The 72,089-nt window shown below is 35.3% G+C and overlaps 1 protein-coding gene across 1 annotated transcript; it reads left to right on the plus strand.

Moving 5' to 3' along the window:
• Positions 1 to 2,085: 2,085 nt before the first annotated feature.
• On the plus strand, positions 2,086 to 28,287 carry LOC131409659 (UDP-glucuronosyltransferase 2C1-like). Its single transcript, XM_058547204.1, has 6 exons — positions 2,086 to 2,806; positions 8,383 to 8,531; positions 15,241 to 15,372; positions 21,964 to 22,051; positions 23,631 to 23,850; positions 28,008 to 28,287. The coding sequence occupies exons 1-6, from the start codon at positions 2,086 to 2,088 to the stop codon at positions 28,285 to 28,287; spliced, it is 1,590 nt and encodes a 529-aa protein (XP_058403187.1).
• Positions 28,288 to 72,089: the final 43,802 nt, after the last annotated feature.

A 72,089-nucleotide genomic window follows, 5' to 3' on the forward strand; every position in this document is an offset into this window, starting at 1 on the left:
TCAAAGGCTTGAAATGCTCAAGTTTGTGAGAATTCTCCTTGGCTCACAGATTTGGGCCAACCTTCTGCACTTGCTCACTAGCTGTCTACAAAGGCTCACTCTCAACATCAATAGGAGCACACACCTGAAGCCATCAGGCTAATGGAAGTAAAGTATATGGAGTATCAGGGGCATCTGTGGGTCAGTTGGGGGTGGTTTGCAGGCGAGGTGTCCCTGGTGGCTTGTGGGCAGGCTTTCTAATGGAGTCTGCAAATTCTTTAGTAGAAAGAACCACAAAGTGGTTTGTAGCATCCCTTTGATGAGTTCTGAGCTCTCGCTCAGATCCCAGCCTCTTACAGCCCCTCAGCCTTTCAGATCTCCTCAGTAATCTAAGGCAAGAAAGAAGTGGGCGTCTCAGGCAGCATTGTGCCTGACAGGTGAAGCTAGGCATTCACTCATATGATCAGGCTTTCTGCCATAGCAGAAATCACAGGTCACAGTGTTTTCTCCTGGCTATGAGCCACACTGCCTTGGGGTAGGAGGAACACAGACAAAGTGAAACTGTTCCTTTTACCTTCTTCGATGCATCTATAATTGGAATTATTTGTTCCACGGTAGGTTGAAACTTCTCCATTGGACTCCTGGATTCCCACAGGTGCTCTAATCCCTGGGTGACTGTCAAAATCAATTTTCTGTGGGGGGGATGACCACAGAGAACTCATATTCTGCAATCTGCTGAGGTCACTCCAAACAAGAATTTATTATAATCAAAAAGCTCAAAGGAACCTGAAGTGGATTAGCGGAGGAAAGTGGAACAGCATTTGATTAGAAAACTAGTCAGGATCTTGGAGGCCATATCAGACAGCTTAAATTTTAATGTATATAAAAAAGAAAGTTATTAAACTATTTTTATCAAGCATGACATTCTCTGAAGTAGAATTTTTTGAACATCAGAAAAGTTCCTATGTGGATAGTGGGTTGCAGGTGTGCAAAAGTGAAAGCAAGAAAATCTGAAGGCTATTACAGTTAGTCTAGGTTAGATATGAAAACTGCCAGGATTAGATTGGTGATAGTGAAGACTGATAAAGGAAATGGACTGATATATAATTTGGGGGTAGAATTTATAGATATAATGATCAATTGAATAACTAAGTCCTATTTATTATTATCCAATTATTCTTATTATAATAAACATGATAATGTTATTATCATCATATATTCCTACTGATTGATTACTTGAGGGAAAAAATAACTTTTCAAGCAATATTTTATACATCAAGTGATTGGCCTAAATGTCATTGGACCCATTTCCAAGCGGGGTAGTGGCTTCCAGGTGTGAGGATTCTAGATAAAAAATGGAATTTTACATTATAAAACATTTCTTTGATTGTGAAAGCAAAGAAAATAGAATGGATGTGCTGGAAGGAAGGATAAGATTATTGTTATCTTCTTCATGTCTTGCCTTTTCTATTCCAAGATATTTCCTCTCAATATAACATTAATCTAACCTGGAATCAGAACTTGAACTCAAATCTGCAGTTACAGTAAAAAGAAAATTATTCCTTTTCTCCCTTAGATGTGATTTAGCAGAAAGAGCACTAAATTCAGCAGTAGAATATTTGAATTTAAATCTTATCTCTGCCTTAATGCCTCTTACATTGTACATACGCTCTCCTTCGGGCAGTAGATGATAACCTCCTTCCTGTCTAGAATATCTAGCAGAGTTATCAGTAAGAGAAATACTAGAGAGATGATTCTGTTCATCAACATTAAGTGACACCAGAGAAAAGGATGCAAAAACATCCAATCTTAGTTCAATTATTTTAGATCTGTGTTTAACTTTAAGCCTCTTTATTTTCATATCCTCTAAAAGAAGTTTTAAAACTCTGATTAAGAGTATTTTCCTCCTAACTATTTAATTGACTTTACTGACCTTTTCTTTATCAAAGCAGCTGCATTTGCTTTTAATCAATAATACAAAGTGTGCTGTTCAAAGCTCAGCCCAACCTACTATAAATTGGTTGAGAGTGTCAAAGAAGAGATCTTTGGATTGTGAACTTCATGCACTTGGTTTAAGCCCAAGTTTTGTTAGAGGAGGAGCTGATCATGAAGACTGTGAAAGGCTTCTGCGTCCTCTTCATGCTGCATCTGTGCTTCTTCGACTCTGGAAGGGCTGGGAAAGTACTTGTATGGCCCATGGATTTTAGCCATTGGATTAATTTAAAAGTTATTCTGGAAGAACTCCATCTTCGTGGGCATGAAATAACCATCCTGGTACCTACACCAAATCTTCTGATGGATCATACCAAGGTTCCCTTTAATGTAGAGATCCTTCAACTTTCAATAACTAAAGAAACTCTCATGGAAGAGCTAAATACTGTTCTCTATATAGTTACTTTTGACCTACCGGAACTTTCATGGTGGGACATACCAGTAAAACTGACAGAAATGAGCAAACGTATGTCAAGAACAGTGAAAAGAATTTGTGACAGTGCTATCACAAATAAGGAGTTACTCAGCAGGCTACAGGCAGCTAAGTTTGATATCTGCATCGCTGATCCTTTAAGCTTTTGTGGGGAGTTGTTGGCTGAGCTTCTCAATATTCCATTTGTATACTCTTTACGGTTTTCTTATGGGAGTTTCATTGAGAGACTGTGTGGTGGGCTTCCCATCCCTTCTTCTTACGTTCCTGGCAGCACATTAGGACTGACAGACCACATGACTTTTGTACAGAGGCTGGAGAATTGGTTATTTTACGCAATGAGTGATGTGATGTATTTATATTTTACGCTCCCGGAATGGGATGAGTACTATAGCAAGGTTTTAGGTAAGAGAAATCTGAATGTAATAAGGATTCTTCTTTCATATGCAAAATGTAAATATTTATCTGAATGTATAAAAGCTTTAAAAAGGTATTCTTAATTGAAGATGCAAGCCACTGTGGATCTTGGAGTAGCTAAACTGTGGCTAAACCGTGGCTAAGCTGTGTGAAGTGAAAAAAAATGATTCTTTTGTTTGTTTTAGATGAATAACTACTTACAACATATCAGAGAAGGAATATGCTTTATGCTTGTACAGAAATCCTACTTGCTGCTGCTAATTTTTGGGGGGTCTGGAAAACCTACATCTAACAGTGTGCTTGATTTTCAAAACCTTGGACTATTTCTCTCTTGTTTACTTCTTCTTTTATACATCCTGTTTTCTTTCTGATTAACATATTATTTCTTAGCCTTTCTGTTTGCATCCTATCTAGGCTTAGTTGCTTGGTTGCAGGGCTTGTCATGTGGTGAGCACAAACCTAGAAAATAAATATATGTACCTTGGTTTCATCTGCTTTTGTCTCCCAAAGAGGAAAAAATTGGAAGATTTTTCTCTGAAGGGCCATGTACTCAGATTCTTTAATTTATCTCACAATTTCGTTGTCCTTGTTCTATTCAGAAATGCACTAGAGGTCAACTAGTGAGCTTGCACCCTGAACACATTTCCCTCTACTTCAGTAAGTCTGTTTACCCCTTCTTCTTTCCTTTAACATGATTGATTTTTATTTTAAAAAGTGTTCATATATTGTCTTAAGAATTATTTGCCTATGATATTAATTATCTTTGATGAAGCAGTACCTGGCTTATATTATTTAGGGTTTTTTTGAGATATAATTGACATATAACATTATATTAATTTCAGGCGCACAGCATAGTGATTTGATATTTGTGTATATTGTGAAATGATCACCACAACAGTCTAGTTAACATCCATCACCACACATAGTTATTACTTATTTTTTCTTGAGATGAAACCTTTTAAGATCGACTGTCTTAGCAACCTTCAAATATACAATGTAGTAATAAATATAGTCACCATGTTGTACATTATATCCCCAGGACTTACTTATTTTATGACTGAAAGGTTGTACCTTTTGAACACCTTCATCTATTATGCTCACCCTCCAACCCCCATATCTGACAACCATCAATCTATTCTCTGTATCTATAAGTTTGTTTTTGTTTTTTAGATTTTTTTTAGATTCCACATATACGTGATATCATGCAGTATTTGTCTTTTTCTGTCTGACTTACTGCATTTACCATAAAACCCTCAAGGTTCATCCATACTGAGGCAAATGGCCGGATTTCCTTTTTTCTCATGGCTGAATGATATTCCATTGTATGTATAACCACCTTTTCTTTATCCATTCATCCATCGTTGTATACTTAGGTTGTTTCCTTGCCTTGGCTATTATAAATAATGCTACAATAAACATGGGAGTGCAGAGATTTTTGGGGGATAGTGATTTCCTTTTCTTCGGATAAATACCCAGAAATGGAATTGCAGGATCATATGGTAATTCTAGTTTTAATTATTTGAGAAACTTCCATACTGTTTTCCGTTGTGGTCACTCCAATTTACATTTCCACCAACAGTGCACAAGGGTTTCTTTTTCTCCACGTTCTTGCCATCATTTGTCATCTCTTGTTTTTTGATGATAGCCACCCTAACAGGTGTGAGGTGATATCTCACGGTGGTTTTGATTTGCTTTTCCCTGATGATTAGTAATGTTGAGCATCTTTTCATGTATGTGTCAGTCATTTGAATATCTTCTTTGGATAAATATCTCTTCAGGACTTTTGCTCATTTTTTAGTTGGATTATTTGGTTTTTTGCTGTTGAGTTGTATGAGTTTCTCATATATTTTGGATATTAAGCCCTTATCAGATATATAGTTTGCAAATATTTTCTCCCATTTCATAGGTTGTTTTTCCTTTTGTTGATCATTTCTTTTGCTGTGCACAAGCTTTTTAGTTTGTTATAGTCCCTCTTGTTTATTTTTAATTTTGTTGCATATGCTTTGAGCATCATATCCCAAAAATTATTGTCAAGACCAACATAAAGATGATTTTTCCCTATGTTTTCTTCTAGGAGTCTTACAGTTTTAGGTCTTCCATTTAAGTCTTTAATGTATTTTGAGTCAATTTTTGTGATTGGAGTAAGATTGGGCTCTAGATTCATTCTTTTGCCTGTGAATATCCAATTTTCAGAGCACTGTTTACTGAAGAGACTATGTTTTTTCCAGTGAGTATTCTTGATTCCCTTGTGAGTTATTAGTTCACTATCTATGCATGGATTCATTTGGGTGCTCTTGATTCTGTTCAATTGGTCTATGTGTCTGGTTTTATGCCAGTCCCACATGGTTTTGATTACCATAGCTTTATAATACTGTTTGAAATCAGGAAGTGTGATTCCTCCAACTTTGTTCTTCTTTATTAGGATTACTTTGGTTATTTGATGTCTTTCGTGGTTCCATATGCCTTTTAGGATGGTTTTCCTTGTTACTAATTTTAACAGAAGTATCTCTAATAACTTATCATTGCTGAAGTTTTAGTTTATTCCAAAAAAGAATTAAAATTTTCCTTTATAATTGTGACCTCTTATTTTATAAAGCAGATCTTTTTTCCTTTCTTCTGGTATGTGTTTTAAATTTTCTCTGAGAAATTATTCCCTCACCCACTAGCAAAAAATATGACTGCTTCTAACGAAGTATGCGGCCCAGGAATATGCCATGGGTTCAAGGAGGCCTATGACCTAATCAAGGCCAACACATTGCATTGAGACTTTTCTGGTTGTTCTGTGACAGAAGCAAGTGCTTATTTCTTCTAGACTTGACCCTAAAAAAAAATGTGGGCAGAGACTGCCGCACCTATCACTTATCTGTGGTCAGAGTTCAAGAAGCAAAAGGCAAAACTGAGAAAAGATAACGTAGAATCTCATCCTGGAGACACTTTCTGAGTCATGGATTAGGCAATGTCTGATCTACTGCTGGATTTAAATGATTTATTTACTTCTGGTTTCAGCAGTTTGATACTCAGTTTTGGAACCTCTTACATAGTGAAGCATTAATGACAGGATATGACTCTGTCTCTGATTCTTTCCTAACTCTTGGAACCCTAGAATATTCTTTTGGGGAATATATCAGTAATCAGAGAAAGAAGAATGAAGCCTTGATAAATAGAAGGATAACGTTTCATGACTCTCCTAAATTTAAAAATGCTATTATCTATAGATTCCCATTTGGTTATTCAGAATTTAGGATCTTCATTTTATAATGAATTCTAAGTATATTTTTCAAATTTTAAATAATGTAACTCTTATAGAATTATTAAGTGAATCATGCCATACATACATTCAAATCATCAAAGAAGAAATCAATAAGATGGCAAATCTGGTTCAAAAAATATTTTGAGGAACTATTTATAATCATTTGGGGAAAAATAGTGAATATTAAGATAATATTACTAGGTTAGACACAAAACTTGTTAATGTCCTATAGGCAACAAAATCATAATTTGCTGGGTGATCATTTTTACCAGATGGAAATATACAATTTAACATTTAATGTCACTGTATCTGGACTCAAAATTCCATAGTAAATCAATAATAAATAACAAGGTAAAATGTAGGCATTTTCTCCTAAAGAATTAACTAATTCTTCATTCACTGTTCAACAATGCCCCAGTATTGTCTCAAAAAGAAATGCTACAGTTTCATTTGATTTCCAAATTTGGAACATTTTCTCATAGTCTCTTTATCTATATCCATTAATTTTTACTCTTTTCGTACTATATTTTTTCTATTTCAGTAAGATGTATTAAGCACAGTAGATTATTTTCAAAGTAGACATTTAACAAGAAAAAGATATTATCTTATTATGAAAGAGAGCAAATTAAACAAATGACTCTTCAATACTACTCCTAGGTATATATCCAACATAAATGAAAAAATATGTTCACACCAATATATACATGAATATACATTTTTATAGCCAAAAATGGAAACCCAAAAGTTCGTCAACTGATGAATGGATAAGCAAAATGAAGTCTATCCATACAAAGAAATATTATTCAGCAATAAAATGTATGAATTACAGAGAGATATTAGAATATGAACGAACCTTGAAAATAGTATGAGAAGTAAATAAGGTAGCACATAAGGCTACATAATGTATGATTTAATTTATATGAAATGAAATAAGATTATTCTGCAATAGGCAAATAGAAACAGAAAGTAGAATATGGGTTGTCAGGGGCTGGGGACAGCGGGAAATGAGGAATGACTGCCAATGGATATGGGATTTCTTCTGCGGATAATGATAGTGTTCTAAAATTAAATAGTGGTGATGGTTGCACAACTTCATGAATATACTAAAAACTACTCAGTTGCGTATTTAAAAGGAAGACTTGTATGATATATAAGTTGTATCTCAATAAAACTGTCATAAAAAGGGTGAGCAGGTGAAGCATCATGCAAAGAGAATAAGATTATACCCATGGCCGACACCAATAAGGCACCAAAATGAGATAAGTACTAAATATAAAACTGGATTTTGAATACCATTGTTGTTACCAGACTCAAACTCATAAAGTATTGATATTTGCCTGTGATCTCTTATACAGATATATTGCTCTGGTCAGTTCAAAATCACTCATATATTCTGATCAAAACTTTAGAGCACTCAGAACATCAAGGAGAATATTCAAAAAGCCAAATGGTGTGAAACCATATAGTAGTTACAATTTCCTCATCTCAGTAATACTGCATATATATTTCAAAAGGACATCAAATTTCTGGGTAAGCTTCCTTATACTACAATAACTGAATAAAATTTAGAATGAAGCTCTGGCTCCAAACTAGGGGAAAACATTTAATCCAGAGTCACTAGTTTGAGTTCTTATTCTGTTAATGATTAATGGCTACCACTTCAGTTGAAAAGTACCCGTTTGTACTGTTTGCCAAGTAAATGATAGCAAATATTTTGCCACTAGAGTATTATGCAGTACTATGTCTTCACCAAAGAGGACAAAGTTTTGTGAAATAGGAACTTTCATTTTGTATAGCAAAGGAGATAATCACTTTCAAAAATATATTAAAAGATTTCCATTTCTGGTAGGATGTAATTAATTGTGGCAGCACACTCAAAAACACTAGAAAAAGATGGATGAATTGCAAAAGTCATTTTTCGAAGATATCAAAAGGCTATTGGAGCAACAAAGTTGAGATAATTTGGAATTCCAGAAGAGGAGACACTTGACCATAGTAAACTAGGATCACTGCCTGAGTTTCTTATTCCTACTGGGAGCATTTGCCAATTCTGAGCATGGCCTAGGGCTCAGGCTTAGCTCAAGCAGAAAGACTCCATCGCCAGCAGGCTTTTGGCCGGGTTCTAGATGTATATCTTAGTTTGGTTATTCATAATCTCACTATTGTATACTCTTGGTGGGGGGAGGCCCATTGATTTCACATGGGTTACACATGCTCAATATAGGTTCCTCACCGATTTTTCTTAGGAAATTGGATGGTAAAACATTTTCTACTTAATGTACCAGTTTGATTTTCCTCTATCATTTTTATTCAGGAAAACCTACCACATTATGTGAGACTATGGGGAAAGCTGAAATGTGGTTGATTCGAACTTCCTGGGATTTTGAATTTCCTTACCCTTATTTACCTAATTTTGAATTTGTTGGAGGACTACACTGCAAGCCTGCAAAGCCCCTACCTAAGGTAATTAAATGTCCTTATTTTTGCTTGTTCGAGTATTTGTCTTTTGGAATGATTTTTGGTTTATTATTTATAATATTTGACCCTCAAACTGAAAACATGGACACAGGGATTAATAGACATTATCCTCTTAGACTATGATACTGCCATAGTTATCTTATAACATTATCATGGCAATTTTTAGTGGTGTTCGTCAAGTATGCCAGATATTTGATAGGAATGAAATTCCTAGCCCTGGGTTTAGTGGAACCATGAAGTTCTCTCTGGGCAATGACTATGAGTTAAGTGTCATCGATCACTTCCAGGGCCAACACCTAATTGTCAGGTCCAGATACTCCAGAATTCTCTTTTCCCTTCTTATGTCAACAGGCTGTGTTCCAAATATTGGCTACTCTGTCAACCTGAGGTCTGGATTAAATAATATGTGTACCAACTGCAGCTCAATAGACGGATGTAGGGCATGAGAAAGAAATAAAGTTGATTTTTAAGCCATTGAGATTTCATAGTTGCATATTATTTAGCATCACCTTGTCTTAGAAATGGACAATCGTGAGGAAATTCTAATAATTTGAGAATAGATTGAACAAAGATATGATGGTCTATCCAAAAAATCTGGCAGAAGTGCGGTAATGTTGAGCTGTTCGGTTTGAATACAGAAGAGAAATCAGATTGGAGAAATAATCAGGGGATAATTTTTGAAAAAACAAATGTACAATACTACATATTCTTTACTTCAATTTGAAGGTCAGTGAAGGATCAATGCGTAATTTTAAGCAGTAATGTGATACAGCTTATCCTTACGTAAATCTTGGCTGTTGAATTTTTTGGAATGGAGCAAGATTTAAGGCAGAAAAATGAGCTAAGATACAGTTGCAATAGTTCCTTCAAGAGATTATAGAGATCTAAACTACAATATAATAGTGATTTTGTGTATAATTGCAGAGATTTAAGAAGTATTTACAAAGAAATTCAACAGGATTTGGTGATTGGCTGGAGGTAGAGGTTAAAGGAGCGAGTTCAAGAACGTATTGTTGGCTTCTTGTTTGCCTGTATGTCTTTCCTTTATTTGTTGCTTTATGTGGGCAATTTAGTAAAGAATATTGGCATTTACTAAGGTGAGGAACTAAAGAGGAACAGTTGTGAGGGAAAATGATGTGTTCATATTTGAGCATGCTGAATTTGATGTGCCTATGCAATGTTTAGTAGACAGCTGCTGAATACAGTGTCTTAATTTCAGAGGACAGGTCTATGTAGTGTTTGTGATTTTTTAATAGACTTTTTTCTAGATCCATTTACATTCACAGCAAAATTGAACAGAAAGTGCAGAGAGTTTCCACCTATCTCTTGCTCCCCTCCCACACACGGATTCTCTCACCATCAATATCCCACGTCAGTGTGGCACATTTGTTACAATTAATGGACCATCATTTACACATCAATATCAACCAAAGTCCATAGTTTACATTAAGGTTAACTCTGTGTTGTATACTCTAGGTTTTGATAAATGTAAAATGGCATGTATCTACACTGACAGTATCATACAGAATAGTTTCACCGATGGAAAAACACCCGTGCTCCACTTAAACATTCCTCCCTGCCCCTAAATCCCTGGAAATCATTGAAAAAAATAAAAATCATTGATTTTTTTCTACTGCCTCTGTACTTTTGCCTTTTTCACAAGCAGTGGTTTTAAATTAAGGAAGTCCAGGAATAAAAAGACGTGATTTTGTATTGGCTAAGTCACCCTGTGTAAAAACAGAACTTGGCATGGAGCAGAGGACAATGAGCCAGATGCCAAAGCCTTCTGTGAACAGAGGTCTTCCTGAAAGTGTGACGGTTGACATAGTGAGCATGGGTAGTTGATAGCACAGATGAAACACATAAGGATGAAGATGTTTTTGGAAGAAAGGGAAATGGCTGGAAATGCAGTCAGAAGAGGGGAGGACACAGATCAAGCCTCTGTCTGGATCCTGATTCAGATGTGGTAAAATAAGTAGAGTGTACCCAAAAGATTGTAGGGCAAGATCTAAGTCTCAGGTAAGATCAGAAAGTATATGAAACACTCATTAAAGAGGCTGGAAATACTTGGGAATTTTTAAATCATGTAATATAAAATTTTAATTTATCTTGTTATATGAATACATTAATTTAATTTTGACAAGTTAAATAATCCTGGGTATCCATTATATATTGTTCTAAACCATTCCTTCCGCTCAGAAAATAGTCACATAGATGTTCTGAGCCTTCATTACATTATTTCATACTTTTGGATAAAAGATCTACTGTAAAGATTCAATTATAAAAACATAGAAGTCATCTGTTGGGATAGTGTGAGACTTACTTCTATACATATTTGCTATATCTTAATAATTCAAACATATTCAGAACCCTCCTACTGCCTTATTATTGTTCCAGTAACACACACATATATGTGTCCATAATATATATTTGTGTGTATTCATGTATTTATTCATTTTACCAACAGTGTGGCACTAAGGATTTATCTGATGTTTTCTGAGTGATCTTTAAGAATATCTAGAAAGGGTCAGATCTTTAAAGTAGTTCCAGTGGAATCTTATTTCCCCTGTCTCCTCCCACCAGAACACAGTAAGGCCTTGGGGACACTACAGAAGCGCACTCACAGTCTGTGGATTCAAATAATGCACATGCTCTCAAGCTCATGAAAAAATGGATTCCTAAATCTATGACGGCAGTAAAGCTTCTTTAATACAGGAAGTATTTTCATAACGTTTTATTTTTTGAATAATTCATGTTAAATTTTGGTAACAGAATATTTCTGGATTTTCAATAATATTCCTAATTATAAAAGCAGATTAAGGACACTAAATCTACATGTTACATACAAATACAAGCACCAATAAGAATGTGCACAATAACCCATAGTGAGGGTGAAAAGTAAAGTAATCATGAAGTTTGAGGCTCTCATAGACAGAAACAGGCCGGCAGAACCTGGTAAAACTTGAATCTTTCCAGAAACAATAACCGTATTTGTGTGCTGTTTTTGAGTTAGTGTACATACAATGGCGTATTATAAATAAGTGGAAGCCCTTTTGTTAACTACATTCATGCCTTAACTTCTGTGTAGTAAATTAGTCTGCATCATTTGGATAGACTCAATTGTACATAGCTTTTTCTTTGCTTGAGTCAAAACCTTATCAGTAATCAGGCAGCTATCCCTAAGTAATGAGATCGGTTTAAACATGAAAAGAAGAAAACAGTATCCAAGCACCGTCTCTAGGACAGGTTCTTTTCTTCTTAAACTTTTGACCCCATCTCCAGAAGTAGAGAAAGATCCCCACTCACCCATGTCTTGGTGTTCTCATCACACTGAGTTAAATAATCTCCTAGTAAATGTGACCAAATCAGTGTTCTGAAGTAAGACTCAAACAGATTTTCATCTCTTCCTTCTAAGGAAGACATAGAAAAAGGTTGAGAAGAGGAGGGAAAAATTTCCCTCCCACTACAACATAATAAAAAAGGTCATTTTGATTTTGAACGCTAAAACATATGTTTGTGGAATTATGGAACTTATGTTTTGTTTTTGTTTGCTTTGCTTGAACCTCAGGTCCACAGAATGCGTTCATTATGTTCTCAACTCATGCATTCTGTAATCAGCCCACACCAGATATTTCTTTTGATTAATTTTCTTACATATTTTTCTTTTTCCTCTTCTCTTCCATTACCCCACAACCAGTAGACATCTAGTCAAGCACACATAATATTTATCCTTTCATTCCAATTTCTACAGATAACTGTGGATCGTTGAACAATATATAGTATTGGTTTGAGTTTACTTCAGTCATGATGTTATGCTGTAATTCATATTTTCTTTCTTTTATTACTCTATGGTTTTTTAATATGTCTCCAAGTTTCTATTTGTAAATATATTTCATTTATTCTGACTGTTGCAGAGAATTTTGGTGTATATATTTACCACATTTTATTTATTTGTTTATTTATTTGTTACCCATAAGGGACAATTATATGTCTCCATCTCTATCCTACAGCAAAGACTATTGTGAAGAAAAATTTCATCACGTGTTCCTTTACGGACATGTACATATATTTGGGATAACATACACATTAGTGGGGTCATAGGGTCAAGGGGCACATACATACTTAATTTCACTGTTCATTTAATTTCACTGAATATCTGTACAAGTGTATAGTTTCATCAGGAGTGCTTGAGTGGTCCCAACTTCCACATCATATCTAGTCCTTGATAGTATTCTATTTTCTAATATTTGTCAGTTACACAGAGGTAAAGTGGTTTCACATTATTGAATTTTATTGGTAATCTCAATTAATAGCAATGTTCAGCAACTTTTCAGAAACTTACCAGTTATTTTGATTTTCTCTCTGTTAAAATCATATACTTGGTACATTTTTCTCTTGGATAATATATTGGTCTTTTTTTTGCCAAGTGATACAAATTCTTTCCATAATCTAGAATATCTAGGTATTAATCCCTGTTTTAGTCATTGCAAGTATCTTCCTCTATGAATTCATATTTCTGTTAATGTTACCTTGGATTTCCTTTTTTAAACATAAAGTACTAAATTAAGTGTAATCATAACCATCTTTTTATCTTTTTCATAGTGCTACCTAATGGTAAATCATCTACTCCATATGCATTTTTCTCACTGATCGTCTCAGTGACTTGTGATATCACATTTATATATAGCAGGCTTTTACATACTCATGGTCTTTTTTCTGATCTCACTACTTCATTCTATTGTTCATTTTGTCTGTTAGGAGGTTAGTAGCACTCATTTTGTATTATGTATTATAATCTGGTTTAAAAAGTGCCCAGTATTTCCTTTTCTTTTTCAGAGTTCATTAATTATTTATAAAAAGGTATATTATATAAACTTAAGAATATTTGCCAGTTTCTCAAGAAAATTATGCCTTAATTGAAAATTAATTTGAAAAGATTGAAAGGTTTACATATTAAGTCAATCCATCTAGAACCATAGTGTGATGGCTAGTTTTAAGTGTCAACTTGCCTGGGACAGGTAATCAGATATTTAGTCAAACATTTTATGGATGTTTCTGCAAGGGTGTTTTTGGAGGAGATTAGCATTTAAATAGTGGACTTTGAGTAAAGCAACTTGCTTTACACTGTGTGGGTGAGCTCCACTCAATTTGTTGAGGGCCGGAATAGAACAAAAGTCTGACCTCTCCCAGAAAATAGAAGTCTTCTAGCAGAAGGCCTTCAGACTTGAGCTACATTGGCTCTTCTTTGGATCTCCAGCCTGATGGCCGACCCTACAGATTTTGGATTTGCCTGGCTCCATAATCACCTGAGCGAATTCCTTAAAACAAATCTCTCTCAGATAGATAGATAGATAGATAGACAGATAGATAGATAGATAGATAGATATAGACAGATATACACACATCCTACTGGTTCTATTTCTCTGGAGAACACTGAGTAATGCACACCATAAAGCTCTATCTATTAGGGTTTTCTTTTATGGCATTTACTAGAATTTGAAACTTTTTTCAATAAAAGTGTATGTATCTGTACTCTTAAACAGCTTATATTTTTAATTACTACAGTGAATGATGACTTATTTTAAACTTTCAGGATGGTTATTGCTATTGTGAAAAAATATTATTGACTTTTGTGTAGTGATTATAAATCTGACCAACTATTATTTATAATAGTTTGCATATTGGTTATTTTGGTTTCCCTAATATTGTCATGTACATATGTACAAAATTTATGTCTTCCCCTTTCAATCTTCACATATTTTTTCTCTTGTCTTATTTGTTTGGCTTAGTTTGTTTACTACTTAAATATAAGGTGAAAATATTTCTTTTTACTTCAATATGATTAAATATTTTTATTTTGAATGCAAAGCCATACATTTCCATAATATTATCGTTCTCTCCAGAGTTTGCATTATAGATATTTTTGCGTTACTTATTTGGCCAGTAAATTATATGGTTACTTCATTCCTAAATGTGTTTGTGGAAGCTTAGATAAAATGCAATAGAATCAAAATAAAAGAAAATTTAATTTAAAAAAAAGAAAGAAACTAAATATACAATTAACATGTTATTATGCTGACTGATTCAGCATAAAAGTTAATGATGATCTTCTCAGTCTCCAGGGATAAATATGAAGTGAAGTAGTGGAGCTATTTATCTTAAAGTAGGAGTCAAGTGTTCTTCGTCTGGAGTATTGTGGAGAGGATGTTGGAAGGCAGTAGAGAGTGTTGAATATGGTCATTGGCTTTAGAATCAACAAGCTTAACTTACAAATTTGGCTCTGCCTCCTACTGCTGTGTAGCCTTGAACAAAGTGCTTAACCTCTCTGAGACAGCTTTCTCATCTGCAAATATATACATATCTCTTAATATCACCATATATTTAAATTAAATGATACATGAAAGAACTGAAAACATGGCAGAAGATAACAGTAAATAATTTGTGAACACAAATGCGCACACACACACACACACACACCTGAAAAATGTTTAGAACATGCTGGATGGAAACCTTCAATTTAAACTATTTTTAACTGGCTAATAACCAGTGATTTTAGATAATGCTTCGTACTCTAAAATTGTTAACATATGAAAAGGCAGAATTGCTTTAATATCAGACAAATTGAGACAGGTTTGTGACTATTGTATTCTTAGAAGTCTAGACTGTCATATTACAAAGGCTGTTTTCTTTACAGGAGTTAGAAGAGTTTGTCCAGAGCTCTGGAGAAGATGGAGTTGTGGTATTTACTCTGGGGTCAATGGTCCAAAACCTCACAGAAGAAAAGTCTAACATGATTGCATCAGCCCTTGCCCAGATTCCACAGAAGGTCAGATAATCTTATTTTTTGAGGAGTAGCTATTTTAAAATCCATGAAGGTCTCCTTAAAAGTGTACTTCACAAATGTAGGAAAAACTATTGGTATTGTTAGCATCCATTTAACTGAGCTTTAAAGAAAAAGTATTAAATGCTAGAAGAGGGTGGCTAAAAACATTTGACTGCTATCCTGCTTTAAAAGTAGCATTACTAATAGGAAAACACATTGTAATGTTTTTTTAAAATAATGGACTAAAACTAAATCATTGACTAATCTTAAAACATCTGTCAGCTTTATGGCTAGGTTTCCAGGCTTACGTGTAATCTATCTTGTAATCTAGACTTGTTTAGTTGTTCTAGTTTGTTTTTTAATTCTGAAACATACATACAAAGTACATCTAACATGACAAATAATAAAGGAAAAGATATTCAAAAACGTTGCCTCAATTCACAAGGTTCCTGAGGACTATATTTCCTTCTGATTAATGGTTTTGGACCAAGCCCTGATTGAGACTACAACTGACAGCTTAGATTTTTGAAGTACTTTCAAATAATGATTCTTCTATTTAAACAATTAAAATTTTTAGGGCCGGCCCCGTGGCTTGGTGGTTAAGTGCGCGCGCTCCGATGCTGGTGGCCCGGGTTTGGATCCCGGGCGCGCACCGAGGCACCACTTCTCCGTCCATCCTGAGGCCGAGTCCCACATACAACAACTAGAAGGATGTGCAACTATGACATACAACTATCTACTGGGGCTTTGGGGGGAAAAATAAATAAATAAAATCTTTAAAAAAAAAAAAATTTTTAGTAATATAGTAAAAGATTTGTGCAGTTCACTCTATGATCTTCCTACACAATATGATTTTTTTAATTAACATCATTCTAGATTATAACTAAGTAATGTTGTTCTTATATTACTGGGCATAGTTTTCCTTGTTAGCTTTACTTAAAATAGACAAATAAATGTCTTTTTAAGTTTCAAATAATCATAAGTATACTTGTATTTATAACCAAATTTCTGTCAAAAGCTGTTTGTGGTTGCAGTACTCATTTTAATACTTAATCTTAAAAGGATCTTCATCAAAATATTGAATTTTCTGTTGCATTAAAGTACAATGCTTAGGGGCAACATAAGGTCAAGTAAGAAGCACCAAGGATCTGTCTCTTAAAGTAAACAACAATTATACAGGCAGCAACTGTTGGAAGTAACTGTATTGGAACACTGAAGTCTATCTGAGCACTTGCAACTTCCAGGGGAAAATGTGGCTGGTAAACAGTTATTAACTAAAACTGGTCAATTTCAGCCTTTTGCATAGCAGCAGCTTCAAATTCTCCATGACCCAGCCCCATGGCAGGGAAATGCCTGTATTTCTGGTATGATTTGGTGGAACCAGGGTTGGCAATAAGGACCATATCTTCCAAATATTGGGGGTTCTGTATTCTGTTTAATAATTGCCACTTTTAATCAATGAGGTGGAGGCATGGAAGTTGGCCACTGTTGTTTCACACTTCACTAGCCACAGTTCTTTCAAACCCCACTGGGTGAAGCAGCTTTCAGTAGCTTTAAAGGAACTATTTTTTTTCTTTTTTCCTTTTTTCTTCATTTGGGACCCAGATGTTAAAGTAATAGGCCATTCTGACACAACGGCACATATGGTGGAATTTAGAAAATGGTTTGAATGTCTACAGAGGGACATAGCTCAGAAAAGTTCAGAGAAGATGTAAGTCTTTCACCTCATGCTGATTCCTGGCCAAGAGACACTCATCAACAATCAAAATAAAAAGACAAATCAAACCATACAGAAAGTGGAGAATCTGATTTCCAGAGTTAATACGTTATAAGAATCTAATGTCCAGGTCTCTGCATAAGTCTCAAGGCATACAAAGACATATGAAAGTATCGCTCACTCAAAGGACCAAAATAAATTGAGAGAAAGTATCCCTGAGGAATCTTAGATGTTGGAATTACTACAGAAAAACTTTAAAACAATTGTCTTAAAGATGCTCAAAAAACTAAAGGAAGACAATGATAAAGTGAAGACACAATGAGAACAAAATGAAAATATCAATGAAGGGAAAGAAATTTTAAAAAGAACCAAAAGGAAATAAAGAGTTGAAAAGTACAATAACTGAAATGAAAAATTCATCTCAGGGATTGAAAAGCAGATATGAGCAGGCAGAAAAATGAACTGGCAAAATTGAAGAAAGGATGATTGAAATTATTGAGTCAGAGGAATAGACAGGAAAATAGATGGAGAAAAGTGAACAAAGTCTAAGAGACTTGTGAGACACCATCAAGTGAATGATCACACACATTTGGGAGTCCCAGAAAAACAGAAATAGCCAAAAATAATATTGAAAGAATAAGGACTGAAAACATGCCAAATTTAATGTAAGACATGAATTGAAAAATCCAAGAAGATTAACAAACTTCAAGTAGGATAAACTCAGGAACCCACACCAAAACCTATTATAATGAAGCTGTTGAAAGGCAAAGACAATGAGATAATCTTGAAAGCAGCAAGAGAGAAGCAACTCATCACGTAAATGATCTTCTATAAGATTATGAGCCAACCTTAGAGGCCAGAAGACAGAGGGTTGATAGTCTCAAAATGCTGAAAGAAAAAACTGTCAACCGAGAATGCTGTATCAGGCAAAATGTTCTTCAAAAGTGAAGTAGAAATTAAGACATTCCCAGATAAACAAAAGTTGGGAGAGATCATTACCACTAGACTTTTCCTGCAAGAAATGCAAAAGAGTGTCTTGCAGGCTGAAATGAAAGGCTGCTAGGCAGTAACACAAAACCATCTGAAGAACTAAAGATCTGCAGTAAAGGCAATTACAAAGGCAATTATAATATCTAGTATTATCAAACTTACGGATCTAACTCCACTTTTATAGTTTCTCAGTGATAGAAAAGAAAAATGCATAAAAAACAATTATTAATCTATGTCGTTAGGAACACAATGTATAAATATGTAATTTGTGACATCATTAACAGAAAGGGGTTGGAGGTATAAAGGAGTAGAGTTTTGGTATGCTATTGAAGGTAATCACCAAAAGGTCAAAGAATAAATCACAGAGATATTTTACAAACACTTTAAAATTAATGAAAACACAGCAAACCAAAACTTATGAGCTAGAGTGAAAGCAGTTCTCACAGGGAAATTGATAGCTGTAAATGCCTGTATTGAAAAGAAGAAAGATCTAAAATCAGTAACCTAATTTTTAATAATAAAGACTAGAGAAAATATAATTAAAACAGAGAATAGAAAACAATAGAGAAAAATTAATGAAACCAAAAGTTGATTTTTTGAACATCAACAAAATTATGAAAACTTTAACTACAGTGGCAAAGAGAAAAAAAAGATGGAAATAACTAAAATCAGAAATGAACATGAGGAGAACAGTACTGACTTTATTGAGAGAAAAGGGATCTAAGGAGGATATAATGAATAATTGTGCTGCAACAGATTAGACAAAACTTAGAAGAAATAGATAAATTCCTTGAGACACACAAGTTGTTTAAACTGACTAAAGAAGAAATAGGACATTTCAACAGACCTATAACAAATTAAGAGATTAAATTAGTAATCAAAAACCTCTCAACAATGAAAAGTCACTGGTAAATTGTATCAAACATTTAAAGAAGAAATAAGAATTAAACAAACACTTTACAAAGTCTTCCAAATATTTGCAAAGGAAGGAACATTTCCTAAATGGTCTGTGAGGCCAGATTTACCCTGATACAGAAGCCAGATGAGGACATGACAAGAAAATAAAATTACCGACCAAGATCTTTTATAAATAGAGATATAAAAATCCTCAACAAAATATTAGCAAATGAAATCCAACAGAATATTGAAAGAGTATTCACCATGATGAAATGGAATTTATCTCAGGAATTCAAGGTGGGTCAACATAAGAAATCAATGTAATACATTACATTAATAGAATGAAGAAAAAAAACCACCATCATTTAAAATTACACACAAAAAAAGAATTTGACAAAATCCAATATTCTTTCATGATAAATACTCTCAGAAAACTATAAATAAAGGGAAAATTGCTAAATATGATAAAGGATATTTTTGGAAAACCCACAGCTATCATCTTACTCAATAGTGGAAACTGAAAGCATTCCCCCAAAGACACGAACAACACAAGGATGTCTGCTTTTACTGCTGCTATTTGACATTGTACCAGAAGTACTAGCCTAGGATATAACACAAGAAAAACAAATAAAAAGCATCCAAATTGGAATGGAAAATGTAAAACTATTTCTATTTGCAGATGACATTATCTTATATATACAAAATCTCCAAGAATACACAAAAAGCTGGTAGAACAAATAATAAAATTTAGTAAATTTGCAGGATGTGAGATCCACACACAAAAATCAGTTGTGTTTATGTAAACCATCAATGAACAATCTGAACATTAAATTAAGAAAATTCCATTTACAAGAACAACTAAATGAATTAAATGCTTAAGAATAAATCTAACAGAGGAGATGAAATATTTTTATCCTGAAAACTACAAAACATTATTACTGTGAGAAATTATAGACGAACTAAATAATTGGAAAGTCATCCCATATTCATGGATAGGAAGACTTAATGTAGTTAAGATATCAACAATATCCAGAAGAATCTAAAGACTCAATGCAATGTCTATCAAAGTTCCAGCAGCTTTTTTTGTAGAAATGGAAAATCCAATCTTCAACTTCATATGGAAGTGCAAGAGCCACAAATAGACAAAACAATCTTGAAAAAGAAAAAAGTTAGGGGATTCATATTCTCCAGCTTTGAAAATTTTGATAAACCTACAGTAAATTAAACTGTGTGGTACTGGCAGAAGAACAGACATAAAAAAATAGGGGAATGGAAGACAGAGTCAGAAGTTAACCCTCACATGTATTGTCAATTGATTATCAACAATGTTTAAGACCATTCAATGGAGAAAGGTCAGTCTCTTCAACAAACTGTGTTGGTAAAATCTTGATAGCCACATGCAAAAGAATGAAGTAGTACCGTTACCTTACATTATATACAAAAATTAACTCAAAATGGGTCAAAGACTTAAACTTAAAAGGTAAAACTATGAAATTTTCAGAAGAAAATACTGGAGAAAAATCTTTCTTATGTTAGATTTGGCCATGATTTCATAGATAATGACACCGAAGCACAGACAACAAAAGAAAAAATAGATAAATTGGACTTCATCAAATGAAGAACTTTTGTGCCTTGAAAGATACTATATTAAGAAAGAAAAATACAATGTCTACAAATATGGAAAGATGTTTGCAAGCCATATATCTAATAAGGGATTAATGTCCACAATACGTAAAGAACACCTATAACTCAAGAGCAACAACAAAAACCCGATTCAAAAATGGGAAAGGGCTTGAATAGACACTTCTCCCAAGAAGATATACAAATGGCCAATAAGAACATAAAAAGATACTCAACATCATTAATCATTATGGAAATGTAAGTCAAAAGCACAATGAGATACTATTCCACACTCATTATGATGCTCATTATCAAAAAATGGAAAACAACAAGTGTTGGTAGGATTTCGAGAAATTGGAATTTTTGTGCACTGCGGGTAGGAGTGAAAAATATTGTAGCCTCTGTGGAAACAGTTTTGTGATTCCCCAAAAAATTAAAAATAGAACTACTGCATGACCCAATATCTCCTATCTTAGCCACGTATCAAAGAAAATTGATGCAGGAACTTGAACAGATTTTGTACACAATAGCCAAATGAATGTACACAAAAATGTAATATGGACACACAACAGAATATTAATCAGTCTTAAAAAGGAAGGAAATTCTAATACATTGCACATGATGAAACTTGAGGACACAATGTGAAGTGAAATAAACCACTAAGAACAAGACGAATACTATAGGATTTCACTTATATGAGGTAACGAGAGTAGTCAAATTCATAGAGACCAAAAGTAGAATAGAGGTTACCAAGGACTGGGGAGTAGGGGAATAGGGAGTTATTGTTTAATGATAGAGAGTTTGTGTTTGGGATGATGAAACATTTGAGGTGTACATAGCAGTGATGGTTACACAACATTGTGGATATGTTTACTGCCACCGAATTTGTTTACTTACAATAGATTAAAATAATAAATATCATTATGTATAGATAACTATAGTAAAAAAAAGACGATGCTTGCTTCTACGTTACTGCCAAGTATGTTTCAAAAGTTTAAAACACTAAAAATTCTTGAAATGAATGTGGGTAACATCTCTCCCCTTTGCTTCTGAACACTCCAATTAAAAATTCCTTTTACCAGAATGGCTTAGTAACACCAATATGTAATTATTTCATATATAGATTATCTTTTTTTTTTAATCTACTAAGTGAGAATTATCCTGATGATGACAGCCATTCTGTTAGGAATATTGTAAGCATTGAAAACATAGTTGTAGATTCAATGCTTTAAAAACACACATTACTTAACCGCTTAGGGCCTCAGTTTGCTCATCTGTTACATGGAGGCTTTGACCTAGATTAATTCTACATAACAGTCTCGTGTGATTCTGAAAATCTTCTAATAAAGTAAAGGCATTTATCTTAACAGGTTCTGTGGAGATACAAAGGAAATAAACCAGACACCTTAGGACCCAATACACGGCTATATGAATGGATTCCGCAGAATGATCTTCTTGGTAAGACCAAAGAAAAGCAAAACTAAAGAAAGTTGAATAAGGGATAATCTGAATGATTACTCAATCAAAAGCAAATGCAACAAATTTGTATACCAAATAAGCCAAAAAATCCCTTAATGTTTTCTTCACATTTTTTCTGGAGCTTGTTAAAGAAAAAACTTTTCATGACAGTTGTTAAAGACTAAAAGACACACTTTATTCAAGATCATCATGAGAAGTATAGGGCCTACTGCAATGGACTTTTGTAGTGAGGCAGAAAGACTGGACACAAGTCTGAATAAAAGAAAAAGTAGGGATTTTTCTGGGGCTGACCCAGTTGTGTAGTGGTTAAGTTCATGCACTCTGCTTGAGTGGCCTGGGGTTCGTGGGTTTGGATCCCGGGAGCAGATGTACATACCACTCATCAAGCCATGCTGTGGTGGCATCCCACATACAAAATAGAATAAGATTGCTGCAGATGTTAGCTCAGAGCTAATCATCCTCACCAAAAAAAAAAAAAAAAAAAAAAAAAAAAAGGACAGATTTTATAGCCACGGAGCAGAGTGGGGTACGGGTGGGGTCACTGGATGGAAAATTACTAAGAGGAAATCTCAGGGGCTAGAGGAGACTCTGCCTAAACTGACCTATTCAGATTTTTGCTGAAGGCAGGTCAGGGTGATCAGGTGTCATCTGGGGGATGGTGAAGGATGAGGAAACTGATCAGATATAGAGTGTGATCAGATATTGAAGCTGGAAGAGTCTAGCTAAACTGACTTACTAGGATTCTTGCTAAAATTAGACAGTGCAGAGACAAAGACAGAAGCCCAAAAGTCAAAGCCTAGTTGAGAAGAAATTTCAGAGGAGTCTGACTAGAGTTTGGTCAAGGAGAGAATCTTTGTCAAGCTCTAACATTAATATGGAATTTATAAAACTCCCATTGATGATACAATCTTTCCCTCTTCAGAATCAGAGTTAACATACCTTTAGATCAGGCTCTCATTAACTCTGGCCTAAAATATTGCAGCACCTCTTGATTCTCTGTATCCATTTTCTCCCACTTCACTTTTCTTCTCTGCTATAAATACTTGAAAATACAAATCTGATAATTCTATTTATCATTTCTAATATAATAAATGGCTCCTTATTACAATAAAATCAAGTGAAAAATCCCATTTTCTTAAACAGAGTACTTCATGAACTTGCCCTAGTCTATCTTTCTACCCTGCTATGCCAATATTCTCCCAGTGAAACCCTGAACATCCTACCTTCCCTTCCCCATCCACACAAGAGTTTTGTTTCTTCAATCCTTCCCTTCTTTTTTATTAGTGTATTCCTTACCCCAACAACTTGTCCACCTGGAAACTGCTCTCCATCGTTTCATCTCCACACATATCTTCTTAGAGATTTGTGGAATGAGTTAATTGCTGGAATAACTAATTGCTGTTTTCATTAGTATTTATAGGACCTTATATATGGCCTCATGGCACAGAATTGTATAGAAGATGCTACCTAATTGAATCAATGGTTTGTACAGGTGTCCTGATTTTCTGATTCTAAAACTCTCACAGCTTATAATAATCATGTATTTTTTTCCTGTTAGGCCATCCTAAAACCAGAGCTTTTATCACTCACTGTGGAACCAATGGGATCTATGAAGCTATTTACCATGGGGTCCCTGTGGTGGGAATTCCCTTGTTTGGTGATCAGTTTGGTAATCTTGCTCGTATGAAAGCCAAAGGGGCAGCTGTTGAAGTAGACTTGCGTAGAATGACGAGTTCCAATCTGCTTAACGCTTTGAAGGAGGTTATAAACAACCCTGTGTGAGTATAGAGTATGTTTTTTACCCAGAAACATCCAGTATTTTAAAAGAAATAAATTGTTTCATTCAATTTTTAATTGATTACTTTTAAATAATTACCAGCACGTAACTAATATTAAATACAGGTGACTTTTCCTTCTCAAATTCTATGGATGCATTTTGATTCACCTACTGTTAATTTCTAATAGATTGCAACCTAATAGAAAAACTATATTTATTTAAGGAAAATAAGCCATTGTTTGAGACACGTCTTTATTTTTTATTAATAATAATTATTATTTATTTATTAAAATTTGCAGATATTACCATTATAAGAATTTAGGCAATATAACAAAAAAATAGAGAAACAAAAAAATGAAAATAGCTTAACTCTCCTAGTGCAGCTATAACCATTTACCAAGAGAGAAATATTACTTCAGATATTTCCTTTTGCTAATTCATAAAAGAAAAATGAAAAAAATAATTTTATAAAAATTCGATCATGCTACTTCTCAATAAAAATATTCTATATTACTACATTTTAATTTTAAACAAGAGAAAGAAAACAAGGTAAAATTGAGAGGTCCTAATGGTCCCCCAACAAAGATCAATAATTGGAAAGATATCCGTGAACAAAATCAGCTCCAGGAGAGCTCTAGAGTCCACTCAAGAAATTCTAGCAACACAGTGAAACAAGAAAAACTGAGAGCAATCACCCAAGAAGAGAAGGAAGACAGCTTCATTTTGATGGCATCGTTCTTATCCCCAAGATGGCTTGGCATCGCTCAGTGCCAAGAGGGACTGTCCCAGTTAGAAAGAGCTCCTAATCAGGAAAGGAAGAGCAAGCTGAGGGACCAGCTTCTCAAGACTTTTAGGGCACAGAGATAGAAAAAAACAATCTTAAATTTATATGGAGCCACAAAAGACCCCAAATAGCCAAGAACTTCCAAGAAAGAATAAAACTAGAGGCATCAGTCTTCCTGATTTCAATTTATACTACAACACTATAGTAATAAAAAAGGTAATAGTACTGGCAAAAAAAGACACATAGACCAATGAACAGAACTGAGGGCCCAGAAATAAACCCCTGTATATATGGTCAACTAATTTTTACAAGGTAGCCTAGAATACTCAATGGCAGAAGAATATTCTCCTCAATAAATTGTGCTGGGTAAACTGGATATCACATGCAAGAGAATGAAAGCATACCCCTATCTTGCACCACTCACAATCATTAATTAGAAATGAATTAAATACTTAAATGTAAGACCACAAACCATAAAACCCCTAGAAGAAAACATAGAGGAAAAGCTCCATGTTGTGAGTCTTGGCAAAGATTTTTTGGATATGACAACAACAGCACAAAAAACAAAAGCAAAAATCAACAAGTGGGACTACATCAAACATAAAGGCTTCTGTACAGCAAAAGAAATGATCACCAAAAGCAAAGGCAACCTTTGGAATGGGAGAAAATATTTGCCAATTATATATCTCATGAGGGGTTAATATCTAAATATATAAATAACTCATATAACTCAATAGCAAAACAAATAAACAAAAAACAAAATAGATAGAAAAATGAGCAGGAGTACTGAATAGACATTTTTCCAAAGAAGACATATAATTGGCCAAGAGTTACATGAAAGGGGGCTCAATATCTCTAATTGTCAGGAAATGCAAATCAAAACCACAATGAGATTTCAACTTTCTCCTGTTAGAATGGCTTTCATGAAAAGACAAGGTATAAAAAGTTCTGGTGAGGTTGTGGAGAAAGGGAACAAATTCTCACCTTTGCTGAGAATGCAAATTGGTATAGTCATTATGCAAAACAGTATGGAGTTTCCTCAAAAAATTAAAGAGAGAACTAGTATATGATTCAACAATTCCACCTCAGGGTATATATCCAAAGGGAGTGAAACAGGATATGGAAGAGATATTTGCACTCGCATGTTCATTGCAGCATTGCTCACAATAGCCAAGATATGGATATATCCTAAGTGTCTGTCAATGGATGAATGGATAAAGAAGATACGGCATATGTACACAATGGATTATTTTTCAACCGTGAGTAAAAAGGAGATCATGGTATTTGAGACAACATGGATGACCTTAAAGGCATTATGCTCTGTGAAATAAGTCAGAAAGAGAAAGACAAATACTTGATGATATCGCTTATATGTGTAATCTAAAAAGGCAAACTCACAGAAACAGAGAGTTGCCCCTGGTGGTTACCAGAAGCTAGGGTTTCAGGGAGTGAAGAGATATTGGTCAAAGAGTACAAACTAGAGATATAAGATAAGTAAGTTCTAGGGATCTTTGTACAGCATTGTGATTATGGTTAATAATACCGTGTTACATACTTGAAAGTTGCTAATAGAGTAGATGTTCTCACCACAAGAAAGAAATAGTGATTACATGCTGTGTTAAAAGTATTAGCTAACGCTGCAGTGGTAATCACATTGTAATACATATGTGTATCAAATTAACACATTGTATACCTTAAACTTACACATTGTTATATTTCAATTATATCTCAGTAAAGCTGGAAAAAATCCTTTCATTTTGATATTACTTGGTAATACTATTTCATTTCAAATAAAAATAACTGTGATATAAATAAATAAATAAACAAATTCTGAACAATGAATGATAACATTAATTATGTTCTTTAATTTCAAATCAATCAAATAAATATATTCAGGGAAAGAAAGACACTATAGTCAAATTAAAAGAATTTCCAGACTTTGGATAAATATTTCTTTAATAGATACATCACTTACCAAAAATTACATGCATATCCATGAATAAATATTGATGTTAGAGATTAGAATAATTTTTCCTTAAATGTTTACAATTTTGGTCAATATAGATTTAATTCTCACTATAAAGTCATTTCTCAAACTAATGTCCATGTCTCTTAAGACTCCCATCTAATTTTTGTTTGATATATTATCATTATTATTGTTAAGGCGTATAACATACACATCTTGTCAATGACCACAATTTCCAGTATAGTTTAGCCTTAGTTTGGTATTTATATGGATTTAATGATGCCGTTGGTGTTTTACCTCAGTCTTTCTTTTCCTGAGAGGTTTTGGTTTTATTAATTTGTTCTCTCACAAATAGTTTGTTGTGTGTCGTGGAGGTTTTATTTTTGTTGTTTCTTTGTTTTCCTGAGCTATATCCAGAAGTACTCATTCTTTAAATTCTTGCATATTAAGGAAAGCCTGCTTTTTTTTTTTTTTTTTAAAGCAAAGGGCGACAGGGCTTTGTATAATTTTTTTGACTCACAATTCTCTTCTTCAGAAGTTTCCACAGGTTGTTCCACTATTTTCTACAATTTAATGTTCTATAATCTCCACAAGTGATGATTGCACTTTAGTGTAAAAGAAAAAAATCCCTCCTTCACAAATAAGGAAATCCTTCTTCTATGTCAGCCATCCAAAACCATATACCGAAACTCCGGCCTGGTCTTTTGTTCCTTGAATGAAATTAGAAGGGTTAGCAATCTCGCTATTGCCATTGTTTCTTCTCACCACTGGCACTTGCATCCCTCTGTAGCTTGAAGCAAAGATTCCAGGATCTACTCACTCTCAGCCCCTACTTTTCCCCTAGGATCACATTAAGCTTTTTGTTTTGGTGTGAAATGTCAGAGCCATGAAGACCACAGACAGAAACCATTACCTGCTACTGTAGAAGATTAGTTTTTTGTGAACACTAACACTCCAGAGCAAATATGGGGGAAAGTGAGGGGTTTCTTTATCACAGACCTGCCTCTCAATGCTGCTTCCTGTCACTATCTTCTTCCTAAAACCATATGTAGCAAATGAGATCGAAATTCTGTATTCTCAACCTACATAGTCTACATTCCTATTTCTAAATAGGAATGAACCTCTTAAGTGTTGTTTTAAATGTTTCCAACTAGAAAATATATCTCCCCTACCTCCGATTATTACTTAAACTACAAAACATCCAACAAGTTCCAGCTGATAGGCCGCCATATCTAGAAATATCTTATGAGGAAATAAACTGTCATATGCATTCTGTGCTCTTGATGATATCATCTGTGACATATTTATTACATAATTGTATAATATAGTTCTCATAGTATATAACATAATTTTAGAAACACGTTCTTAATGAACTTTTCAAGTTACTGTCTATATATCTAATCTTCAGCTATAAAGAGAATGCTATGAAGTTATCAGGAATTCATCACGATCAGCCTGTGAAGCCCCTGGACCGAGCAGTCTTCTGGATTGAGTTTGTCATGCGCCACAAAGGAGCCAAACACCTGCGGCCAGCCTCCTATGACCTCACCTGGTACCAGTACCGTTCTTTGGATGTGATTGGGTTCCTGCTAGCGTGTGTGGCAGCTATTATGTTTCTGGTCACAAAATGTTGCCTGTTTTGTTGTTGGAAGTTTGGTAACACAGGACAGAAGAAAAAGAGAGAGTAGTTTTCTTTGAGTTTGGCTGGAAATCTTGATCAGTTCCATCCAAATTAATCCAGCCACTGATTTGAACAGATTCCTCTCCTAGTCTTCCAAGGTCTTGTCCATTCCTCAGTTTATCAAGTCAGAGATTAAAGACTCTTCCTAGGAGTTCGGCTCATGATTTAAAATTAAAGTTTTAAGTAATATAATCTTTAAAAGGAGAAGATAAATATCTAAACACCTGGAAGTTGTTACTATTGAAATCTTAGTGCTTTACTTTAGTCATTTTTTTCAGTTCAAAATTGAGATGCTGTTTGAGGCCTTAGGAACGTAATGATTAATTTTATATTCAGTATCAATCATATTGAACATTTTCTAAATATTTTACATCATTTTGGTTCCCACATGTTATAATTATTGCATATTCTCTAAAGCAACTAGACAAGAAGTAAGATAGAGCACACAATAGCCAGGGTTTCCCTTCCAATTAGAAATATCAGGAGACTGTCAGGGTTTCTACTCTGCTGTGAAGCATGTTTTATACCACCAATCTATTTTCGTTAGACACATCTGACCTTGTTCTCCTTGTAATATAAAACACTATTTTTTGTCTTTGATTTGAAGGTTGCCTTTGGTTTGGAAACTAATAACGATAGTACCTTATTTATATTGTAACACTTTGTTGCCTCAGAGAACTAGTTGATTTTGACAATTGGGAATGATTGATGGTGTGGCGGAGCAAAAATAAATGATTGGAATGCAATACTTACCCTTTTCAGTAACTTAAAATTTTTAAAAAATTCTTTTCTACATTAGTTTTACTTATGATATTTGGAAATAAGAGTCAAAACTACTTAGCTACACTGCAGATACTTTGGGGAGAAAATGCATTCCTCAGAAGTGCTATTTGTTATGGGGATGATTTCCCCATTTAATCAGAAACTAAGTGAGTTTGCCCATTTCTACCTCTTCCTTTCCCCCATACTTCTGCTCGTCTCATAAACTCTACTGTGACCAGTAGACCAGGCACAAGTACTTAGGCTTCCTGTTAACTAGCAGAGGCCAGAAATCTGCAGTCAACTTGGAGACATAAGTTGAATTTTACTAGAAGTAAGGCTTTCTCTTCCTTTCTTTTATAAAAAGTCCCTCTTCAAATATATTTGCCAATTTTTTGTCCTTGAGGTCAAAGAATCATTCAAGCTAACTGTGATAAGATTATCTATTAAGCAGATTCAGTAAGTGATTTAGCACAGAGTTTGATATTTATAACCCAAGCTTAATAGACCTAAAATTAAAGCTTTGTCGTAGAACAATATAAATCATTAGGGGGATATCTGTTTTTACAGAAATAGTGGCACAAATAAGAGGAAGATAAGCAATTTATTCTTAGATGAGAAATTAACTATCAATAAATGTTAAAGAAAAAAGATATTTTTTCAATTTCATGAGATTTTGAAATAAATAAGTTTTCAAGTATAGAGTTTAAAAAGTTTAAACACTAATGTTATTTGGTTTAATATCTAGTTAATGTAATCAAAGCAATAATTTACAATGATGCTGAATTATTAATTCTGACAATAAGATAATGTTCTTTAATATGCTAGTCTTTAAAATCATAGGTTAATCTTTCATCATTTTCTGTCAAAGTCTAGATGTCCCTTCACTTTTTCATTACTAAGAAATAATGTAACCTAAAAGAATTGAAGTAAACTCAAGATTTGGATACTTTGTTAGCAATTTCTGAGTTTATTCAAAAGAAGTACCCTGACAAATAGATGATATATTCTATCTTGTAGAAACAAAAGGTTTTCTTAAAAACAAATATTTACCTATTTAAATCATCTATATATCATTATAATAAATATATTATTATTTTGGTGATAATTTTTGGTATGCCGAGGCTAAACTTTTGTAACGTGTTATATTTTTTCCGGTTTCCATGTTAATAAGAACACATTTTTCAGGAGTTTAATAACTTCTGGCTTTCCTAGTCAGTTAAAATAATATTTTAAAACACTTTATTTTTTAACTATTTACAATTCATATGTGACTATATTATGAAATGGTACTCAAGTTTCTTCTGTATCGTAACCTAATTGAAAACCTAATAGGTAGATGCAAATATTTTGTACACATTCACATGCGTATATAGTGAAGAAAACATCGTTATACATGTTACGAATAAAAAATGATTCATATTTTTGTCTGTTTGGATTTGTGAAATTCGTTACCTTTTACAATGAGAGAAATCCCTGCCTACCTTCTGCTTCTTCCTTTCATTTTCTCCTGGGGTTCTTGGCTTCTAAATCCCCCTTTAGTTCTGCGATTATTCTGGATTCTGCATCTACACCTAGCCAAAGAGGCTGAAATCCTAATCTTTCACTCTCAGTTCCCGCCAGTCTTTTCCCCCAGAGATGGTCCTTTCATCCATTCAGATGAAATCTCCTCATATATGATACCGGTAATCCATATGACACCATGAAAATGCAGGCACCTTTCGCCCTTAAAGCAACTATCAGATTATAAAATCATGATTGTTCCATGAAGCAAAGCCACCCCACTGTCCTGTAGATCATTTGTGCTAATGAGCTTGCCTCATTGTAGTTCTTCTTTTCCAGGAACTCATAGACATAAGATTTCATCACACAAGTAATGATGGAGTGGGTGGGGGGAGGTCCTAAAACTCATAGAGAGTTTGGAATAAACTAGGTCTTTCTTCCTTTCTTGATATAAAAATGCTATTTCATCAATAGCTAGTAGGAAATACCTGAGGATTCAATTTCTAGGTGTCATAATGGTATCATATTACTTGTGTGAGAGGTAGAAGAAATCACATCTGTTAGTATTACTCCTGCACCATCCCTTAGCAGTTATTGGCGAGCTTCCATTCTAGATGTTCATAAAACCTAATGTCGTTCTCCCTCTGTTGTAATTAGTATTTTGGTGGTGAACGTGATATAATCTATGCAGAAATAGAAGTACAATGATGTACACCTGAAATTTTTACAATGTCATAAACCAATGTTACTGCAATAAACAAAAATAAGGTTAAAAAAAAAAAAAACCTAATGTCGTACATCTGGAGAATCTTAAAATTTTAAATGTGAATTCATCCATTATTTTTATATGTTTACAAGACCAGCTGATGAAGATGCTGATTCCCAGTAGTTGCCACTCTTAGGCCTCAAAGACATAAGCTGAGTACATTATCTAGCAGAGTTTAATACAGAGCAATGGCCCCACTACCAAATCATGCCCAACCCAGAAAGATTGTGAATGTGAACTTGATCATGGACCTGTCCCTCATCCCTGGGTCCATAATAGATTGCTATGAGGTGTTATTCATTTTTTTTTCTTCTTATTGGAAAATATAACGCAATATGACCCACATTTCCAACTTCATCCTCTGAGCGTTTCTTGTGACATCTTTCATCTAATTGCTTAGCTGCTTTGTGATGCAGATTTTATCTCAACATAGATCAGAAATTGATTCCAAGTATGATCCCAGATGCCATCTCTTTAGTGGATTAAATTACACAGAGTCTATTTACAATTGTGCTTGCATTCTGGAGAAAGAGAAATATCTAGACCTTCTAGAAGTTTTTCGATAGTCACTTTGAATTGATACTAATCTCTGGAGGTGCAAAACATCACTATGGTACAAAAGGAAGACTGAGAGCTCATAAAGGTCAAGTGATAAGTAAAGTTTTGCCTGCAGTTCTTCTTTAAATGGATTCAGTAGGACCATGGAATCACCTTATGCTATTTCTCTGATCTCAGAATGTAGATACACTTGGTACCTGAGAATCTCCTTTTGGATCACCTCACCTGGCTAGTGACAGTCCTGTGGTTACCTTCATGGAGGTCTAGAGTCTAGTACTAACTCTGGGCCAAGATAAGGATGAGTGACTCACTAATGATTTATGATTTGGTGTTTAAGTTTGAAAGTCTTCCCTCCCTTTTCCCATTAGCCTCCAACGCCAGTTTGTTTATCGATGGCTTACGAAACTGATGCAACTCATGAGATGGGAGGGCTTGGTAAAAGGACTAAGAGCACTCTACTCTCTTTGTCTTACTGTAACCCCATAAGCTCTAATTTTCCTCCATTCAAACCATTGCATGAGTATTCTCTGTGGAGGCCTGTGAGTCTTTTTTACTTAAGCTAGAGATCTTCACAAAATGCAAAGTAGAGACCACTGGAATTGCCTGCTCCTCACCTTCCATCAAGATAATATACCACAAGCACTGCCATAACCCTGGGGAGTTTTCAGACATTCGTGCTGCCATCAAAGATAGGGAAGATATAGAAGTGATGATCCCTGTCACAACCTCACTTAACACACTTCCTTGGAGTACAAAAAGTTAGACGGGCATGGAAATGACTCTAGTTGATCACAAACTTAATTAGTTAGTAATGCCAATCACGGGTACAAGTTCAGATGTGAGATCTTCATTGAAACAAATCAACACAGCCCCTGGCATCAGGTACTCAGCTATTAATCTGGAAAATGCTTTTCTCCCCTATCCTTAGCAACAAAGATAATAAGTGTCTGGATTTAATGTGGCAATATATACCATATGCAACATTCAAAGAGTGAAGATATTTGTGACCCGTGTAAATCCTTATCAGAGGGCATTCACTACAAAAGAAGAACTCAGTGAACAGATGGACATGACAGCTTAACGTGGGGATTTCAGTCAGCTTATTTCCCTATCCTCCCTGCTTCTTGCAAATAGGCCAAATTACAAAATGGCCATGGGAGCTTGGGCTACATAACATCTGCATTTCTTTTTTAGAACTGAACTAGTTGCTGCCATTGCATATATCTACTATTACAATGGCTAAGGCCAATATTGAGCCCCCAATATTGAGCATCATTTCCTGAAGGGACCACCCATGTAATGAGTATTAAAATGATACCTTGGACTCCTTCCGGCCAGGAAGGGGCAGATTTTGGCCCTCACAGGATGAGACACATATTCAGGGTACATATTTGCTCTTTCCTACCTTCAGATTTTCTTCCAGGACCAATTTTTATCAATTTAGTGACTCCTTTTCCCTTGTGATGGTGTACCACACATCATCTCTGAATAGGGAGCACATTTTACAACAAAAGTGGCATGAAAATGGACTAACTGGTCTTAATATTTGTGTTTCATTGAGTTTTCAACTTAAATTTTACTCTGGTTGTATTAAAACTCAATTAATTGAGATGTAGCATAAAGCGGTATATCTAAGAAACCACACAAACCACATAGTAAGCACTTACAGTTTAAGAATTTATTTCTTTGGAATGCTAAGTTGCTAAATAAACAAAAAAGAGGGGACTGCGGTGTAAGACTCAAATCTCTGAATTGGTCTCACCGCCGTGACTGAGAGCAAGTATCCTCTGCTTACTGATGTTTCTTAGACACAGAAAGCTGAGTACATGGATTGCTTAATGGAAATAGCTTGGTGATGGTGTGGCAGGTTGGGCTTTTGTACTAGCTAGGCACTGGATGTTGTCCTGACATCTCACATTCTTTGGTTCAAAATTTTTTAGTTGGGTTACTTAGTTTGAGTTGCATCATTATTCTTAAATGTATCTGTGCTTGTCATATTCTTAACTGTCCACTGAGAGGTGGTTATTTATTTATCAAGATAGTCAGATTCATTTGGGGTAATATAAATCAATAAATTAGCTTAAAGCTAAATTAAGTTTGCTTCTAAGCAGTATTCCACATAAGGTAATTATAAATAAACGATGACAAGTAAACAGAATGAATCATTTTTTGCAATATCTTCAAATACACTTAACATAATACGTCCAATCATTTAAAACAATTGACTCGATACATTGGTAGACTGGTGAAATAAAAGTAAAAGTAAAAATTTGGAGTCTGGCCTGGTGGCATAATGTTTAAGTGCTCTTGCTCCCTTCAGTGGCCTGGGGTTTGTGGGATAGAATCCTGTGCATGGACCTACACATGGCTCAAGTCATGCTGTGGTGGCATCCCACATACAAAATAGAGGAAGATTGGCACAGATGTTAGCTCAGGGCCAATTGTCCTCACCAAAAAAAAAAAAAAAAAAAAAAAAACAGTGGAAAGGTGTCTGCTTCTGGAGGCTGGTCATACAGCGAGTGGTGAAGACCTTACTCTAGGGGTCAGTACAAGATGCCATTGCCTCCACAACCAGAATATAAGTTTGAGACTAAGACGTGGAAGTAGCCTTTAACACTATTACAAGAAATAAATCCTTCAGCAATTTTTGGTTCCGGTCTCCATGACATTAGAGCTCAGTAGGTTTGAAGGTCCTATTGCTTGAAGAAGGAATGTATTCACCAGCAAACAATTCTGTGATTGTAGAAGCTGAACCTGGACTCTGTCCTCTTCCTGAGCCAACAGACAAAGGAATTTAGGATGTTGCTAAGCAGTGAACAAAGAGCACTATTTTGGGAATCCAGGAGATTCACTGGGATGTCTCTTAATACTGCCATGCCCAATAGTACCTCGTAATGGGAAGCCACAGCACCCAATAAGGACAGTACCACTAAGAACTGGGCTCTTATAACCACTACCTTCTCTTGACTTTAGATTTCACTTGGTATCAGTTCTCCCAGTTGCTAGCCCCAAAACTGTGCAATATCCCTCGATAATTCCTCTAAACTCTGATCCCAGGTCCAGAAGTAGCTACATATTTAATATTAAACTTTTGATGAAGTACATTTTTAATCAAACTACTGAAAAGAAGCAAATACTGAAGAAGACATTAAAATACTATGTGGGATTGTGTCCTTTACATAAAATGTGTATCTATAGTTAAAGGCTGTACTATACATAAGCATGTGTCTAGGACTCTGTTGAATGATAATAGGACCTAATTATGGCTAGTGGATACAAGCCCCAAATCCTACCCTGAACCACAAATATCTCCTGGTAGAATAGGGAATGTCAAGGCAATATGAACAAGAAAATACAGTAAAATAAAAAAGAAAGAAAGATGATTAGCTGTGTTTGTGCCTATAAACTCAAATACATTGGTCTCTAGGAAAATGATGAGTGCCTTTGGTCCAGACTTAACAGCTCCTCACATTCCCTAACATACATTCAAAGTTGACTAGCAGAGACTGAGGTATTGAAGACATCTGTGGTAGTGGTAACATCAATGAACGTGTTTGTCAATAGTCATTAAGCTGTACATATAAAACGGGTGCAGTTTATTGTTTGTAAATCATAACTTGACAAAGATGATATAAAAAGGAAAATGCATGCATTAAAAAGTTATTGCCATGTTTACTTTTATAAAAGCAATCAATCATTGTACTTTAACCTTTACAATACACCGTCTCACATGCCAATATTTATAGTCTTTGTGGAGGAACTGTCTAGTTAAATATTAAATTGTCTTTAAAAGTGAATCCCAAGTGAAAAATAAGATGCAGGTTTTCTTTTGTTTGTCATATAAAGTCATATTAGTCTAGAGATAAAGTTGGCTAGGTGATTCTTACCAAAAGAATAAAATCCACCATCCTGATGACGTATGGACAAAATTTTGCAATTATTCAAAAGCATAGAGTTCGAGTTTCAGGAAATAATTAGGTCAGCCATAAGATAAATGGTCAAATTATCTTATTAGTTATCTGAATGAAACAAACCACTGAGCTATTAAAAATGTTAGCCAAATGTGACGCAGTTATTAAATAGCTTGCTTTTTTTTTTTTTTTTTTTTTTTTGGCTTAACAAGATTATCCCTGAGCTAACATCCGTTGCCAATCTTCCTCTATTTTTTGTATGTGGGCTGCCGTCACATCATGGTTGTCAACAAGTGGACGAGTGGTGTAGGTCTGCAAGGGCAACTGAACCCAGGTCACCAAAGTGGAGCATGCCGAACTTAACCACTAGGCCAAAGGGCCGGCCCCTGGCATATTCATTTTTAACTCTTCCATCTGCACAAGAATCATTTTCAAAATATTATGTCTCCCTGTGGCAATTAATGTATTATAATAGGAAAATAATTAGTGAATTGAACTCTTAACATAGATAGAAATTCTGGGTGTTTAATGTGCTAGCAATGTGGAAATTTGAAACATCAGGAATAGCATTGTGCATGGGGTTTTTATTTATATGCATCAGAGTGATTTAAAAAGCTACTTCTCTTCTTAAAAGAAAGCAAAGAGATGTCAATTCTCTGGTTTTCATTATTTGGAGAGATATATAAGAACTACTCACTAAAAGGGAATCCTGTGAGCCTATCCAGAAGAAAAATAAATCAGTGTAGTAATAATTATATCAGACATAAAAGGGCATACAAGTGATCTGGGGGGTCAGATTATGGACAATCTCTTCTTCTTGCTTTCAAGGAACAAGAACTCATCTTCATTAATTCCTAGTGAATATGGTTCATTACCATAACATGTCTACTAGCCTTGTTGATCTGTAATTTAAGGGGTATAGATTTTATGTCAACCATTTCAACAGAAGGTATTTAATGATTTGGCATATTAGAAGGCAGCAATGTATTAATAATTTATCTCTACTTAAAAGTGCATGCATCTATTTATTAAAAAAAAAAAATGCCTATAGTGCATTTCTTTCATGGATGAGCAAATTTTTTCTTTATAGGAAATGGAAAAATTTGTCCAGAGCTTTGGAGAATATGGTATTGTGGTGTTTTCATTGGGATCAATGATCCAAAATCTCACAGAAGAAAATGCAAACATGATCGCAGTGGCCCTTGCCAAGATCCCACAAAGAATCAGATAAACTTTAATCTCTTTATGATATTTATATGTTACTTTCAACAAAAGGAGGTAAAATTTTGAAATACATATATATCCTATCTTCCTATTTCCATTTTTCATTATTTTTACACATTTGCTTAAATTCTGCAAATCTTATTTTGCATTGTTTTCAAAAAGTTATATGAATGTAAATTAAGGATGAGATTTGGATATTATGGCCAGGAACAAAAGAATTTCTAGATTCATGCATCAACCAGGCTTCATTCCTATGGATTTTCTAAATAAACTGTGGAAAATGCAAGCAGTTTCAGTGACTCTTTAGCAAAAGGAATTCACTTGGGAAGACAAAGCAAGCAGATTAAAATGTTAAAATCTATTTGAATATTTAAGCAGTCTCACTAGTATCTAGACTGGTAGACTGGAGGGATCCTTTCAGATATATGTATATATCTGAGTGTACAACTGCAAACTCCTGATATTGTTTCCACAAACATTTCTGAACGCACTCCACCATTTGATCTGGTCTTACATGAGATCAAAAAACTTCACAGCACGAAACAGAGCAGAGATCACTGAAGTCTGATAACACAATTGGCAGAAATCAGGCTCACTCAGGAATTAGCTGTAGTGGTGTGTTAAAAATCATTCACTAGTGCATAAATTAGACATGATATAATTCTACTTCAAACTTAAATTGCCTGATCTCACTAGCTGGCTCGAAAAGAAATACAGTAAGTAAGATATCAGAGAGGAAATGCCTGGTTCAATATTAACCTTCACAACAGGTCACGGAATTAAAAATATAAATGAAAGTTGTCAATAATTTTATGTCATAGTCTCCAATTAGTTCATAGACATTGATTAGATGTTTACCCATTAAATCACACTCTCGAGGAGTAAAATCCACTGAAATAAACAGTTTACAAACAAATTTATCACATTCATTATCAGTCATGGCTTTAGTTCTTTTGAAATATCTGGGCTAAGATCAGATAGAATCAAATTTGTATTCTAGATTGAAGCATTCTGTAAGAAAATAATGTTAATACACGTCATTGTACTTTCGTTTGAACTTTGAACAAAAATAGGAAAAAAAAACTGCAGAAAGTTTTGAAAAGCTATTTCCTTAATATAAGGTGAGATTGGTATCACACGCCCAATATTAGCAGAGCATGTACCAGAAAGAAAAAGGATATGAGACTTTAAGAAAAGGAAAATTATTTCATAAATCTTTGTTTCTTTCAGTTAATTAATGTAATACCACCAGAAAAAAGGTTAATAGATCTCTGTCTCATCTGAGGCTTAATTTAGGGACCCTTTTGGTAGTGGGAATTTGAACCACCAGGAAAGATTGTGGCTAATAAATTGAAGGTTCTTATTTATATACATATAGATGATTTAACAGGGGCACTTTCCTTCTTTTACCAAAGCAATTACATGTAATCTCATAATCAAGTCATATTACATGTAGCCTTCATAATCAGGAATGCCTATACACCAAAAGAGACTTCCTGAGAAACTGCCAAGAAGAAAAGTGAATCAATTCAGTAACAAATATATCGGGCATAGAGTGACATTCAAATTTAAGAAAGCTTTTCACTTTATTCCAGAAATTCTTTTAGGAGTTTTGATCTTTTTAAATCCTTAAGTCATTTGTTTATTACTGAAAAGAACACCAAAAAAAAAAAAAAAAGAAAAAGAAAAAGAAACAACAACCTGTTGATCAAACAAAACTAGGATTATTTGATTTATTGCAGGAAGGGGGAATAGCACCTTGGCAGGGTTTTATTACTGTTCCAGAAATGGGAAGTCAGAGGAAAGTAATTCTAAGGTGTTGAGGCCTGCGTTGGTGATATCAAGAAGGACTTTGCAAAGTAGAGAACTGGTTATAACTGAGCAAAGTTTATGACATAACTTTGGATTGCTGGACACAGTGAGGTGAGGTCTGGAATCTTGTCTTAGTGAGAAAGCTGTGTGTTTTAATCAGTACACTGTAAAATAGTTGGTCACATCTTGTCATCCTGGGACAAATTACTAACCTATTTTTGCAGGGTCTCAGTACTATCTAACGCAGGCCTAGGAAAAAAATTCCTGGTCCTGGTATTGCTTGACACATGTCATAGAATATATGCTCTGTTTAGTATTCATTTAAGAAAATCAAACCTGTGTTGCCACAATGGTGACAGTTTATTCAAGGAAGACTTTCTCTTTACTCTCATCTCTCACTGAGAACTGATAAATAAATCACCATACTTACGTTGCTAATTATGCCTCACCTATAAATTTTCAATAGTTTCTTGATTGGTCTTCTTACCTCCACTCTCTCCTATTTCAGACTATCTTCCTCACTTCTGTCATAGTGTTTTATTCTAAGATGTTATAGGAAAGCACCACAATTTTTCTTTGGTATAATATCTATTTTATCAAACTGAGCCCTTCTTTATGATAACTATTTCTTATTTAAAATACCTAGGAATAAATATATTACAATGTTTATTAAAAAGTTCAATAGTTGTAAAAATATAAATTCTCATAATTCTTAACAATTTTACTGTGTTTTTAATGTCATATTTAATGCATTTCATGGTAGCTTAGTGACCTCTGCTGGGTAATGCAATGTGTTATATTTATGCTGATTTTCAGACATGACTACAAATACTTTGACAATCCTCCCACCAGGTCTCTTCCCATTGAACTTCAGCAGCCCTTGCAGCTGTCTCAGCAAGGAGAACAAAGTGGAAGTGATGCAGCGTCACTTTCAAGCTTGGTTAGAAAGTGTAACACATTTGTCACTCTCTCTTTGTCTCTCACTCTCTTTCCCTCCATCTCTCTCTCTCTGTCCACTCACTTTGGAGCCTGTGCTGTCCCCAAAGTACCTGAGACTAGGAGACCATGTGGAGGAGAGATTGTAGAGATGCCTAAGAAGCTCGTGGTTGTTTCTGCCCCAGCAGTTTGAGTCTTCTCACACCATTCGTGAGGGTTCTCTTGCACACACACAAAAAGACAACTATGCAAGGTGATGGATTAATTAAGTTGATTGTGCTTAATACTTCACAACGTGTACATGTATCAAATCATCACATTGTACACTTTAAATGCAGACAATTTTATTTGTCAATTATACTTCAATAAAGCTGGGGAAAAAATAAATTCTTCTCTATCTCAGTACCCTTGCAGCTGCTTTTTTCTCTTTTGGTCTCTTTCTCATCGTCCCAAATTCATCTTAAATTTCACGTTCTTGGGAAGGTTTTCCTCCACCTTAGTATTTAATATGGTTTTCTAGGTTACTGTTAATATTATTATTATTATTTTTGGGCCAAATGTCTTATGTTTATTTACATAAAAAATGTGTGTAATATAATTATGGTGGATATAGTGCATAATACCTGAATGCAGCAGGACTTTCTGAGGAATTGAATGTTGACTACTTTATATTATGCAAGTATCTGTATACATGCAAAAGAATTTTTTTAAGTAAATAACAATTTTAGGATAAATACAACATAAAAATGTAAAATAAAACACACATATACAAAAATAACCCAAAATAGTATAACTCTCCCAGAGAACTACAAATGGAAGAGACAGAAGAACACCTTGTTGCACTTTAAGAAAGCAGAACAACCAACAATAAATATCCTTGTTGAAATAGTGAACTAAACCCAGGTGGCTCAGTACTTATTCTAACAGCCAATAGCAATACTCAGATGCAGCATTGTATGTCGGTTGTGGAAGGTGTGCGCACCAACTCAAAGTACCAGACGGTGTGGCCGTAGCACCCAGAACAGGAGACGCCAAATCTTTCAATAGTAAAAGGTTCAGTCAGTTGTAATTTTTTTTACTGTCAAGAGTCAGAGAAATACTTGATATTCTCTATTGCTTCTCTGTAATATTAAGTAAATTACATGACAAAAACCTGCCTTTATAAATTTATTGCTCTAACTGCATATTTGTAACTTCTACAGTAGTCCCAGCCCTTTCATAACTTTGTCTCCTCTTGCTTTTTAAACCACCCTTGCAAATTTGCCCAGAAAACAACCAGTCCTCATTTTTACTTGATAATACCATTCTTCCCCATTCCTTGAGATTAAATTAAGGAAATCTATGTTCCTCACTAGATCCTTGGCCTAAGTTTTTATCCACCACTGGGAAAGAAACTACTTGCAACGCTGCTTTAAACACTGTTTCGTGTGGCTTGTATAGAACTGTGATGAACCCATCACTTAAGTTGTGTCTCAAATGTGCAAGCTCTGACGTAGAGCAGGCATATTGAGGACAGTGCTAAGATAATTAAAAACCACTAGTGTTTTTGAGACCCGCAATCACCTGAAGTAAATTCTAAAAGTTGAAAACACTAATAAAGGCATTATTTTAACCTGTAATTAGTTAACCCATTAATATTTGTAACATACAAAATAGTTTATTTGAATTTAGGAACTGCTGCTATTATTAAGAATTCAGTTGTAAAGAAAGAGTAAAAAAAATAAATTAATTAACCCTAAAAATACTCAGAACTTTCTCCACTAAATACTGATGTAAACATGTAGGAAAGACTATAAAAAGTTATTCAAACATATGCAAACTCTTTTAAACTCAAATATTGTTTTAATACTTATAAAGAACTTATATGAGATGAAGAAATGCATTGAAAGAGAATATATTGTAACAGCCTAGACTGTACTATTAACTCTGTTATGCTGTAAATGCTTTGTAACAAAAATGCACTTTTCATTCCAATGTGGATAGAGATTTTCCTTACGGACATCTGTATCTATTTCTCAGTGGAACGCATTCTTTTGGATTTGATGAAGACCATGCCACATGTCTACATGTGAGTATTTAGAGCAGCTTCAGCTATAAAAGTTTTTGTGCACACCTTTCATTTTCTGCTTGACACCACACCATTGGCTAAGTTATCCTTGTGCCTGGATTTGTTCTCCTGATCCTTATCTTCCCCAGACCCATTCTGCTTGGACACCTCTGCTGAGGTTCCTTCAACTTGTGCACAATGAACAGGTCCCTGGACAGAAAGACATGGGACATATAAGAGAGGCCACATTTGGGTGCTGGTAGGAAGCACCATCTGATTTGTGCTGCAGGATGTTCACGGAACAGCAGGAGATCTTTTGTGGTGAAGCTGCACACAGCACACCTGTGAACCTTAAAAACATTTCTCTGTAGCTTTTCCAGTGATCGAGTCATAGTTCCTCTGGGAGATCTGAACTGTAAAACTGTTTCTTGCACCTTCCCCTTTGGACTGGAAAGCTTGGGATCCTCTTTTGTTTCTGTTTTCTCCTCCTTTGTTGCTTCTTTCAGTTGTTATTTTTAGAGTCCCTTGTTATTAACTTTTAGAATACTTATCAAAATTTATAATTATGTAATAGAATGACACTGTTTATTTAAAAATCTTTAACGATTATTAATAGGCGTTATTTACTGTGCTATGCACTGGTGACAGAGACAGAGACAAGTCAGAAAGGTCCCTTGCTCCCTTTCAGTTTACAGTCTACAAGAGGAGAAAGAAAAAAGCAAACAAGCAAAAACCAAGGAACAAATGATTACAAGAGCTATTAAGGAAACAAATTAGGTTAGAGAGGTGAGAAAATTTTAGATAAAAATTATTGAAATGGGAGTTTAAAATCTGTCATTCTCTCCCCCAAATGATTTTAGTTCCTATGAAAAGAGCCCTCAGTAACTTCTGTACTGTCTATCTCACTGGAAGGGAGTAATAAGTGAGTTGAATGAATAAATGAATGAATAGATGGCTTACAAAATATAACATTTTTTGAATGTCTACATATTTCACTGAACTGAATTCTCTGTGTACATTATCTCACTTTATACTCATAACAACTCTAAGCCATCCATATTTTATAGGTAATAATAATTCCCTTGCCCCATATCAGAGAACTTGTCACATACTGAGCCTTCTGATTCCGGAATGCAGATGTGTGACCAAGATAATTAATCATTAGAGGTTATCGTTCTATAAAATTAGATTTATTCAGCACATAATAATATTCTTACTTCAATTCTGTTTTATTTATTCCGTGTATTGGCTTCTATTCCCTTAAATTTTACATTCAAATGTATATGAATAATTGAATTTGTGTATGTATAATTTTCCCAAAATAAACATTTAAAAAACACTCTACAAGTTGAGTTAGAGTTCCAACAAATATTCTGTCATCCAAAGATTATATTGTGAGTTAACCTCTGATAACTTGAATATGAAATAAACTGGGAAGGAGAGAGAAGAAATACTGTATACGAATAACACATGCATGTGACAAGCAAAGAGAAAATATCAAAGCCGCAGTAGTCCTCATTTCTGTAGATTGGTCATGATGTCATGGTTGATATGTATGGCTTCCTTCTTTAATGCCATCTCATATTTCCCTTACATTCAACCAGAAACTTCTTTGGGTTCTTTACCTGGTGAAGTGACCCAAATCTTCACTCCTGAAAGGTCTGAATCGTTAATCATCCTGCCTTTTTCTGGATGCTCTTAGTGTTCCATTAATATTTACAATTTGTCATGGAAGAAAACGAGGCATTCCAGAGAATCCCCTGGGTTCCAGACATAGTCCCACTTACCTCCTTTGTGTAGCAGCAACTAGACTCCCCCTTGGTAATCAGAATGAATCACCCCATACAGTAGATTAACCTAGATTAACATTTTTTTTGTCCATTGTTTCAGTGACAAAAAAGCCTCAAAATTGCTAGATGGTAGTTTTATCTTTCAATTCAATGGAATCATTACTGTATCCTCTGGTGGAAACATTCCCCATTGAAGATTAAGACGAGTTGCTGGAATGGGAAGCAAAAATTCTGCAGGTGTAACAGTGTAATCCCATTTTTACTCCTTGATTCCTGCATCCATGTATTCTGGCTCTGCAGAGACAGTGCTATATAATGGTCTCTGAATCAAAGCATATACTGCCTCCTATAAAACGGAACCTCATCCTTTCATGGTGTTGCCTCCCAAGTGTTGCTATAACTTAGTCATCAGTAATCCATTCCACATTTCAATTGGGCCAGCTACTTCTGGGTAATGGAGCATATGGTAAAATCCATTGCAAACCGTGCTTCTCATTTTGTGCCTTGTCTATTCACTCTGTTAATGGTGTCTGTAATGAGTAGAAGTTCTTTTTCGTGTTCTTAAATTTATCACTGTTTCTCTTTTTTACAATTAGTGCTGTTTCTGTCTTGTTTTTAAATCTTTTTCTCTATGTCAAGATCATGAAAATGCTGTTCTATAATATGTTTTAAAAATAGTTGATAGTTTTGCCTTTCACATTTATGTCTTCAATACTTTGGGGTTGATTTTTGTGTATGCTGGGAGACAAGAGGCCAGTCTCTTTCTGTCTCTTTTTCTTTTTTTCTATAAAGATAAGCAATTGTCTCAATGCAATATAATGAAAAGTATAGCCTTCCTCTTTGAGGTCTCTAACCATCTCTATCATATAGCAAATATTCATAGATGCATAGATGTTTTTCTGGGCCCTGTATTAGGCTCTATTGCTCCATCTGTTTGTCACTGCTCTGATACTATATGTCTTAATTATTGTAGTTTTCTAACATGTCCGCAGTGGGTTCCACATATGACAGGCCTGTTACCAGGTGCTTGCATGGGTGTGGCTCTCCTCGAGTGCCAGGGTGGACTCCCACTGGGTCACTGGGCAGGTCCTGGGGCAGGCAGGACTGGCCCTGGACCACAGCTCAGTGGGGCTGGAACCAAGTCACAGAACTACTTTAAGCTCTACAGCTGGGTCTGAGGTCTGTAGGCCTGCCTCTGGGAGCACAAATAGGTGTCTCTCCTGCTGAGTCCCTGGGCAGGAAGACAGCTCCAGGACTGTGACTCAGAGGGGTTAGAGCAGAATCAAAGCATTGTTTCAGGACCTGCAGTTGGAGTGAAGTCAACAGACCTGCCTCCAGGGCACAGATGGGCGTGTCTCCCACTGGGTCCCTGGGCTGGCAGGAGTGGTCTTGGACCACAGCTGAGAGGGGCTGGAGCTGAGTTACAGGGCTGCTTCAGGATCCATAGTAAGTCCAAGGTCAACGGGCCTGTTACTCAAAGCAAGAACTGATGTGCCTTCCCCTGGGTCCCTCGGTAGGTGATGCCGGTGGCAGGACCAAGGCAAATCAGGGCTCTAGTCAAGCCCACAGTGGTATATGGCTATTCTTGGTCTGTAGCTGGGACTATGGTCAGCCAGCCTGCCATGTGGGCATGGGCCTGTCTTTTTAAAATGGCCATCCTTGATGTAGTCCCATTTGTTTATTTTTTCTTTTGTTTCCCTTGCCCGGTCAGACATGGTATTTGAAAATATGCTGCTAAGAGCAATGTCAAAGAGCCTACTGCCTATGTTTTCTTCTATAAGCTTCATGGTTTCACATCTTACATTCATGTCTGTAATCTTTTTTGAGTTAATTTTTGTGTATGGTATAAGATTATGGTTTACTTTCATTCTTTTAAATATAGCTGTATAGTTTTCCCAACATCATTTATTGAAGAGACTTTCCTTTCTCTATTGTATGTTCTTGGCTCCCTTGTTGAAAATTAGCTTTCCATAGATGTGTGGATTTATTTCTGGGCTCTTGATTCTATTCCAATGATCTATGTGTCTGTTTTTCTGCCAGTATCATGCTGTTTTGATTACTATGGCTTTGTAGTATATTTTGAAATCAAGGCGTGTGATACCTCCAGCTCATTGTCTTTTCTCAGGATTCCTTTGGCTTTTCAGATCTTTTGTTGTTCAATATAAATTTTAGAATTCTTTGCTCTATTTCTGTGAAAAATGTAATTGGAACGTTGATAGGGCTTGCATTGAATCTGTAGATTGCTTTAGGATGTATGGACATTTTAATTACATTAATTCTTTCAATCCAAGAGCACGGACTATCTTTCCATTTCTTTGTATCTTCTTCAATTTCTTTCAATAATTTTTTATAGTTTTTGGTATAGTTTTGGTCCTTCACCTCATTAGTTAAGTTTATCCCTGGGTATTTTATTGTTTTTTTTGCAATTGTAAATGGGATGGTATTCTTAATTTCTCTTTCTGCTACGTTGTTGTTAGTGTATAGAAACACAACTGATTTTTTCCATGTTGATTTTAAATCCTGCAACTTTACCGTATTTCCATGGTGGTCGCACTAATTTACATTCCCACCAGCAGTGCACAAGGGTTCCTTTTTCTCCACGTTCTTGCCATCACTTCATTTCTCTTGTCTTTTTGATGATAGCCATCCTAACAAGTGGGTGGTGATATCTCATTGAGGTTTTGATTTGCTTTACCCTGATGATTGGTAATGTTGAGAATCTTTTCATGTACTCGTTGGCCATTTGAATATCTTCTTTGGATAAATATCTATTCAGGTCTGTTGCTCATTTTTAAATTGGATTATTTATTTTGTTACTACTGAGTTTCTTACATATTTTGGATATTAACCACTTACCAGATATATGGTTTACAAATATTTTCTCCAATTTCGTAGCTTGTCTTTTCATTTTGTTGACCACTTCTTTTGCTATGCAGAAGGTTTTTAGTTTGATGTAGCCCCACTTGTTTATTTTCAATTTTGTTGCTTGCGCTTTAGGCATCGTATCCAAAAAATTATTGTCAAGACCGATGGCAAGAAAGTTTTGCCCTATGTTTTCTTCTAGGAGTTTTACAGTTTCAGGTCTTACATTTATGTCCTTAAACTATTTTGAGTCAATTTTTGTGAACGAAGTAAATTTGAGGTCTAGTTTCATTCTTTGCATTTGAATATCCAATTTTCTCAGCACTGTTTACTGAAGAGACTGTGATTTTCTATTGAGTATTCTTGATTCCTCTGTGAATTATTAGTTGGCTGTACACGTGTGGATATATTTTGGGGCTCTTGATTCTTTTCCATTGGTCTATGTGTCTGTTTTTATGCCAGTACCATATGGTTTTGATTACTATAGCTTTATAATATAGTTTGAAATCAGGAAGTGTGATTCCTCAAGCTTTGTTCTTCTTTCTCAGGGTTGCCTTGACTATTCAGAGTCTTTTGTGGTTCCATATGAATTTTAAGATTGTTTTCCTTGTTACTAATTTCAATAGAAGTATCTCTAACTTTATCATTTCTAAAATTTAAGTTTATTCCTAAAAATAATTAAAAAGCAAGCCCTGATTGCCTAGTGGTTAGAGTTCAGCATGCTCCACTTCGGTGGCCTGAGTTCAGTTCCTGGGCTCAGAGACACACCACTTGTCTATCAGTAGCCATGCTGTGGCAGTGGCTCACATAGAAGAACTAGAAGGACTTACAACTAGAATATGCAACTATTTACTGGGGCTTTGCAAAGGAAAACAAAAAAAGGGGAAGATTGACAATAGATGTTAGCTCAGGGATACTCTCCCCCAGAAAAAAAAAAAAAATTGAAATTATCCTTTACAGCTGTGATCTCTCATTTCCCAAAGCAGTAACCTTTTTCCTTTTTTCTGGTGTCTGATCTAAATTTTCTTTGAAGCATTATTTGCTCACAACTCACAAAAAATATGAGTGCTACTAATGAAATATGCTGCCCGTTTATATGCCTCGGGTTCAAGGAGGATATGATCTAATCAAGGCCAACACATTGCATTGAGACTTTTTCTGGTTGTTTTGTGACAGAAGCGGTGCTTATTTCTTCTAAACTTGACCTTAAAAAAATGTGGGCAGAAACGACTGCACCCATCACTTATCCATGGCCAGAGTTCAAGCAGCAAAAGGCAAAACAGAAAAGATAACTTAGAATCTCATCCTGGAGACATTTTCTGGGTCACGGATTAGGCAGTGACTGATCCTCAGCTTGATCTAAACTGTTGGTTTACTGGTTTACTGCTGGTTTCAGCAACTTGATAACCAGTTTGGGAACCTCTTACATACTGAAGCATTAGTGACAGGATATGACTCTATCTCTCATTGTTTCCTAGCTCTTGATACTTTAGAATATTCTTTCTGTGCATAAATATCAATAAGCAGAGAAAAAAGAATGAAGCCTTGATGAATAGAAAGAAAATAGTTTTTTAACTCTCCCAAATTTAAAATTCCTTTAGCTATAAATTATCATTTGGCTATTCAGAGTTTAGGATCTTCATTTTATAATGTACTCTAATTATATTTTTCTAATTTTTAAAAATATAACTCCTAGCTCTTATAGAATTATTAAGTGAATAATACCATAGGTACAATCAAATCATCGAGGAGGAAATCAGTAAGATGAAAAATCTGGTTCAAAAAATATTTTGAGGAACTATTTATAAACATCTTTGGAAAAAAAAGAAAATGTTAATATATTACTACTAGGTTAGACGCAACACTGGTTAGTGTCCTATAGGGTGATAAAATCATAATTTGGGGAGTGATCTTTTCCACCAAACAGAAATATACAAGTTATCATTCAACATCACTGTATCTGGACTCAAAAGTCCGTAGTAAATCAGTAATAAATAATAAAGTAAAACATAGGCACGTTCTGCTGAAGAATTAAATAATCCTTCACTCCTTGTTCCAAAGTGCCCCAGCATGATGGGCCAGCCTGGTGGTATTGCAGTTAAGTTCACATGTTCCTCTTCAGCAGCCAGGGATTCGTAGGTTCAGATCCTGGGTGTGGACCTACTCACTGCTCATCAAGCCGTGCTGAGGTGGCGTCCCACATAGAAGAGCTACAGCTCTATAGCGATGATGTACAGTTATGTACTGTGGGTTTTGGGAGAAAAAAAGAAAGAAAAAGGAAGATTGGCAACAGATGTTAGTGCAGGGCCAATATCTCTCAAAAAATAAAAGCCCCCCAGCATGATATCAAAGAGGAACGTGGTAGTTTCTTTTGATTTCCAAATTCGGAATATTTTCTCATAATCTCTTCATCAAGATCCATTAATTTTTACTCCTCTTGTAGTATATTGTCTTCATTTCAAAAAGATGCATTAAGCACACTAGATTATTATCACAGTAGTAGAGATTTAACAGAAAAAAAATATTATCTTGTTATGAAAGAGATTGAATCAACCATATGACTCTGCAATTCAACTCCTAGGTATATATTCAAGATAGATGAAAACCTATGTCCAAACAAATATGTACATGAACGTTCACAGGGGCATTATTAATAGTAGCTAAAAATGGAAGCAACTCATTTGTTTATCAACTGATGAATGGATAAACAAAATGAAGTATACCCACACAAAGAAATATTATTCAGCAATAAAAAGTAATGAAGTACTGATAGACACTACAAAATGAATATGAAAATATTATGCGAAGTGAAAGAAGGTAGCACCAAAGGCCACATAATCTATGATTTCGTTTATATGAAATGAAATCAGATTATTCCGGAATAGGCAAATAGAAACAGAAAGTAGATTAGTGGTTGTTAGGGTCTGGGAAGAGGGGGAAATGGAGAATGACTGCCCATAGATATGGGATTTCTTTTGGGGATAATGAAAATATTCTAAAATTAAATAGTGGTGATTCATAAAGTTGCACAACTTTATGAATATACTAAAAACTACACAATTGTGTATTTAAAAGGAAGATTTAGATGGTATATAAAAAGTATCTCAATAAAACTCTCGAAAAAAAGGTGAGTAAGTGAAGCATCACACAAAGAGAATATGATTATACCCACGGCCAACACCAATAAGGCACCAAAATGGGATGAGTACTGAACATAAAACTAGATTTTGAATACCATTGTTGTTACCAGACTCACACTCATAAAGTATTGATATTTGCTTGTGATCTCTTATACAGGTAGATTGTCGTAGTCAGTCCAAAATCACTCATATTTTCTGATGAAAACTTTAGAGCATTTAGAACATCAAGGAGAGTATTCCAAAAGCCATATAGTGGGAACCCACATAGTACTTACAATTTGCTCATATCAGTAATATTGAATACATATTTCAAGACGTCACCAAACTGCTGGGTAAGCTTTCTCGTATCACAATAACTGAATAGAATTTAGAAATGAAGCTCTGGTTCCAAACTAAGGAATAAGATTTACTTCAGAGTCACCAATTTGAGATCTTAATCTATTAATATTTAATGGTTGCCACCACAGTTGAAAGGTACTCCTTTTTGAACTGTTTGCCAACAAAATATGTCAGAATAGTAAATATTTTTCCACTGGATTATTATGCAGTGCTATATCTTCACGAAAGAGGATAAAGTTTTGTGAAACAGGAACTTTCATTTTGTATAGCAAAGGAGATAATCACTTTCAAAAATTTATTAAAAGATTTCCATTCCTGGTAGAATGTAATTAGTTGTGGCAGCACACTCAAAAACACTAGAAAAAGACGGATAAATTACAAAAGTCATTTTTCAAAGATACCAAAAGTCTTTTGTTGCAACAAGGATGAAATAATTGAAATTCCAAAAGAGGAGGAGACACTTGACCATAGCGAGCTAGGATCACTGCCTGAGTTTCTTGTTCCTGCTGGGAGCACTTGTCAATTTTGAGCATGGCCTAGGGCTCAGGCTTAGCTCAAGCAGAAACACTCCACTGTCAGCAGGCTTTTGGCCTTGTTCTAGACGTATACCCTTGTTTGGTCATTCATAATATCACTATGGTATATTCTTGGTGGGGCAGAGGCTAATTGATTTCAATCGGGTTACATAGGCTTAATATTTGTTGTTTAAGGATTTTTGATAGAAAAGCGATAGTAAAACATTTCCCACTTAACAGATCAGTTTGTTTTTGCTCTATCACCCTTCATTTTTTATTCAGAAAAACCTACCACATTATGTGAGATTATGGGGAAACCAGAAATGTGGTTGATTCAAACTTCTTGGGATTTTTAATTTCCTTACCCTTTTTACCTAATTTTGAATTTGTTGGAGGACTACACTGCAAGCCTGCAAAGCCCCTTCCTAAGGTAATTAAATGTACGTATTTTTGCTTGTTTGAGTACTTGTCTTTCTGGTTTATTATTTATATTTGACCCTCAAAGTAAACAAGTGGACAGAGGAAATAATGGGCAGTATCCTCTTAGACAATTATACTGCCATATAACATTGCCATGGCAATCTTTAGTGATGTTCATCAAGTATGCCAGATATTTGATAGGCATGAAATTCCTATCCCCGAGTTTAATGGAACCGTGAAGTACTCTCTGGGCAATGACTATAGGCTAAAGTGTCATAGATCACTTGCAGGCCCAACACCTAATTGTCAGGTCCAGATACTCCAGAATTCTCTTTTCCTTTGTTATGTCAACAGGCTGTGTTCCAAATATTGGCTACTCTGTCTACCTGAGTTCTGGATTAAAGAATATACGTACCAACTGCAGCTCAATAGATGGACATATGGCATGAGAAAGAAATAGACTGCTGTCTTAAGCCACTGAGATTTTGTGGTGGCATGTTATTTAACATCACCTCATCTTAGAAATGGACAATAGCTAGGAAATTATAATAATTTGAGAATAGATTGAACAGAGATATGATGGTCTATCCAAAAAATCTAGCAGAAGTTCAGTAATGATGAGCTCCTTTGGTTTGAACAGAGGAGAGAAATTAGAGTGGAGCGGTAATCGGTGGATAGGTTATGAAAAATCAAATGGGCAATACTAAATATTCTTTACTTCAAATTTAAGGTCAATGAAGGATCAATGCTTAATTTCTAAGCAGTAACATGATATAGCCTAGCCTTTCATAAATATTGGCTATTGAATTTTTTGCAATGGATCATGATTTAAAACAAGCAAATGAGCTAAGATACAGTTGCAATAGATCCTGTGAGATATTATAGATATCCAAACTGCAATATGATAGTGACTTTGTATACATGTGGAAGATTTAAGAAGATTTACAAAGAAAGTCAATAGGATTTGGTGATTGGCTGGAGGTGGAGGTTAAGGGAGAGAGTTCAAGAATGAAGCCTTGGCTTTTTGTTTCTTTGTATGTCTTTCCTTTGTTTCTTTGTACGAGCAATTTAGTAGAGAATACTGGCATTTACTAAGGTGTGGAACAGTAGTGAGGGAAAATGATGACCTAATATTTGGGCATGCTGAATTTGAGGCACCAATGCAATATCTAGTAGGCAGCTACTGAATGCAGTGTCTTAATCTCATGGGACATGGCTATTTATTGTCTGATTTTTTGACTAATAGACTTTCTTTTTAGATCCATTTACATTCACAGCAAAATTGAACAGAAAGTGCAGAGAGTTTCCACCTATCTCTTGTCGTCATCCCACACAGCTTCCCCCACCATCAATATCCCACATCAGTGTGGCACATTTGTTACATTCAATGGACCAGTATTTCAATATCAACCAAAGTCCACAGTTTATATTAAGGTTAACTCTTTCTGTTGTACTTTTTATAGGTTTTGATAAAGGTATAATGACATGTATCCACCCTTATAGTATCATACAGAATAGTTTCGCTGCCTGAAAAATCCATTGTCTTCCACTTACTCATCCCTCCCTGCCCCTAAATCCTGGTAAATTATTGATTTTTTTTACTCCTTCTGTAGCTTTGCCGTTTCCATAAGCAGTGGTTTTAAACTGAGGATGTCAAGGAATAAGAAGACATGATTTTGTATTGGCTAAGTCACCCTGCGTAAAAACAGAACTTGGGGTGGGGCAGAGGACTATGAGCCGGATGCCAAAGGCTTCTGTGAACGGAGGTGTTCCTGATAGTCTGACAGTTGGCATAATGAGCATTGGTAATCGATAGTACAGATTTAATGCATAAGGACAAGGATATTTTTTAAAAGCATAGAAAAGGAAATGGGTGGAAATGCAGTCAGGAGAGGGGAGGATACAGATCAAGCCTCTGTCTGGACCCTGATGCAGGTAGGGTAAAAAGAGTAGAGTGTACTGAAAGTATTATAGGGCAAGATCCAAGTTTTGGGTAAGACAAGGAAGCATATGAAATACCCATTGAAGAAGCTGAAAATATTTGGGAATTTTTATACCATAGCACTCAAATCTTTACTGGGTCTGGCTGTATGAATACTTCAATTTAATTTTGACAAGTTAAGTAATTCTGGACATCCATTCTAAATTGTTCTAAACCATTGCTTCTGCTCAGATAGTAGTCACTTATATATTCTGGGCCTTCTTCATATTATTTCATACTTTTTGATAAAGATTCATGCACTGTAAAGATTCAATATAAAAGCATAGAAGTCATCTATTGGGACAGTGTGATACTTACTTTTATGCATATTTGCCAGATTTTAATAATTCAAATATATTCAGAACCGTCCTATTGCCTTATTGTTGATCCAATAACACACACATATATGTATGTGTATATCTATGTATTTATTTATTTTACCAACAGTGTGGCACTAAGGACCTATCTGATGCTTTTTGTATGACCTTTCAGAATACCCAGAAAGGGTCAGAGCTTTAAAGAATTTCCAATGGAATATTACTTCCCCTGTCTCCTCCCACCAAAGCACAGTAAGGCATTGGGGACACTACAAAAGCACTCTCAAAATCTCTGTATTCAGGGGCTGGCCCCGTGGCATAGTGGTTACATTCAGTGCACTCTGCTTCGGTGGCCTGTGTTTGTATGTTCAAATCCTGGGCACGGACATACACCAGTTACCAGCCATGCTGTGGCAGTAACCCACATATAGAATAGAGGAAGATTGGCACAGATGTTATCTCAGGGCAAATCTTCCTCAGCAAAAAACAAAATAAAATAAAATGAAATCTCTGTATTCAAATAATGCACATGCTGTCATGTTCATGAAAAAATTGATTCCTAAGTGTCTGATGGCAGTAAAGATTCTTCAATATAGCAAGTACTTTCATAACATTTAATTATTTTGAATAATTCATGTTAAATTTTGGAATTAGAATATTTCAGGATTTTCAATAATATTCCTAAATATAAAAACCAGTTAAGGATGCTAAATCTACATTACATACAAATACAAGAACCAATGTGAATGTGCAAAATAATCCATAGTGAGGGTGAAAAGTAAAGTAATCATGAGGTTTGAGGCTTTAATAGACAGAAACACAATTGGAGAACCTGGTAAAACTTGACTCTTTCTGCAAATGATAACTATGTTTGTGTGCTGTTTTTGAGTTAGTATATGTACAACGGAAATGATTACGAAGTGCAAGCCCTTTGTTAGCTACATTTGTCCCTTTATCGCCATGCAGTAAATCAGTCTGGATCATTTGTTTAGACTCAACTGTACGTAGCTTCTTCTTCCTTTGAATTAACGTCATCAATAATAAGGCAGCTATATCTAAGTAATGAGATCAGTTTAAACATGAAAAAAGAAAACAGTGTCCAAGCCATGTTTTTGGGACAGGTTCTTTTCTTAAACTTTTGACTGCATCTATAGAAGAAGTAGAGAAAGAGCCATGCTCACTCATGTCTGTGTGTTCTTATCACACCCAGTAAAATAATCACCTAGTAAGTGCGACCCAATCAGGGTTCTGAAGTAAGACTCAAACAGACTTTCATCTCTTCCTTCTAAGGGAGACATAGGAAAAGGTTGGGAAGAGGAGGGAAAAATTTCCCTCCAACTATAACATGTTAAAAAATGTCAATTTGGAGAGTGACGTCAGCATCTTGCTGGAGTGAGCTTTCCCATAAACTCTTCTCCCGATAAGATACAACAAAAGAGACAGTCACAGACCAACAAGGGAGTCTCACACAGCAAAAAGTGACATCAGAAATACCCACACTGCCCTACATCTGAGAGTAGACGTGCTAGGTCTCCCGGAGGAAGTTGGGAGAGGTAAGGAGAACTCTTCTCCTTCCCCATCAGATCTGTGATTTGGGTCCATGTCACTCCCAGAGAGGGGGGAGTGGCGGCCCTCTGCAGGGAAAGCTAGCTCTTCAGCCTCTCTCAGCCAGTGGCAAACTGCCACATAGAGGACTCAGGACTGCTGCAGGGGTGCCATCAACGTTTGATCACCCCAGGAGAGTGGATAATGAGGGGCAAGCGAGAAGCCACCCCCCACCCCAGGGACTCAGCAGGCAAAAGAAACAGCCCCTCTCATCCCACATGGCTGACACTGCAGCTCAGTGGACTAGTCAGAGCAGCCACCGCGGAGGGCAGGCAGCCACAGCAGAGCTCAGGGGCTCAGATTACACAGCCCTTGAACACCAAATGGTGGTGGCTGGTGGAAATTGCAACCAGATATTTCCAGGATGAGAAAAAACAAAGTGAATACTGGAACCACAATGCAAAGGTACATTAAATTGCCAGATCAGAAGGAAAATGAGAAGTACCTGGAAATCAACCATGAAGGCACAGAAATCCATAACCTAAACGACAGAGATTTCAAAATAGCTATCGTAAAAATCTCAATGAAATACAAGAAAACACAGATAAACAATTCAATGAGATAACGAGTTTCTTCACAAAAGAGATTGAAATCATAAAGAAAAACTAACCAGTATTGATGGAGATGAAGAATACAAGGGAGGAGATAAAGGAGAATATGGAATCTTTAAAGAACAGAGCTGACATTATGGAGGAAAGAGTTAGTATTATAGAAGATAGGAATACAACTATTGTCCGGATGGAGGAGGAGAGATAACTAAGACTAAAAATAAATAAAGAAAGTCTCTGAGAAATGTCTGACTCAATCAGGAAATGTAGCATAAAAATTATAGGTATTCCTGAGGGAGAAGACAGGGAAAGAGGAACAGAGAGGCTATTCAAGGAAATAATAGCTGAGAACTTCCAAAATCTGGGGAAGGAGCAGGAAATACCAGTAAGTGAAGCCAATAGATCGCCTAAATATGTCAACAGGTAAAGACCCACTACACGGCATATAGTAGTAAAGCTGGCAAAAGGCAATGACAAAAAACAATATTAAGGACGGCTAGACAGAAACAAAAAAATAACGTACAAAGGAACTCCCATCTGGCTCTCAGCGGATTTCTCAACAGAAAATTTACAGGCTAAGAGAGACAGGAATGATATATTCAAAATACTGAAAGACAAAAACTTTCATCCAAGAATACTCTATCCAGCAAAAATATATTCTTCAAATATGATGGAGAAATAATGACTTTCCCAGATAAACAAAAGCTAAGGGAGTTCATGGCCATGAAACTCCCACTACAAGAAAGGCTCAAGAAGGCCCTCAGGCCTGAAAAAAAGAAGAGAAAGGGCATAGAAAGCTTGGAGCAAGTAGGAAAATAGATAGATTATGTCAGAAATATAGTAGTCTTTACCAGAATAGGTTAGCAACCACTTAAATACCAAAATCAAAGATCAAAGGAAGGAAATCACCAAAAATAAATATAACCTCATCACTGTAAACACACACACACATCACAAGATAGAATAAGTTGTGACAAGAATAACTTAGAAGGGGAAGAGATTGAATTGACTTAGTATCAGGAAATAAGAGAATGGACTATACACAAGATTTTAATACAAACCTCAAGGTAACCACTAAACAAATAATCAGAACAAAATCACATATGATAAATAAAGAGAAAACTAAAAGAGTGATAAGACAGAACAAGCAAACTGAAGTGGCAGTCCGAAACACATGCAAGAAGAAACAAAGGAAATTCAAAAGAACCAGAAAATAAGCAATAAAACAACAACATTAAGCCCTCATATATCAATAATTAATCTAAATGTAAATGGATTGAACTCTCCAATCAAAAGACACCAATTGGCAGGATGGATTAAAAAGAAAGACCCAACAATATGCTGCCTCCAGGAAACACATCTCAACTCTAAAGACAAGCACAGGCTCATAGTGAAAGGATGGAAGACAATACTCCAAGCTACTGGCAAACAAAAGAAACAGACATTGCCACACTCTTATCAGACAAAGTAGACTTCAAGATAAAACAGGTTAAGAGAGACAAAGAGGGGCAATATATAATGATAAAAGGGACACTCCACCAAGAAGACATATCAATTATAAATATATATGCACCCAACATACTAGCACCAAAGTACGTAAAGCAACTATTAACAAACCTAAAAGGAGATGTTATAAACAACACAATAATAGTAGGGCATCTTAATACCCAACTTACATCAGTTGATAGATCATCCAGACAAAAAGTTAATAAAGAAACAGTGGACTTAAATGAAAGACTGGACAAGATGGACCTAGTAGACATATACAGAGCACTCCATCCAAAAACAGCTGACCACACATTCTTCTCAAGCATACATGGAACATTTTCAATGATAGACCATATGTTGGGAAACAAGGCAAGCCTCAATAAATTTAAGAAGATTGAAATCATAACAAGCATCTTTTCAGACCATAATGCTACGAAACTGGAAATCAACTACAAGAAAAAAACTGGGAAAATGGCAAAGATGTGGAGACTAAACAACATGCTACTGAACAACCAATGGATCATTGATGAAATTAAAGGAGAAATCAAATATCTGGAAACAAACGAAAATGAAAATATGCCATACCGACTCATATGGGATGCAGCAAAAGCAGTCCTGAGAGGGAAATTCATAGCAATACAGGTCCAGCTTAGCAAACAAGAAAAAGCCCAAATAAGCAACCTTAAATTACACCTAACAGAACTAGAAAGAGAAGAACGAGTAAAGCCCAAAGGCAGCAGAAGGAGAAACATAATAAAAATCAGAGCAGAAATAAATGAAATTGAGACCGAAAAAATAGTAGAAAGGATTAATGAAACAGAGTTTGTTCTTTGAGAAGATAAACAAAATTGACAAACCCTTAACCACACTTACCAATAAAAAAAGAGAAAAGGCTCAAGTAAATAAAATTAGAAATGAAAGAGGAGAAATTACAATGGATACCACAGAAATACAAAGGATTATAAGAGAATACTACAAGAAACTATATGCCAACAAATTGGATGGTCTAGAAGAAATGGATAAATCCTTAGACTCATACAACCTCCTAAAACTGAACCAAGAAATAGAGAATCTGAACAGACCAATCACAAGTAAAGAGATTGAAATAGTAATCAAAAACCTCCCAAAAAATAAAGGGCCAGGACCAGATGGCTTATCTGGTGAATTTTACCAAACATTCAAAGATTTAATACCCATCCTTCTCAAACTATTCCAAAAAATATAGGAAGATGGAACACTTCTTAACTCATTCTACAAGGCCAACATCACCCTGATACCAAAGCCAGACAAAGACAATACAAAGAAGGAAAATTACATCCAATATCACTCATGAATGTAGATGCAAAAATCCTCAACAAAATATTTGCAAACCAAATACAGCAATACATTAAAAAGATCATACACCATGATCAAGTGGGATTTATTCCAGGGATGTAGGGATGGTTCAACATCCACAAACAACGTGATACACCACATCAACAAAATGAAGAATAAAAACCACATGGTCATCTCGATAGATGCAGAGAAGGCATTTGACAAGATCCAACGTCCATTTATAATAAAAATTTTCAACAAAATGGGTATAGAAGGATAGTACCTCAACATAATAGAGGCTATTTATGACAAACCCACAGCCAATATCATACTCAACAGGGAAAGTCTGAAAGCCATTCCTCTGAGAACAGGCACGAGAAAAGGCTGCCCACTCTCACCACTCTTATTCAACATAGTACTGGAGGTTTTGGCCAAAACAATTAGCCAAGAAAAAAGAATAAAAGGAATCCAAACAGGCAACGAAGAAGTGTAACTCTCATTATTTGCAGATGACATGATTTTATACATAGAAAGCCCTACAGAATCCATCGGAAAACTATTAGAAATAATCAACAACTACAGCAAAGTTGCAGTGTACAAAGTCAACTTACAAAAATCAATTGCATTTCTGTATGCTAATAACGAACTAATAGAAAGAGAGCTCAAAAAGATAACACGATTTACAATTGCATCAAAGGGAATAAAATATCTGGGAGCAAATCTTACCAAGGAGGTGAAAGACGTATACAATGAAAACTACAAGACGTTATTGAAAGAAATCGATGATGACATAAAGAAATGGAAAGATATCACATGCACATGGATTGGAAGAATAAACATAGTTAAAATGTCTATATTACCTAAAGCAATCTACAGATTCAATGCAATCCCAATCAGAATCCCAATGACATTCTTCATGGAAATAGAAAAAAGAATACTCAATTCGTATGGGGCAACAAAAGACCCCGAATAGCTAAAGAAATCCTATGATAAAAGAACAAAGCTGGAGGCGTCACAATCCCTGACTTCAAAACATACTACAAAGCAATAATAATCAAAACAGCATGGTACTGGTACAAAAACAGACATACAGATCAATGGAACAGAATTGAAAACCCAGAAATAAAACCACACGTATACGGACAGCTAATTTTCAACAAAGGAGCTAAGAACATACAATGGAGAAAGGAAAGTCTCTTCAATAAATGGTGTTAGGAAAACTGGACAGCCATATGCAAAAGAATGAAAGTGGACCATCTGCTATCGCCATTCACAAAAATTAACTCAAAATGGATCAAAGACCTGAAGGTGAGACCTGAAACTATAAAACTCATAGAAGAAAATACAGGCAACACACTATTTGACATTGGTCATAAAGGAATCTTTTTGGATGCCATACCTACTCAGACTAGGGAAACTAAAGAAAAAATAAGCAAGTGGGACCTAATCAGATTAAAGAGCTTCTACAAGACAAATGAAACCAGGATCAAAATGAATAGACAACCCACCAGCTGGGAGAAAATATTTGCCAAAAATATATCTGACAAGAGGTTAATCTCCATAATATATAAAGAACTCATACAACTGAACAACAGAAAAATAAACAAAGTAATCAAAAACTGGGCAGAGGAAATGAACAGACACTTGGCCAAAGAAGATATACAAATGGCCAATAGGCACATGAAAAGATGTTCAGCATCACTAAGTATTAGGGAAACGTAAATCAAAACAACAATGGAATATCACCTTACACCAGTCAGAATGGCTATAATTACCAAGACAAAAAATAACAAATCTTGGAGAGGATGTGGAGAAAAGGGAACCTTCATGCACTGCTGGTGGGCATGCAAACTGGTGCAGCCACTATGGTAAACAGTATGGAGATTTCTCAAAAAATTAAAAATAGAAATACCATATGATCCAGCTCTCCCACTACTGGGTATTTATCCAAAGAACTTGAAATCAATGATCCAAAGAGATCTATGCACCCCTATGTTCATTGCAGCATTGTTTACAAGAGCCAAGATGTGGAAGTAACTGAAGTGCCCATCAACTGATAATTGGATAAAGATGTGGTATATATACAATGGAATACTACTCATCTATAAAAAAAAGACAAACTCATCCCATTTGCAACAACATAGATGAACCTTGAGGGTATAACATTAAATGAAATAAGCCAGACAGAGAAAGAAAAATGCTGCGTGATTTCAAACATATGTGGAGGACTACCAATACATAGATAAAGAGAACAGATTAGTGGCTACCAGAGGGGAAGGCGGTGAGGGGTGGGTGGGTGAAAGGGATGAAGGGACACATACATACAGTGATGGATAATAATTAGATTACTTGGGGTGACCATGATGAAATCTACTCAGAAATTGATAAACAATAATGTACACTTGAAATTACACAATGTTATAAACCATTATGATCTCAATAAAGTTACTGGAAAAAATAGAAAATACAGCTATTAATCTAAAAAAAAATGGAGATACTAAAACCTAACTTACGAAATCTGAAAAAAAATAACATATTTTAAAATACTTTATTTTTAAACTATTTACAATTCCTATATGGCTATTGTCATGAAACTGTACTCCAGTTTCTTTTGGATCATAACTTAATTGAAAATCTAATATGTAGATGTAAATATTTTGTACATATTCACATGCATATAAATGTGAACAAAAAGTTATGTTTTACATGTTACAAATAAAAAGTGATTCTTGTTGTATGTTTTGATTTTTAAACTAGCTTGCCTTTATGATGAGGAAAGTATTTGTTTCTGTTATATTTTTGTATTTTACCAGAAATAATGATTCTCTTGCAGATCCAGATCTACCATACTCCCTGAATTAATGGAATAGTATCCATGATATATAAACTGTTATACAGCTGGGACTGAGAAGAGTCTGCTGCTTATGAAATAGAGAACCTAAGCTCTGCAATGTGCATTGAATTGCTACCTGCCTTCTACTTCTCACTTTCATCTTTTCCCCGGGTTCTTGGCTTCTAAATCCCAGTCTAATTCTGCCATTGTTCTGGATTCTGGATGTAAACCTAGCCAAAGAGGCTGAAATCCTAATCTTTCACTCTCAGTTCCTGCCAGTCATTTCTCCCATAGACAGTCTTTTCATCTATTCAGATGAAATCCCCTCATATATGATACCAGTAATCCATATGACGTTATGAAATACAGACACTTATCTTTCACAAGTAAAGCAACTGTCAGATCATAGAATCATGATCGTTCCATGAAGTGAAGTCAACCCACTGTCCTGGAGATCCTTTGTCGTAAATGACGTTTCTAATTATAGTTCCTGTCTCTTTTCCAGGAACTTCTAGACATAAGATCTCATCACACAGGTAACGATGGGGGAGGGAAAGAGTCCTAAAATTCCTGGAGTGGTTGGAGTAACTAGACCTTCTTCCTTCCTTGATATAAAACTGCTATTTCATCAATAACTAGTAGAAACTGAAGGAAGATTCACTTTCTAGGTGTCATAATGGTGTCATATTGCTTGTGGGAGAGGTAGAAGAAACCACCTCTGTTAGTATTACTCCTGCATCATCCCTTTGCAGTTAGTGGTGAGTTTCCATTCCATATCTTCACAAAACACAATGCCATACATGTGGAGAATCCCAGAATTCAAAATGTGAAGTCACCTGTTACTTTTATATGTTTACAAGACCAGATGATGAGGATGCTGATCCCGAAGTATTTAATACTCTTAGACCTCAAAGACATAAGTTGAGTACATTATTGGCCAGAGTTTATTACAGAGCAACAGCTGTAATTGATCGTGGATCTGTCCCTCATTCCTGGGTCCAGATGAGAGCTTGCTATGAGGTAATATTCACTTTTTTCTTCTTACTGGACTGTATAATGCAATCTTGACCCACATGTTCCAAGTTTTCCTCTGAGCATTTCTTATGACATCTCACTTCTAATTGCTTAGCTCCTTTGTGATGCAGCAATTTATCTCAACCTAAATCAGAAGTTAATTCCAATTACAACTCCAGATGAGATCACTTTATCAGGTTGAATTACACTGAGTCTATTTTCCGAGGTACTTGCATCCCAGAGATAGAGAAATATCTAGATCTTCTATTCGATAATCGCTTTGAACTAATCTCTGGAGACCCAAAACACCACTATGGTACAAAAGGAAGAGTGAGAGTTCATACAAGTCAAGTTATAGGTAAAGATTTACCCTCAGATCTTCTTACACGGATCTGGTAGGGTCATGGAATCATCTTTTATTATTTCTTTGATCCCAAAATCTAGATACACTTAGTAACTCACAGAATCTCCATTTGAGTCACCTCACCTGGGTGGTGACATCCCCCTGGTTATCTTCATGGAGTTCTAGAATCTAGTACTAACTCTGGGCCAAGATAAGGATGAGTTGCTAACTAGTGATTTATGGTTTGATGTTTACAGTTTGAAAGTCTTTCCCTCCTTTTCCACTTAGCCTTAAAGACCAGTTTATTTATTGATGGCTTACAACTGCTGTAATCCATGAGATAGGCTGGCTTATTTAAGGACTAGAGGAGCACAAAGGACCTGATTAGTCATTTTTGCTTTGTATAACCAATCAAAATTCATCATACAAACCATGGTGGTTCATATCCTGAGACAAAGTGTGTCTTGCACAAATAAGAAAGTACCCCAGGGATCTATGCCTAGAAGTCTTTTGGACTCCTGATCCTCGCCTTTACTCTCTTTCACCTCCTTTAACTCCACAACCTCTAATTTTCCTGTGTTAAAAGCATTGCATGAGTATTCTTTGTGGAGTCCTGTGAGTCCTTTCAATTAGCTAAGCTAGAGATCATCACAAAAGGCCAAGTGGAGTAGCCTACTCCTCACTTTCCATCAAGATAATACATCACAAGCACTGTCATAACTCTGGAGAATTTTTAGATATTCGTGCTACCGTCAAAAACTTGGAAGATACAGAGATGATGATTCTTATCACAACCTCATTTAGCACACATGTTTGGAGTACTAAAAGTTAGATGGGTCATATTAATGACTATACTTTATCACAAACTTAATTAGTGAAGCTAATCACTATGCATGTTGAGATGTGATATCTTTATTGAAGCAAATCAACACAGCCCCTGGCATCAGGTACTCAGCTATTAGGCTGGAAACTGCTTTTCTCCCCTATTCCTACAAAGATAATAAAGTGTCTGGATTTATTGTGACAATATGTACCATATACAATATTCAGAATGTGAAGATATGTGTGACCCATGTAAATGCTTATTAGAGGGCGTTCACTGTAAAAGAAACTCAGTGACTTGATGGACATAACAGCCCATCCTGTGGATTTCATTAAGCTTCTTTCCCCATCCTCCATGTTTCTTGTGAATAGGTGCACATACAAAATGGCAATGGGCACATGGGCTACTTATTATGGACTTTCCTTTTCAGGACTGATCTAGCTGCTGTCATGCATTTGTCTAATATTCTAATAGTTAACACAAGTCTTGAGCCCCCAAGGTTGAGCATCATTTTCTGAGGGACCAGCCACACATTACAATGATATATAGGACTCTTTCCAGAATGGAAGGGCCAGTGTTTGGTCCTCACAGGGTGATACACATATTTAGAGTACATATTTGCCTTTCCCTATGTCCAGCTTTTCTTTCAGGACTACTATTCATGAACTTAGTGACTGCCTTTTCCCTTGTGATAGTATACCACACATCGTCTCTGAATAGGAAGTACAGTTTAGAACAAAGGAAGTGTGAAAATGGTCTAACTGGTCTGTACATATGTGTTGCATTGAGGTTTCAATTTTAATTTTACTCAGGTTGCAGCAAAAAATCAATTAATGGCCTAAAACAGTAGATCTAAGAAACTGCACAAACCACATAGTAAGCACTTATAGTAAGAATGTATTTCCTTAGAAAGCTCAGTTGCTAAATAAACAGAAAAGACAGGAGAGGGGTATAAGACTCAAACCTCCAAATTGGTCTCTGCTTTTTTTGGTGAGGAAGATTGGCCCTGAGCTAACATCTGTTGCTAATCTTACTCTTTTTACTTGAAGAAGATTGTCCCTGAGCTAACATCTGTGACAATCTTCCTCTATTTTGTATGTAGGATGCTGTCACAGCATGGCTTGATGACCAGTGCGTAGGTCCCTCCCCAGGGTTCAAACCTGTGAACCCCGGGCTGCCATAGCGGAGCACATGACCATAACCGTTACTCTGCTGGGCCAGCCCCTTGTATCTCTGCTTTGACTGACACCAGGTGTCCTCCTCTGCTTACTGCTGTTTCTTAGAGAGATACAGCCAGTCGAGTACATGGATTGCTCAATGGGAATAGCTTGGTGATGGTGTGGCAAGTTGGGCTTTTGTGCTAGCTAGGCACTGGATGTTGCTGTGACATCTCACATTCTTTGGTTCAAAATTTTTTGATTAGGTTACCTCAGTAGGGTTGCATCATTATTCTTAAATGCATCCTGATGATCTACGGACAAAATATGTCAATGATTCACAAACATAATGTTCAGGTCCCATGTAATAATTAGGCCAGTCATGAGATATATGGTCAAATCGTTATCTCATTAATGACCTGAATGGAACAAACTGCTAAACTGTTAAAAACATTTGCCAAATGTGAAGAGTTATCTAATGGCATGGTCGTTTTTAACTCTTGCACCTGCATAAAAAATTTTCTCAAAATTGTATGTCTTTTTAAGGCAATTAATGTATTATCATAAGAAAATAGTTAATGAACTGAACTCTTAACATAGAAAGAAACTCATGGTGTTTAATGTACTAGTAATGTGGAAGTATGAACCATCAGGAAGAGCATTGTGAATAAGGTTCTTATTTATATGCATCAGGGTGGTTTAACAAAGTTACTTCTGTTCTTAAAATAAAAGGATGTAAACTCTCTGGTTTTCATTATTTGGAGAGATATTCTAGAAATACTCATTAAAAAAGAATCCTGACAGCCTACCAGAAGAAAAATAAATCAGTGTAATAATAAATTTATCAGACATAGAAGGGCATACTAGTGAACCTAGGGCCAGACTAGGGACAATCTCTTGTTCCTGCTTTCAGGGAACAAAAACTCATCTTTATCAATTCCTGGTGAATACGGTTCATTTCTGTAACTTTCTACTAGCCTTGCTTATCTATATTTCAAGGGATGTAGATTTTTATATCAACCATGTCAACTGAAGGTATTTAATGGTTTGGCATATTCAAAGACAGCCATGTATTAACAATTTATCTTTATTTACAAGTGTAGGAATCCATTTAAAAAAAAAAAAAAACTTCCTATAATGCATTTCTTTCATGGACAAGCAAATTTTTTCTTTACAGGAAGTGGAAGAATTTGTTCAGAGCTTTGGAGAATCTGGTACTGTGGTGTTTTCATTGGGATCAGTGATCAAAAATCTCACGGAAAAAAACACAAACATGATCACAGTGTCCCTTGCCCAGATGCCACAGAAAGATAAATTTTAAACTCTTTATCATATCTATAAACTGCTTTCCTAAAAAGGAGGTAAAATTTCAAAATACATGTGTAGCCAAATATCTTCCTATATCCCTTTGGAATTATTTTTACACATTTGCTTAAATTTTGCATATCTTGCTTTGCATCGCTTTCCGAAATTTATATGAATTCATATTAAGGATGACATTTTGTTATTTTGGCCAGGAACAGAAGAATTTCTAGATTCATTCATCATGCAGGCTTCATTACACTGGATTTTCTAAATAAGGTGTGGAATCTGCAATAAGCATCATGTAGAGTTATGCTATCATTCCAAGCACGTGTTACCTAGTGCAGAATTGGTAAAATGTTGAGTTGACAAGCTCTTACTCCAGGTATAAAACGAGCTCCAACTCCCATCTCTGCTCTCAGTCCCTCTTTTTCCAAATTGAGTACACTGTACAATTTAGGAATAGCATACTTAAAGTATCTCCTGAGAGAGATGGCATGGGCCACCATGAATCCTCTTTTACTCTGATTGTGGAGTAGAAGAGAGACAAAAATCCAGTCCAAAAATAGCTACTATTTTTTCTAGTTTCAATTGGGGAATAGCAACAGAAATGTTGGGACATAACGTTCCTAAATTTAATATCTCTTCACTTGTCGATTCAGAATATGACTTAATCAGTGTAACTATTTCTGAATAATCAGATAAACAACTCCAACTTTCTCAAATGGAGTAGAAATAGACACATATAAATTTGTAAAACAAGTGGGCAAAATCAAGTCTAACCCAGAAAAAGGTAAATAAGTCCCCTTATCTTAAAATCTTACCATTTTTCTTAAACTGTAAGATCAGTTCTGTCATTGCTTTTGAGGTACAGGCCAGGTTCATGCCTGATCTGAACTCCTTCTAAGCCATCTACACTACTTTTATCACAGTGTTATTTGAGAACTGACCTGGCATATAGTACAGAGAAACTTGCCATGAAAAAAATATCTTCCATGGCCGACCCAGTGGCGTAGCTGTTAAGTGCGCATGCTCAGCTGCAGTGGCAAAGGGCTTGGATTCCGGGTGTACACTGATGGACCGCTTGTCAAGCCATACTGTGGCGGTGTCCCATATAAAGTAGAGGAAGATGGGCATGGATGTTAGCCCAGGACCAGTCTTCCTCAGTAAAAAGAGGAGGCAAAAATACATTAGATTCGTGTCTCTTTATGCATTCGTGTTTTCAAGTTCTTTGAGAAATAGAAGTACAATGATGTACACCTGAAATCTATACAAGGTTATAAACCAATGTTACTGCAATAAACAAAAAATTAAAAAAAAATACATTAGATTCATGTCAATGATTTCTGTCTACAATATTCTAGGAAGCAGTGTTTTCCCCCTACTATATAATAAAAATTAAGTTTCACTGCCTAAAAATAAATGCTATTTCTTACTCCAAAGGCAATGACACTATATTATTGACTACATAACATAGAAGGATATAAACCTTCAGCAAAATATCTGTGGGTAATAAAATGTAAGCAAATCACTCCCTATTTCCTTCAAAAAATATTGTTACAAGGATTGTGGTAGAGAAATCTAAATTGCCTTAGAGAATATCTAAATTATAAAAATAGACTGTAAGCAGAAATATGGGCATTAAAGTTGCTGCCAGTGAAAGCTCACAAGGAAAAGAAAAATATGTTATTGGAAACTGGAGGAAAGGGAATCCTTGTTCTGTACTATCAGAAAGCTTTGAGGAATTGCGTCCCATGATGACATGGAAAGCAGGATTTATCAAGTGATGAACTTACATGATTGCTTGAGGATATTTCCCAGCAAAGTTTCTGCCACTTACAGTAAAATATGAGAGGTAAGAGATAAACTGATGGAAGAAGTCTTAATCAACAAGGAACTTGGCCTGATGATTTGTAAAATTCATAGTCTGTCCAGATTGCAAAGGAAGCTAATATTAAGAGATTCACTGTGAGAAAAACATGCTCTAGAGAAAAGCCAAAGCTGTGGCTATGGAATCTTTTGCTAACACTTCAGAAATATCAAAAGGTTAGAGTATTCAGTCACAGGAAAGACTGTTTGAAGAGATTGGGAGTATAACTCAATCGATCCAGAGAACATCTAGGAAGTTACTATTCAGCCATCTCAGTAAAAGTCAAAAAAGAGAGAGAATTAACTAAGAAAGACCTATCTAAGAAAGAATGAGCCTCTTATCTAAGGGAGTGAATCTCCAGGACATGCCCAGGAGACCCACAATGTTATTGAGAATTTTAAACCACTCTCTGCTTCAAGCAAAAGAGAGTACAAAGTGAAAGAAAGCTGTCTGATCTCCAGAATTCTACATGCAGGAAATGGGACTAATAAATCTACTTGGCTGCAAATATATGCTATCTTCCATGAAACAAGAAGGATTGTCAAGAAAGGAGAATCACAAGGCCAGAGAGCAGAGCCTTGAAGTAGAAATGATCATCCCCAGGTCATGAAATAGTGACCTTTTCTCATGTGGATTTTGCAGTGTCCTGAACCAGCAACTCCTTTTTTTATTTTCACCTCGTTTGAACCAAAATGTTTATAACTATTATCCTGGGCCTATCACCATCATATTTCAGGAACAGACAAATTGTTCTTTAGTTTCACAGAAAAGAAATTGTGCTCCATAATGGATCATACCAAGAGGCTCTCCAATACCTGATTTAGATGATACAGATGATGAGATTTGGGACTTTTGAGCTCATGAGATTTTGGACTTTGAGCTGATGTTGCAATGGGTTGAGACTTCATGGGACTTAAGAATATAGTGAACATATTTTGCATGTGTGATGGACATGAACTTCTGGGACCCAGAGGACAGACTCTTATGAGCATAATAATGGCTGCTAAGATATCCAAGCACTAATCCTCAAAATCTGTGACTATGTGAGCATCCATGGCAAAAGGAACTTTGTAGATGTTGTTATTGATTTCTAATTCATATAATTGTGGTTGGAAAAGATGCTTGGAACTATTTCAATCTTCTTAAATTGCTAAGACTTTGCTGTAGCCTATCATATGATCTATCACAGGAATGTTTGTGTGCACTTAAGAATGTATATTCCGCTGCTGTTGGATCGGATGTTCTACATGTGTTTTTAGATCCATTTAGTCTAATGTATAGGTCAAGTCCAGCATTTTCTTGCTGATTTTCTCTCTGAAGGATCTATCCAACACAGAAAGTGGGTCATTGAAATTCCTTACTATTATTGTATTGTTCATTTCTTCCTTCAGATCTGTCAGTATTTACTTAACATATTTAGGTACTCTGATGTTGGCTGCATATATATTTACAATTGTTATATCTTCTTGGTTAGCCAATCCATTTATCACCATATAATGACTTTCTTTGTCTCTTGTTACCATTTGTGGCTTAAAATCTATTTTGTCTGATATAAGTATAGCTACCTCTGCTCTCTTTGCTTTCCACTTGCATTGAATTCTTTTCCATCCCTTTACTTTGTGCCCATGTGTGTCCTTAAAGCTGAAATGAGTCTCTTGTGGGGAGCTAGACTTTCGTCTTGTTTTTTTATTTTTTAATCCATCCATCCATTCTGTGCCTTTTGATTAGAGAATTTGATCCATTTACATTTAGCGTAATTATGGCTATGTAAAGACTTGGTAATGCCATCTTATTAATTGCTCTCTGGCTGTCTTGTAGTTTCATTGTTTCTTTTTCCTCATTTTCTGCGTATCTTTGTGAATTGCTAATTTTTCTGGTGGTGTACACTGATACCCTTCTTTAGCTTTTCCTAATCTACTAGAGGTTTCTGCTTTGTTGTTGCCATGAGGCCTCCATAAAATATCTTATACATAAAACAGTTCATTTAAACTGATAGCAACTTAACTTTGATTGCATACAAAAGCTCTACCCTTTTAGACTCCCTTTTATGTTTTTGATGTCGCAATTTACCTCTTTTTATTTTGTCTATTTGTTAACAAATTATAGTAGTTGTTTTTACTTTTAATTCTCTTTCCCTTTAATCTTATACTACGTTAAGTGGTTAACACATCATCATATTACAGAATTATAGTTTTCTAAATCTGACTGTATATTTAACTTTTCCAGTGTGTGGTGCATTTTCATATGTTTTCATGTTACTAATTAGTGTCTTTTCATTTCAGCTAAAGAAATCCTTACAGCATTTCTTGCAATGTAGGTATTGGGTAACAAGCTCCCTTAGCTTTTATTGATCTACAAAAGTCTTTATTTTCCCTTTATTTCTGGAGGATGATCTTACCAGATAGAGTATTCTTGGCTGGCAATTATTTTCCTTCACCACTCTGAATATGTCATTCCACTCTCTCCTGCCATGTAAGGTTTCTGCTGAAAAATCTGCTGCAAGCCTAATGGGGATTTCTTAGCAGGTTACAATTTTCTTTTCCCTTGATGTTTTTAGGATTCTGTCTTTTTCTTTGATTGTTGGTGGTTTCATTATAATATGTCTTGGAGAAGATTGTTTTGAATTGCAGTACTTGGGTGATGTATTAGCTTTCTTACCATGGATATCCAAATTATCCCCAGGTTTGGGAAGGTCTTGGCTATTATTTCTTTAAATAAACTTTCTGTCCCCTTTTCCCTCTGTTGTCTTTCTGGAACTCCAAGGATTCAGATATTGATGTTTTTGATGATGTCCCATGGATCACGTAGACTTTCTTCACTCTTTTTTCATTTTTTTCTTTGTTGTCTTCTGGTAGAGATATTTCAAAGTTTCTATTCTTTACCTCACTGATTCTGTCTTCTGTTTGGTCTATTCTGCTATTGATTCTACTACATTTTTGAATTCATTCATTGAATTATTCAGCTCCAGAGTTTCTGTTTTGTTCTTTGTTACGATTTCTATTTCTTTGTTAAATTTATCATTTTGTTCATGTATTGTTTTCCTAATTTCATTGAATTATCTTTCTTTCAAGTCACTGAGTTTCCACAAAACAGCCATTTTGAATTACTTATTGAGTAAATTACAGAATTCTGAGTCATTGGGTTGGTTACTGGAGGATCATTGTTATCTTTTGGTGGTATCATGTTTCCTTAATTCTTCATGTTTCTTGGAGTTTAACACTGTTGTTTTTTGCATTTGAAATATCAATCTCCTCCTCCAATCTTTACAGCTGCCTACAAATGGGAAATATTTTTCATTGGTCCTACTTATATCTGGGGCTTTCTCAACCTTGTATAGATGCACCTGCTCCACACTTTTTGCTCCCTTTTGTGGCAGAAATCGTAGGCTTTTACGTCTTCTCTTGATCTTACCACTCACTAGACCAGCTAAGTGAAACCTTTCCTTTGCTTTCCAGAAGGTGGCACTACAGCTCAGGTTTTTGTTTTCTCCCTTGCCCATAGGACCTGGCCTGTTTTCTATGCACAATCTTTGTCTACCAGAAGTGGCTTTCACTGCTACCCCCAGGAGCATGCACAACGAGCTGGTTCCAGAGTTGGGGAAGGTGGGAGTTTGGCACTTGAGGCATTAAAAAAATACTTACAAAAAAATAAATGAAAGGATTTCAAGGCTGAACTTGTCTTGGTTATTGATGTATAAGTACTGTAATTAGTTTAACAATATTTGATGGCAAATGTTTGCAATATTTTAATTAAATTTGGTTTATTTTTTATAGTTTCAACACTCACCAAATGAAGAAATTCTAGATTTGAGGATTACAGTCCAGCTTCCATTAGGTATACAGATATTCACGGTGCTACATCCATCCTTAGAATCACTCTTTATGTAGGCAAATTCCTTAAGGGAAATGGCCACAATTTTGTGTTTAAAGAATAAATCACCTCCTATGAAAATTTATATTAGACTTTAAATTTTCTTATGATATATGGCTGCTTTTTACAACAAAATAGAGCTATTTGGGTAAGTTATTTTTTTCACTACTTAAAGTAATTTTTCCTAATTGCTTTAAATATACTTTCCATTGGTGGTCTCCCTTTATACAGAACATTTAATTGTATGTGTTCTCAAATGTAGTTCATCTAATGTGGTTAATGTCTTTGAATGCTTATTCTTTCAAAATACATGTGTAGTATATCTTCCCACACTGAAACAAGAGAAATATCTAGCTTCTTTAAGATGTGTTGTTATTGAAGTGTTTATGAAAGACAGTTGTATATGAAACTATTGTTCCACATTAACAAAATTTATATAATCTTTTCTCGTTCTTTCTACATCTTCTCAAAGATCTTTCTTTCTTCTCTCTTATCTCTTTAATATATAAACATTGAGTCCTTCAGCAGAGGTGGTATTAATAATATGTTTTCCTCGACATTTTAAGTTTAGGTAACATATATCTGTAATCAATAAAAAAATAGAAAATTATAAATATAGATTCCCAGTAAGGGGAAAAATTAGAAACCATCTCATAAAATTGTAACAATTCCTCACAAAAATCGTTTTATGATGAGAGTTCTATAATGAGAAAAATGTAAGTATCTAAGTTGATCAGGAAAAAATGTAAGTCTTTCAGTTGA

The sequence above is a fragment of the Diceros bicornis genome, chromosome 8, assembly GCF_020826845.1.
Source record: "Diceros bicornis minor isolate mBicDic1 chromosome 8, mDicBic1.mat.cur, whole genome shotgun sequence".
Lineage (NCBI taxonomy): Eukaryota > Metazoa > Chordata > Mammalia > Perissodactyla > Rhinocerotidae > Diceros > Diceros bicornis.

Coding starts and splice junctions, on each gene's coding strand:
- LOC131409659 (XM_058547204.1), top strand. CDS start 2,086: ATGAAGACTGTGAAAGGCTTCTGCGTCCTCTTCATGCTGCATCTGTGC. Junction 2,807..8,382: donor GTACTATAGCAAGGTTTTAG/GTAAGAGAAATC, acceptor ATTTTTATTCAG/GAAAACCTACCACATTATGT. Junction 15,373..21,963: donor TTGCCCAGATTCCACAGAAG/GTCAGATAATCT, acceptor TTATCTTAACAG/GTTCTGTGGAGATACAAAGG.